This window comes from Amblyomma maculatum, chromosome 7 (assembly GCF_055883805.1).
Source record: "Amblyomma maculatum isolate TAMU_Amacu chromosome 7, ASM5588380v1, whole genome shotgun sequence".
NCBI lineage: Eukaryota > Metazoa > Arthropoda > Arachnida > Ixodida > Ixodidae > Amblyomma > Amblyomma maculatum.
Genome location: NC_139350.1, coordinates 27612118 through 27684206, shown reverse-complemented (window position 1 = coordinate 27684206; position 72089 = coordinate 27612118). Strand labels below are relative to the sequence as shown.

Genomic DNA, 72089 nt, shown 5'->3' with positions numbered 1-72089 from the left:
GAAGAAGAGCGGTTACTTTGTTCCTAGCAACCCGAAATTCAATTCTTAAGGTTGTATTTTTCGGTGAAGCGCGGCATTTCGACCAAAGGGCTTCTTTCTCTTTGATGGCTGCGAGAATGTCAGGTGTAAGCCAGTAACATTTATTATTTCGTTTTTTGGTAATTATTCTTCTTTTGCAGGATTCCTTTAAATTTTTAAAAACCAAAATGAAGTTATCATACGCCGTATCTTTGTTATTTCCTGATAGAAATGAGTTCCAGTCGAAGGATGACACCTTTCTGTCAAACAGTTTTCGGTCTAGGAGAGTAATGACACATTTGCAATCATCGGGTTTCTGTGCAGAATCAACCTTAGCAACGTGGCATAATGTAAAGTAATGATCTGCTAATTTCTGTTGAATGACAGCTGCCATAGCGTGAGACAGGTCCGAGGCGCGAACATTAACGTGATCTATGCAAGTTTTAGACATACTGTTATTTACGAACTCTTCTCTAGTAGGATCTGAAAGTAGTGCTTCTATACCATGGTCAGCAAGGGCATTTAGGTAGTTTTCCGCAGACGCTCTCTCAGGCTTTATTAGATCTATATTCAAGTCACCCATTACGCATAGGTTACCTTGGCTGAACCTTTGTTTACAAATGTCATGCAGTTCTGTGATAAAATTAGACACGTTTCCAGACGGCGGGCGGTATATGATAAGGAGGTGACTCGAGATGTTGCAGTATGAAATTTCAAATCCCATCGCTTCTGCAGCGTTGAAGGAGATGCTAATATGGGAAACCGATAATGAATATTTGAAGAAGACAGCAATTCCTCCACCTTTACCTACTTGACGGGTAAGAAAATGCTCCGTATAACCTGGAAGCTTGAACATGCAAGTATTATGATCCGTAATATTTATCTCTGTAAATGCAAATATGTCTACGACTTGGTAAAGGTCTTGTGCGACTACCAGAAATTGATTCCAATATTTTCGAATACTTCGAATGTTAATATGAAGAATTGTAAGTGAACTCAGTGAAATTGGATGGAACGATTGAAAACGTGCATCAAAGCTTGAAAAAGAAGACATAGCAATAACAATAAATCTTCCTACATCATTTTGTCAATGTCTGAAAGAGACGCGATTTTGATGGCGGAAGCCCCCACTGCTTTCCTGGCAAAAATTTTGCCATTCTTGACCCAGACAAATTTGAAAGATTTTTCCTTCCTCGGATTTGAGTTTTCCAGAACAGCTCACTGTTCATACGGGTCAAGTTTTCAATGAAGAAGACTGAAGAGAGCTTGTCGGAGTTGTTTATCGTCCTAAGTTTGCCTTTAACCTGCAGCCATTTCTCCCGTATGGTCGGGGACGAAAACCTGACCAATACGACCGGAATCTTCTCTTGACGCGATGGCAGGCGGTGCACGGCGGTTATCTCCGAAGGGTTGAAGTCACGCACTTCAAGCGCTTCAGCCATCTGCGCAATTTCAGCCCGCAGGTCTTCCTGTGGCTGAACTGGCAGTCCGCTTATCTCTAGATTGGACAGACGGCTGTACTGTTCACTGTCATTGAGCTCTGACTGAATTCTGTGAATCATCGAAGCTTGTTCGCCAATAGTTCCTTCTAGAAATGCTACCTTTTGCTCAAGTGTTTTTGTTCCTTGCACGGCATCGTTGCATGTCGCAAGGAGCGTGTCATATTTGGATGCCAGGAATTCCACTGAAGTTTGAACCTCAGTTACTGTCGTTTGGAGGCCTTCAATTGTTGCGACAAGCTTCTCGAGCTGGACCGGTAGAGCCAGGAGGCTATCTATGCTTATTTTCAGCTCTGAAACAACCATCAGTTTTCTTTCCAATGCAGCTACCTTTTTAGAAACATCTGATGGTTCTTCTTCCTTTGGCTTCCCATTGGAAGCCACCGAGATTAACTCCCCGCGACAGGCGCGACATCGCCATTTTTCACGTTTTCCAGGTCCCATGGATGAAAATGTACTCTCAGAAAGACCTGAACATTCACCGAGATGGTACCCAATGCTACATTCGCAGCAAACAGTTCGTTTTCCATCTGTAGGTAGAGCCTCATTACAAATCCCACAACGTGCCATTGTGAACAGTCGAGAACAATACTAGCAGGTCTAGCAAAGCACAAGTTATGACCAGGTACAACTTGCACACATTGCCCAAATTGCAGTCGGCGGCTTAATGAAACAAATGGCTAGTGATGAGTTGTCATCAATGCTCACCTGTCGTACACAAAAATAGCAGTCAGTTCGCGACACAGGGGTTGCCGCCGACTGCGAAGGCGAGCCAGGTGAACCACTGTTTTATAGCAGTCCAGCGGTAGCAGCGCCGTCTCCAAGAAGCCTGGCAGTGATCGTCCTTCCAGTCACACTGTCCCAAAGAGGAACGATTCGCGTCGCCGATCTATCCAGTTCCACCACGATATGCGCAGGATAATGGTATCAGCTGGCCGTCCGAGTCTGTTGCCTAGGCACTTGGCAGTCTGCAAGGTGTCACGGTGGCACAAACATTACGTGTTCTTGATTCGCTTCTAACTTACATTAATTATCCGCAACCTTCTCCCGTGTAGAAAGTCACGAAGCAAGTCGACGAGAGCCTCTAGAAACGCGCTGGCCAACTTGGGCGTTCTGAAGTCGGCTTGATGCTTCAAGCTGACTTGCCCAAGTCAAGTCCAAGCCCGTTTCAAGTTAGATATCTGCATTATTGTTCTTCAGGATCACGGGTGTTTGGGTTGCTGGAAGTGTCCGAAAATGGTGGCTGACTTCGGTTTAGTTCGCATTCTTTCCGTTCCGAGAATATTTACCTGCGTTTCGCTGGTTTTTCTGAGTGAAGGGTGTATTGTCAATAGCTACGCGGCCACCACCGACCGGTTGCGGGGCATAAGGGGAAGCAATAAGAAAAGGGGTAGAGGTGGGGGGGGAGGAGTCGTCCTTCTGTAAAACTGCCTGCCGCTTTTCCTCGTTACCCCTTTTTCTCCTCCTCGAGGCGTACACCACAGAAACGGTTGCTTTAAGAGTGCCTTGCCGGATTCGGGCATACGTGCCCTGATCACATCTGTGCGTCAGCGGTGGCATGACATTTGGCAGCGAGGCAACGACCAACCACGGAGCATGATGACGGACAAGTTCCCTTACTGTGCATCTCATGTTCCGGCTCAAAGCATCTCTCAATTTTCTCACTTTTCAGATTGGCAGAAGAAGCAACCTCCGGCGCAGAAGAAGGATGAAGTTGGCGCCGTTGCAAGGCTCGTTGGGAAAACTCTCTGTGTGAATGTCCTTGTCCGTTCCTTCTACCTGCCGCTCAGCTCTTTGAATTCCCCTGTCGCTTCCTTACTACCCTTTAATTACGCCGTCCAGTTAAAGGGCTTCAGACATTAGAAACCAGGTACATGGGGTTGGCAAACTTCTTTTCCTTCCATTTTTATATCTAATAACTATTTCCTTAGTACTGCAGCCGCTTTTGCGTCAGTCCTGGCGAAAGTATAGCTATAGTGCACTAGTATAACTTATTCAATACGCACGCGGTCAAACATCTTCTTAAAATCACATCAGAGTTTTTGAATAGGATCATTATACATTCTGTGCTACTACCAATTTGTATTTGCGTATTAGTGCCGAATCGCTCCTTCTCTCAGCCAGGAGTTGGTCGTGACGTAGTTGCCTCGTTTCTGGTATTGTTCTCTTTGATTTTTTTATTATCATGGGCTGTTATTAATGAGCCTATTATATCTTTCTTATGACATAATATTAATTTGTTTTCACTTTCAAATGACATGTTTTGCGTGTGAATAGATCGCTGCGCCTTTTTCTAAACAATGAGCTGGCTGCAGAGGTATAATGACTTCTCAAATGCTAATCCCCAGCGGCCACGTCAAATAATGCCGTGGGTGGCATTGCATGTTTGGAGGGATAAAAAATCAGAGAACGATTGTCTGTTCAGTTTTCACCGGAATCAGGCAGACCAACAGAGTTGTCCAAAAAGACATTATTCGCTCAAGCGGGGAAGATTCTGGCTCTATGTTGTAAGCATTCAAGAAGTTATTTTCCCAAAATGAACGACAGTGTGGTAGCATGGCGAATGAAAACTAGAAACTTTATTGGTATAATAAGGCAATTGTCGTGTGAAGAAATACTAGCAGTTGTTTACTTTTATAGGGTTTCGATCGTTATACAGTGTCGCAAAAGCACTTTCTCTGAATATCAACTTTTGAGTCTAAACCATGGACGCGAAAACATTGCGGCACGGGCCTGATTCCCTTTTTGAAAGAGTTGGTCTCCTTCACCAATTCAACGTATATTGAGCAAAAAGATTTTTCTGAATAAGTTTTGGAAAGAATATTATTCCAAGGGTACGTAGTAACCTTGCTTTGGATAGGAGTTTAAACTGAAAACGACGATACGAAGCACTCTTCCATGTTTTTAAGAAATTGGTAGGAGAATGGGAGAGTGGACTTCATGAGATGCTCAGGCCTACTTGCTTAGATAACTTAAATTGAAAATATTGGCATAGGCAGCGCACGTCATCTGAGAGATGGGAAAAGCTAGCCAGCAGCGCTGGGTTTAATCCGTCTTTTACACAAAACGTGGCGCCCTCAGGGATAGGTTGAAAATTCGTCTGCTACTGGTTGAAAACGTCCTTGGGAGATGCATCCGCCAGCGAAATGACGGTGTATGTTTTTAACAGCTACCGCCATCTATTGCACACGCCTGCCACAAATAGTAACTACGCATGGCTTCCAAGATCAGCTACGGCTGCGCCGATCGTGGAGGCCAATAACTGCGCATGCGCAACTGGAGTTGGTGGGTTGTTTCCAACCAGGGGAGAGGCGCACTTGCGAACAGCGGCCTTGTGAAAAAGGGGTATTTGAACGAGCTGCTGAAATGCTGAAAGACACTCACTGAAAGCTTCGATTAGTGTCTACTCATTTTCAAGCTGTGATGAACGAAAAAGGCCTGAGAGCGGCACACTCAAAACGATTGTGAAACGTTGTATTTAATTTAAACTCCTACTGTTTAATAAAGAGGCATAATATTTCTGATACTATCACGCAGCGCAGAAAGTAGTTTTTGAACAAATGTTATGTAGAAACAATCTGCTGCATAAATGTTGATAGGTTTTGCTTGATGTTCAGTAGCTGAGGAGCTGATTTTGCCTTCCTACCAAACTCATATACTGAGATATAATTAGAAAAAATTTTAAAGTGTACCGGCAAAAAAAAAGTCAAAACAGTAAGAAGAAATTGGTTACTATGCCTTATAAGCATGATTGCCCATAACCTAGGAATAATTGGTAAAAAGGTAGGTGTCTGGATATTTTCAGTGCTCCTAAGCGGTTATCTGGCCTGTGCAACCGCCTGCACCACTCGCCACCAGCAGGCGTTTGCTCAGTAATCTGAGTTAGTCCACTCTCGATTCCTCTGTCACTCGAAAAACCGTACAGTGATCCGACGGTGTTTAAATGAGACTGAAAGAACATGGTAACAATAGAACATGGTAGCAAAATACCCGCAACCTTGGCACTCACTGTCGCGACTGCAGTGCTTTGGAATCAGGTTGCTTGCCTGACTTCGAAAGAACCACAGTGAATGGGAAACACGGCAATATGCTGACACGTGAGATGATAGAAGCTGCCAGCATACTCCATTCGAATAATCAGTGTGTCCGCGCACCTTCAGTTTCTTTGACCCCCAAAATTGGCTTTTCTAATGCGAAATTTAGACTTTAACGACACTCTTTAAGCTGCTTGTTGTTTTTCACAGAAAGATTTTTAACTTCCTTGCTTTTTTTTAATGTTTCGCCGTATTAGTTGTTGGTTTCCCCATTGTTGATCATGTTTTTCGTCATGATCACCGTCACACTCATTAGCGATATTACTTTACCTTCCTTGCTGTTTTTTGCTGTGTTAATTCGCTTTTATAATGTGTTTTGTTCATTAATTTTACCTCCCTTCCTAGCTTGCTTTAGTTCTTGGCCACACCATTATTCAGCAGCTATTTTTTTTTTTCATAATGCGTACTGTCATGTTTTTAGCAATATTCCAATTTCTCCTTTCTTTTGGCTTTATGTTTGTTTTCTGTGCTTTGGTCTATCTTCTTTCCGTACACGTTTATGTTTTTCAATATTTTATCAGACTTAGTTTCGGGCGTGTGAAGATATCTTACCATTTTGTGCCTGGTTCTGAATTTGTGTTTACTCTCTTTAGATACGCACATACAGTCACCATACGGAATCAGCAAGTGCTACATAGACATATATCACTGCAGCCTCTTTGAGCAAAGTGAGGAATAAGGAAAGTGTAAACAAACGAACGATGCTAGCTTCGCACTAGTGTTTATACGGCCGGAAGTTGTGTCATTCACTGCATGATGGGTATAACATGCTGGAGCATCCATTTGAACGAAAGTCACTCCTTTCTCAATCTCTTACGGTGTACATGCCGTCACTGGGCTTCACACTTATGACATATTTTCGATTAGCGATAATGGCCCAGCTGCTTCAAAAACGGTCACTGAGGTGCAGAAATTCGTTGCCGGCCGAAGTAATTTTGTGTGCCAATAACTTTTGCAAAAGATAATGCTTCCTACTTTGCAGAACGTGTAAAAAACGCAAACAGATACCCTTAATTATAATGGGCGGTTAGGCTGTGTCGGTTTCTTAAGACTCAAAATAATGCGTTTGGCTTGTATGGCAAATTTCTTAAAGAAGCCACGCTATATACATTGCGTATTATCAATTTTTTATGTCACGCAGATAGTGAATCAAAAAGAATTTTAAGAATCAGTGCACTATAACGGGAGTTTTTAAGAAATTAATACTCAAAATATAAGAAACCAGACATTGCCATCAACTCAGCTTTCCCTGTTTTTCGCTTTCCCATTTCACGCTCCCAAAAACAACACGCTGATGGAGGAATCGAAACAGCCCCCATGAAGACGTCACGGTTTCTCGTGGTTGCCGCTGTAACACGCTTTTGCTAAAGTTGACTTCTCCTTAATTCCAATGGCAGATGGCGAGCGTTTGCCGGATCAGAAACGGAGCGCATCGCTCCGGCTTAGATCCATTCCTCCATATTTGCCTTTGGAATGCGTTAGCTCCCTCGGGAGTATGCTCCCTGCTGGACGTAAGCCAATCAGCGCGCACACTGGTTCTCGTTGTTCTGCCCTCTGCAATGGCCGCCGTCGTCCTCACTCTGTTTGGAGCACAATTTTGCAGCATTTGGAAAAAAAAGCGTATCTAATGACGTGAATGATTACGTTTCTGATAAAGCATAATCAAAGCTTGGATTGAAGCTAAATACGTATTTGAAGCGGCAGAGACGTCGTTCAAAAATGCTGCCGACACCGAGCGCAGCACGACGGCATCTCAAGCGAAGGGAACGAAAGTTTTTCCCACCCGTAGTAATTGAAGGGCATGCGCGTTATAATACAAATAACATAAAAATGCTTATAAAGATTGTTCTCGTGTCGGTTTGGATGCGGAACGATTTACGAGATCCGAATGCGAAACAAATATGCTTCGAATGTCGACGTTGTCATGGCTGGCTGCAGGGTTTTGTCGTCTCGCTGCCGCCCGAAGTGTGCAGGAATAACATTGAGAATCATGCATACAGCTCACGCGACGTGCTTTGTAAGGTTAACATGAAAGAAAAGCTTACGACAGACAAGTTATTCTCTTATGTTTAGCAGCTTCTTTTGCGACCGGAAGCCGCTGATGGTCTACACAGAGTCATTGCGACGGCTGCCCATGCACCGAAATACGCCTTATGGCGGTGCTTGTCGGCGGCTTCCGCCTCTTGCTCGCTTTCGATGCAGCCCGCCGCGCAAGACTTTTCACCGCGAGGATTTCGCAGTGGAAGTTGACTCCTTGGAGGCTGGCAAGTAGGCGCAGCTGTCATGTCATCCACAGCTGCTCGGATCACCGTCCAGCGACGAGGAAGCGAGATGCGCCGTTCGTGACAAAGAGCACAAGTGGAAAGAGACGCGATATACGGGCTTCCGGCCAAACCCCCCAGTTTTGGCGGAGCAAACATCGTTGCTCCACGGAGCGATTCGAAATCCACACTTGATCCCATTCTGCTATTAGAATAGAACTGCCCCAAACGGAGAACAAAAACTTGATCTGGATCTGCCATTGGAATTCAACATTGTCTCTCAGAAATTGAATGACGAACAAGAGACCGGAAGTCGCCAGGGGAAGAAACATTCCTTTCTCAACCATGCATCCCCAAATATTATTCTTTACTCGTGAGCAGCCTCCTTGATCGGCCATTTCATCCTATCCTCAGGCATACAAGGCATACAAGAATAGCGAGGCGTAACTGGCGAGGTCGTTCAATTTCTTGCCTAACTTTGGCTGCATAGCCACAGGTGTATAGTCGTGAAAGTTTGATGTTTTTCCAGAGTTGCGCAAAGGTGCCGTATAAGCAACCGAGTTGTGGAGCAAAGCCATACCTCATCTCTGCACGAGCCGATCGATCAGCCAGACTGGAAAACAGTCGAGAAGGAATTACTTTCGCGGTCTTAATCGAAATAAGTCGCCTTCAAAACAGCTCGCGTACAGCGCGGTTGATGGAATGCAACCAGGTTGCCTGTTGGGTCGGCTTCACGGTGCTACATCGTTGTTTGGCGGCGAATAAAAAGTAACGCGGAACTCTGTTGGTGGTCCTCTGTGTTTTTTACGCCATTTGCTTCGCAGTGCATCTGTGCAAATCAAACATTGGATAATATAAAATAAAGACATGACACAGTTTTCCTAAAGGACACAATTAGCAGTGCATTTGCTATTATTCAATAGTCCAACGCTCGCCAGTTGGCATCATATTATCCGCAAAGAACCAGAACTGTGTGCCCGTCAATACTGTTAGAACCATCAGTATCATGGTTTTGGTTCTTGAGTAAATCAAATATTAAATGCAGTGTTGAAATAACTAACAGTTTAACTTGGGTGGACCATATCACGAAACTTTGTGCTAGCACCTCCAGAACACTTGGATTCATCCGAAGAACACTGGCTATGTCTCCTCCATCCGTTAGACAACTAGCTTACAAAACATACATCCCCCCGAAAACAGAATATGCCTCAGCGATATGGAAACCCCACCAGGCCTACTTGATCCATTCGCTCGAAGCCATCCAGACGCGCAGCACGCTTCATAACTTCACAGTATTCAGCTGGACACAGTGTTAATGACTTAAAATCATCTCTCGGCCTCCAGCCCTTAGCGCTTCGTCGGAAACTTGTGATCATTTGTCTTCTACATAAATTATGTTTCAACTTTCCTGCTCTCCGAGAAAACTTATTACGTGCTCCTTTCCGCTCATCTCGCCGTTTATTTAACTCCCGTAGTATACAACGTTTGTATGGTTCCACAAACACCTTCACGAATCCTTCCTCCCCATCGCCAAAGAGGAATGGAACATACTTCCCGAAACTTTGTTACCAAGCCTAATCCCTCCAAATTTAGGCAATTACTTACTGATCATTTCGACCTGCCATAGACAGTTTTTCTTGCGGTCCATTATTAGCAATCCCATTTGCGTGCACTGTTGTGTGAACATCTAATTTTCTGTAATTCATCTTTTTGCCACTTTTGTTTACTATAGTTGATTTTACTACATATCGTTATTTTCGTTTCTTTGCTACATGGTTATCTGTATTTTGTGTACACTATATCAGTTGCCTGACTTTTCTTCTTCCCTTAACGGTTTTTGTTTTCAAATTTGTCAATGTTATGCATTTTTGTATTCTTTTCCTTTGTTTTTATGCCAATGTATGACACTTTCTCACCGTTGTCTCCCCCCCCCCTTACGTAATATCCCTGATAAGGATTTTTAATGGAATAATAAATGATGATGATGATGAGAATTGTGCGTGTTATGACATTGTCACGAAATCGGGGCACATTTTTACTAAGTCAGCGCGGCGCCGCGGCACCGCATGGAAGGCTAGAGAAAAGGCTCCTTCCCCGCGCGAGAGAGCGCGTAGCTTTGTACGCGTCGCCGCCGCCCTCTTTCCCATTGCCCGGGAAGGACGGCGAATCATCAGTCTGGAACATGCCAGAGCGTTCCAGAATGTTCTACGGGTCGTGGCCAATGACGACGTGAGGCTCGACGGGAATAAAAGGGAGCGCTCTAACCAGCGAAGCTAAGTGTGTGTGCGCGCTAGCTTTGGCGCGTATTAACAGACAGACGCGGCGCGCCCTATTTAAAGAGACCGCGCCGCTTGTGTAGTCAGTCAGTCAGCCAGTGTTTGCGAAGTGTTCGCAAGTGCGACAGCTGGACATCCTGGGGATCATCCGCTGCTGGCAAGCCCACGGACCTGCGAGGGAGCGGCGCTCGTCTTGAATGGCGGCCACATCGTGACTCTCGAGGCGTCAGACTGCAACAGTGCCCGGTGAACAATTTGGTGTTTGTTCTTGTGACTCGCTCGTGTTTGATCTGTGTTGTAAAGCCTCTGTGCTATTTAATCCCTCTGTAGTTGCATGTTTAGCGTTTGTATTCTGTGAACCTCTCGTCTGTGCATTTCAAGTGTTCTTGTGTATTCCTTTGTGTCGTCTTTTGCTCTGCATAAATTTTGTTTTGTTTGTTACTTCTGACTCCGATCCTTACTCTGGTTTGAACCGGCGACAGCTGGGAACCAAACAGACACCCCCTTCTGTCACTGCAAGGTAGCTGAATTCCGGCTGAGCTTGCCACGCATGTCGAGGGCATCTCCTTTGCGACCGGAACAACTACCCCACTTACTCTAAGGGTGTCTGGGAGTGTGCGCACCATTAAGGGCGCATCGTTAATAATACCCTCATAATTTTTAACGGGTGACAGACATGTGGCAATATCATCACCATAACCACAATTTTAAACAAACATGTATAACAATACGCTCAAATTATATTGCAAGACCCCTGTGTCACGTCTGAGCGAAAGCCGCCGCTTAAAGAAGACAAACCAGGATTCATCCCGAACGGAACCAAGGAACTGTCGGCAGTTAGCGTGCGATGCAGATGCAGCCATCCATGGGAACGAAGTGAGGCAGACGGCCTTAAAGGCCCCAATATATTCCGACGTTGTCGACGCGACTGGCAGAGCCGGCGACGTCAGTCATGGTACGTCGGCTACGGCGGGCGCGTCAAGAAACTGCCACCTCTACAGTCTGGCGTGTATACGGCTCCGCAGCGCGCATGCGCACAAGACGACCTCGATCGTTGGTGCGTTTTCGGTGTGCATTTTCTAGCTGACGACCTGGGAGCTATTGACTAATTGGGGAAGTCGCCTATAGAGGCACACACTGTAGTGATCAAGGCAATTATGCGATGTGCTTACTGCGAATGTCCAAATGGCACAATGCATTTGCAGCCAGCCATGGAGACGTCCAGCTTGCAACGGCCTGAGCCCGCGTCGATGACGACTACGGACAATGATTGTCTACGCGTACGTAATTTACTGAAAACCTAACACCATTTAGTATCTGTACTATTGCAGAAGAGTTAGAGATTACAGAGTCACGAGGATCACTTTCTCTGTCGGCCGCTGTTCGTGTAGAATTCCATCGATCTTGCGAATACCCAGGATGTTCAGCCGCTACCGCTCTGTGTCGCAAAATCGACGGCCTTCGATTCCGGCGTATACCGGTCACAACTCTATGCGAAGTCACTTCCGCAGTTTCTGGTATTCTTCCACTCAAAGGACTACTGATAAGGGAAACAGCATCATATACACCTCCTCAAGCACTGCATTGAAATGTGCATCGAACATTACGCACAGCAGCGAAGCGCTCACAGCTGTCTCCGGACCGCACTACTGACGGATCGCCTCCAAGGCATTTTTTTTTTGCACTCTCAAAGTTTGGTATCATACCAAAATCCGTTTGGTATCAAAGACTCAGGGATGCGCTCAAATGCTTTCTAGCAGCCTCTCCACAATAGTATCTGAAAAGCGCCCGCGGTCGCTATCTGCATAGTAAGCCGCCTTCTTCACTGCGCGTGAGGAATGCTGGAATGCGTGGCCGGCGCGGTCGGCGAGAAATAGGCGAGATTCTATTTGCGCGTAGGCGACGTTGGGCGGCGTCGGCTCGCGCTCGCTACGTCCGTTCACGGCCGGTCTCGAGAGAGTGCGCGCGCTCTTTCTTACGGCCTTCTCAATCCCCGCAGGAACAATGGGAACGTTTCTCCTAGAGCTATGCTCTGCGCCGCCGCAAGGGGCGCTACCTGCTCACTGATCGCTCCTTATCTGCTTCAGCAGCGGCGGGTGGCTTTTGCCTTGTTTCGCGCTGTCGCTCGCGGGTTTCGTGGTGAGTGCAGCCCCTAAATGAAAGATTACAGAAGGTAGATGCTGCAGCGGCATGTCGTCAACGTACTACACACGGGAACGGAGTCTTTATATTAAAAACACTGTCGCTCAGCAAACGTTCGACAAGCATATGACATACATTGCAGCATGGTAGCTGCTTTTGTCCATTTTAACCCGAATTTTTCCCAAGCCTGTAGAAGAATAGGAATTAAAAAAAGAAAAAGCTGCATGAGCAGTGATCACATCGAAGCTTCTTCAAGGCTAACGTGACAGCAACCCGTCTGCAACAGCAAAACCGTCTTTCAGCGCTAGATGCGAAACCATCCATGTAGCACGGAAGATGAAAATAATTTCATAAAAATGTAAATTGCAAAATGCTTGCATGATATAAAGTGTTAGTAAAACCGTCAAAGTAACAGTTGTTGTTTGAGTTTTAATTGTTATTATTATTCATATATTAACAAATGTGTTGTAATATAATCTTAATTTGATTTTGCAAATAAACGTTCTTTTAATGAAATTTTTTGGTGATATTAAGCTTATTATGAAAACAATAAAAATGTTTTGTTATTCATGACACCACTTATGCTGAAAGTGGTAAAAAGAGGCCAATAAATGACGCAGGTGATGCTCGATGCAGTGGCTAACAAATGAGTTCACCTGCTATATTGAAAGTCTTATTGTCAATTAATTATGCCCATAAAGTGACAGACAGGACCGAGAGGCCAACTCATTATGTGCACAATCCATGCTGGAACATTTTGAGACTACAAATGTTCTAGCCGCAGGTAACATTTTGATGAATTGATGAATAGGCAGTATAATGTGTAACTTTGAAGGACCATATTTTTTTTTACTGTTGGCCGTTCTTTTCAATTACCTATACATAACTGTTTATGCCCATTTCCTTGATTAAAAGTTGTTGTTTATCTATGGTATAAACAGACTGCACCTCTCATACATGTATGCACGGGCAGATGAATATTATTTTTTATTACTTTTGGGTAGCCTTACCATATTCTATCTCATTCATGTCCGTCAGTCGCGAGACTATATATACATCTTCGGCTTTTCAACCGACCGATATATTTTGAATGAAGCTAGAACAGCCCACTCCGATAGACAACTGAAATTTTAACTATATGCGTAAATTTTTGTTCCTTACTCTGAATCTGAGACGCGCCATGAGTTTTCGCCGGTCCTCTTTTGCTCTGAATGAAAACGGCAGCGGTTGACAAAATCTCCACCCGTCAGTTTGCCGTGCACTCGCGTCAGGTCGCCCTACAACTTCCTACAGCTTTAAAATGCACACTGCATAGCCTGGTACAGTTATTATGGTGCACAATTTAGGGCAAAAAATGTTGAGGTAAATGTACCCGGAGCTTTATTCGACCATGCGCGGCCTCCCTGACGAAGAGGTGCGCGCGCGTGCGCGAATTATTGACTATTTTATTTCTCATACACGGTCTAGGCGCTGATTATGGCGTCTTTGTATAAACCAAAAGAGGTGAAATTTCGGGACCTGTCGGTTGCAACTGATGCGGGCGGAGCGAAGAGCAAGCGCGCGTTTCCCTTGCGCGCAAACGGCGGTAGCAGAGGCGCAGCAGTGGGGCGGTGGCGACCCCACTGAGGCGCGGCGGGCGGTGGAAACAGACCCTACTGGAGAGGCTGTAAGAGAAAAGAAGCGCGATCTCTCTCGAAACCGGCCGTGGTCCGTTACTACGTGTCGTTGGAGTATAGACCTCGGTTTTTCGCCAACGTAATGTCGCGGTGGCCGACGCCCGCGCACACGTTATGCCGGACTATATCGGGCCTCAAGTGCGCGCGTTTGCTCGGAAGTATTAACCATTGAGACGGCGGGAACAAAAGAAAGCCAGGCGTCGTGGCTCCACGGTTTCGGCGACCCTGAGTGTTCACAGCAACACACGGGGCCCACGGCCGTGAAGATATATGGGCGCAATGCACTTCGAGGCGATGTGACGTTTTAGGCGACATCTGCTTTGCGCGGCTGCCGCGGGGGTAGACACGGGACTCGAGCTTTGGAGCTGGTGCGGTAAACACGCAAGAAGTGCCTTCGTGGGCCGACGTATCGCAACCTGTGCTTCGGATCGTCGAGCCGCACCTTCGACTGTGCATCGGCGGCCCCAGCGAAACAACTTCGAGCGACATCTGTAATCAATACCGTTAAGGCAAGTACCAAATGTAACAGTCTCTATTTTCAGTGATTAGTTACTACTAAGGACACTAAAAACAAAATTAGGACCATTTTTTCATTCGCATACAGCCTACCTGTGTGTGGAATTACCGGCCATGCGCATGATTATTGTGGCAGCGTAACGTCCTTACTTTTGATTTTTTTGTTGTTTTTTGCTGCAGTAAACTTCGGTTTTTCAGATGTACACCTCTCTGGGTTTCTCGACTCGCGTTCTAGATTTGGAAAAGACAAAATATTGTTACGCCCTTACCGTCGCGACCGAGACGTTCTAGTCGGTTCAGTACGCCAAGTACACTAGCCGGTTCAGTACGCCAAGTACACACGGCCAGCGGGGAGCAACACAGATGCCACAAGACAAAGGTCGAACAGGCGCGCACACTTCTTCCTCTTCCTCCTTCCCTCCTCCGTGTTCTGCTTGAGAACAAGTCCGTAACAATATATTGGAAAGCCTCGCAGGATGCTTTTTAGTAATTTCTCCTGAACGTTAAGGTCAACATGCTTCTTTCCGTGCTGAAACCATAGAGGTGGACCTCCGAAAGCTTATGTCGAGGGACGAAAAGCTCGGGTGCACGAAATAGGAAACAATAGCTTTATGAGGAAGACAAAATGAGGAAGAGAGAGGAAAACGTGTTTGCGCACAAGCAGGCCATTGAAGGGAGCGACAGGGCTTGCGAGCAAGCACGCAAAGCAGAAGAGGGAGCTTAGCGGATGGCAGAGCTCGAATAAAAGAGAATGACATAGGAAAAAGAAGTGCTAGAACTCAAGTTACGCCTTGCCAACGCTAATGTTGAAGTTGTGTGAGAAGCGACAGGACTTTCGTCAGATGTTGGAGCGCCAGGCCCAACAGCGGTCTGTTCGAGAAAGCTGATGGCTCCTTTTGATGATAAGCTGAATGATTTTGATGCGTATTTGCATTGTTTTGAGAGATCGCAATAGAGTAATGATGAAATAAGAACGAATGAGCAACAGTCAGCCTTTGTGTGGCGGGCGAAGCGCTGACAGTTTTTGGGAGGATGCCCGCATCAGAACCGACTGATTTTGATAAGGTAAGGAAGACGCTTCTGCAGAGGTTCGGCTTAACCGTAGGAGGCTTCCGGGAACGGTTCCGAGGCAGCAAGCCAAATGACGGGGAAACCGCAAAACAGTTCGCATCGCGGTTGCTGAACTACTTTGAGCGATGGCTAGAAATGACAGAGGTTGAAAAAACCTACGAAGATGTGAGATATCTGATGGTAGCAGGGCAGTTATTGTCTTGCTGTCATCCAAAGTTGGCTGTATTTCTGAAAGAGCGGAAATTAAAGACAGTAGAAGAATTGACAGAATATGCTGCTCAGTTCCTGAAAGCACAAAGCCAAAGAAACCTGGGAAAGATTAAGGAATGTGCACAGAGAACGCCTGATGTGGATGCGGGAAAGCGAGGAGCGCAAAGTGGCACATTTAGGCACCCCCTCGGCGTGTTTCTTGTGCAATCATGCTTCTTGTGCAATCATCATGACGGACTGTAGGTTGCAAGGAAATAGACATCAGATGCAGGCATTCTGCCAACGCTGTAACAAAGAGGTCACAAAACCGAAGTATGCAGATTTCAGACACAAAAGAGAGCTGCGTGTATATGCATCCCAGGCAGGCTTACAGACTCACTGAGCAAGCTCAGTGCACTGCAGACCGTGAGAGATCGGAAAATAAAACAGCCAGGCACGCAACTTTTACCGAGCTGTCGATGCTGTGATTGAGGGTAAATTTCACGGACAGCGCCTCAGCGTATTGAGAGACAGTGGAACAAACACTGTTCTTGTAAGAAGTAGCCTCGTTAAAGATGAGGAGCTCACTCGTCAACTTGCGCCAGTTCAGTTAGTTGACAGCATGATTCATTACCTTCCTGAAACAAATATTTGCATTTCTTCCCCGTACTATTTGGGACCAGTCGTGGAAAAATGCATAGATGCACCACTGTATGACTTGGTTCTGGGAAACCTCACAGGCGTAAGAAAGATTGAAGATCGCGGTGTAGACTGGATCCCCAGTTTCGAACGGTACCCAGACAGATGTTAGGCGAACGCAGCGAAAACCCAGAATAGGATGAAGGGAAAGTCGAAACACCCATGGTATCGTATGCCCTACAGACTATAGCAACAAAAGCAGCGCAAGGGAAGATGCCTAAACTTCAGGTTCCTGCTGCGGAACTGCTGAGGATAATTCCCGAGGAGGTAGTGCAGGAGCAAAGAAATGACACGTCGCTAGCAGACTGTTTCAAGAAGGTTGGGGAAGTGCTAAAAAGAAAGGCGTGCCGGACGACACTTCAGTTTCTTACCCGAGATGGGCTCCTGTACCGAAAATGTTCTTTAAGCTCATGAAGAGAAGTCCTACAGGTAATAATACCAATAACGTTGAGACCATCTCTGATACGTTGGGGCCATGATTCCGTTACGGCTGGACACCAAGGTGCCAAGGACACAGTGAATAGAATCACAGAGAAATGCTACTGGCCCGGCCTCCAAAGTGGCATAAAGTGACACTTCAGACCTTGGGACATATGCCAAAGAACAGTGTCGAAAGAAAGTACGGAGCAAGAAAGAATGGAACAGTACAGAGAAAGAAATGTAGGATAAAAGAAAGGAAGAAACAAGGAAGAGAAACAAGGAAAGAAAAAAAAAGAAAGGCAGTGGAGAAAACAGAAGAAAAGTAACAAAGGGAGGAAAAAATAGAGAAGAAAGAAGAACGAAAGGAATGAAAGAAAGTTGAATGCAAAGGGAAGAAGAGATAAAGAAAGGAAGAAAGAAGAAAGGAAATATTTTAATATATAAGGAAGAAGGATAGAGTGGAGAAAGAAAGGAAGAAGAAAGATAAAAGGAAGTAAGGAAATAGAAGAAAGAAGGAAAGAAAGAAATAGGGAAGTAAGCAAGATGGACGTAAAGAAGAAAGGAAGGAAGAAAGAATAAAGGAAACGAAATAAGGAAGGAAGAATTAAAGATGAAAGAAAAGAAAGAAAAAAGAAGAAAACGAAGAAGGAAAGTATGAAAGTATGATGAAAATGGGAATTACAGGAAGCAAGATAGAAAGCAAAGGAAGAAAGGCAGGAGAGGAATGAGGCGATAAAGCAAGATAGGCCAGATATTACAAGAAAGAAGGTACTGAGGCAAACCACATGAAAGAAATGAAGTTAGTTGAAAGCTTTACTGAAATTTGCAGGAAACTGATTCTACAGTACACCAAGAAAGCTCTCTCACGGTTAGAGATGAGAAAACAAAGGGTGCGCCAAAGGTTGTAAACTGTGACACGAGGATGCGTTCAGTAAATAGACAGAAAGCTTGACACGGCTTCTAGTTTTGCTAGCCTCTAACCTGAACAAAGAATTTGTTTTACGCATAGATGTACCGGACACAGCTCTAGGCGCGGTACTAATGCAGGAGGAAGGCGGCTTCCTTCACCTTGTGGCGTATGCGAGCAAGAAGCTGAGCCAATGCGAAAATAATTACTCTACGGTAGAGCAGCAGTGTTTAGCACTCGTGTGGGCAGAAAAGAAGTTTTATTTGCATTTGTATGCAACACATTTTAAGGTTTAAACGGACCACCATCCCCTGCTGTGTTTGACAAAAACAAAATGCTCAAATGATAGACTGATGAGGTGGAGTCTGAATCTCCAGGAGAACGAGCTCCACATCGAATAAATAAAAGGGAAGGAAAACGTGGGAGCAGACTGCTTTAGTAGGTTGAACTAAGGCGAAATACATTTCTGGATACTTATGCTCCGTTACATACATCAAGTGCAACACTGCCAAAGCTAGAGTTCTTGTTTGCGCTCCCTGCATCCGCGAAGAAAAATAGTGCCTACTCTTGACGAGAGGAAATAATAGTTGCTTTGTCTGCAAGCTTAATAAATCTTACATTAGCCGTCAACTCCATAAAAATCACTTTTTTTGGGGAAAAAAAATATGATTCGGTGAATTTGTATGTTTAGTTTATCGTTTTCGTTCGTGTCGCGTTTCCGCAGCCCCGCAACCCTGCCAGCGGTGCCTTCCGCGCTATGCAACGTAGTGACCACGACTGCCTCTTCGGAGCGGATTTCTTAAATGGACACGGCAGCACTTTTTGAAAAAGTTGGGCTTTTAGCAGGAAGCCATAGTTTTGCATGCTGCGAACTCGAATATCAGTTTAAAATTAGGCAGAAAGAAGCAGAAATAGCCTTTTTTCAGCTGAAATTCGCAGCGCGCGCGACGGGGCTCACCGCGGGTCGCGCCGCCGCCCGTGATTGGCCAAGACGTCGCGTGACGACATTCTGAGGTCCGGGGAAGCTGTCGATGCGGCTTCTTCGCTGCGCTGTGTTAATCGCAGCTCTCTGCGGCTTTGTGAATGTCATTATGGCATGCTATTTCCACACGAATGACCATCGGGATTTTTACCGCATGTATCCGTACCAAATACGTCCACAAACGATGCAGCACTTCCATTGTGGGAAGCGTAGATTTGGCTTGAAAACTTGCTTTGGTTACAGTGAGGCATTTTGCAAAGTAGTGTGTGCCATTATTAGCAGCAACTACAAGCCCTCAGCGAAACTACAGCCCGCGTATTCCTGGAAAGGAAGGGCAGCGAACAATGTCCTAGCCTACTATCTCCCTCTCAGGCCTCTCGCCCCGCCCGAAAGGTTATTGTTGTGAAAAATGAACCCAAAGCTTGGTGCACCAAATCCTGCTTTGAATGCCAGTCGTGGTACATTGGGGAAACGAAGAATTTTATCGAAAGGATGAAGCAGTACACAGCTGTCACCAGACAAATGGACAATAAGCGAAGCGCGGTTTAGGAGCTCTGAAATGCACACGAAGCATTCACGGAGCCCTTGTGCTGGAGACCAAGTCAAATGAGCGCAGAATGCTGCTAGAGTCATACGACATTTAGAACACGTTGAAAGCCTTTCCTTTTTATCGTACTGTCACAATACACGTTTACCGAATTGACGGCTGACGCATGTTGAAAGCCAAGATGCAGCACCTCCGCACCCATACCTTCATGAGAAAACCGTGTTCCGAAATGTGTTTTCTTACAAGAGCTTCGTCGTTTCCATTTCCAACTTAATAAGCATCCAAAAACAAGACAGGACTATGTAAAATTACGAGGCAGCAACGGGTGCAAAATCGCAAGACCATGTATGAACAACTTCGATGATTGATTGCTTGGACGCGCCGAAGGAAACGTTGCTCTTTGCGCTCCTTACCTGAATGCGCCTATATCCAGCTGAGCGGTACACTCCTTATCTTCTAATAATGCTCCCGTAAGGGCTCCACGAACATATCAGGCACGTGCCGTGCTGATAAAGATCTCGCAGTCTTCACAACCTAGCTTCGACACAGCAATGGGCTCTTCTTAATCATCTGCTAGTTCGCAAACATTACCAGCGCGTGCTACTGATGAGTTGTCTATGTTTAGCACGGAAGCCGTTGCGCGAAGCTTTTGAGAAAAAAAAACCGAGACATGCGAATACAACCATGCGCCGATACTGTATGACCGTCCCTTCATAAAATTTCAGTCCATGAACGCATTCGTTGATGACTGTCTCGTCTGTTTTATACAAGGAAACAGAAAGAACCGCGTATGGTTCAACCATGCCTTTTTGTCAAAACCCTATAGTAATCGCATTAGGAACAAATTGCATGTAGTCACAGCTACGAATATGCTTCGAGTAGAATGTTTCATTTGGTTGACTTGAATTTATGTCTCCGCTCAGCAACGCCGCATTGTTCTGCGAGCTTTTAATACAATGGAAGATTACATCGTCGCGTCCACAGCTGTTCGTGCATCCGAACACATGCAGAGCAGTGGTTTGTCAGGTGCACAATACTAGGTTGACGTGTTCTGAACGCCCGCAACGCACGCAAATCGAGGAACAGCGCATACCGAAAACCCCCTCCGTTGGCTCTGAATGCCTCCGGCTCCTCACGGTGACGTCACGACGGACGGAGAAGCGAGGTTTCTCCCTCCGCTTTCTTTCCCTGTAGCAGTCGCGCTGGGCGCGGGACATTTGAATTGCGCGCTTTCAGTCGACGATTGCGCAGGTGCATGCTTTATGCATAATCAAAAAAATAACTTCACAGGCTTGATCAACAAATCATCTACTTCAAAAGCCTACAGTATTGGTACATTTGCAAACCACTGCAGTTTCCCTTTAAATAAGATCCGCACTTCAAAGATATCCAGGCACGCGAAGCAAGTTATTGCAAACGTGTATGCTCGAAATAGAGCCCGTTTCCGCAGAAGCCACTCTGCCACGAAACGAGCGCGTAGTGATACGCCTCCTATTTTTTTTCTTGCGGACTACTTGCATAGCTTTCGCTGCGTTGCACCTGATATATGAAACGGAGTATAGAGCATATCTTATGCTCGCGGGAAGCACATATCGATGTCTACATGTCTGCATGCATGACTTTGCTGTTCTTTGTTTTGTGCGCGCAGTGCGGTATAATGTGAATTGTGTACATGCTTGTTCGTGCTTGTTAAACCAGTGGGCTGAGTTTCGCGAGGGAAAGCTCTTGTGAGGGTTGAGTGCATATTTTGGCAGCGTAAAATTAAAGACAGGACTAAAGGAGAAAGACAAGGGACGAACGCTGAATTTTACGCTGCCAAAATATGCACTCTACTTATCAAGACCAACTAGCCCGTCTTTCTACGTTATCTTGTGAGGGTACTTGTCAGTTGTGAGTGAAAGCCGCTGCTTAAAGAAGACAAACCAGGATCCATCCCGAACAGAACCAAAAAACTGTTGGCACGCAGCGCACGATGCAGATGCAACCATCCGTGGGAACGGAGGGAGGCAGATGGTTTTTAGTGCGCGCGTCTGCTCGGAAGCAATAAACATTGAGACGGCGGGAACAAAAGAAAGTCAGGCGTTGTGGCTCCACGCTTTCGGGGACCACGAGTTTTCACGGCAACACACGTGGCCCGCAGCCGTGAAGATATATGCACCTCGAAGCGAGGAGGACAATATAGCCGACGACACCTGCTCAACGCGAATGCCGCGGGGGTAGACACGGGACTCGAGCTTTGGAGCTGGTGCGGAAAACACGCAAGAAGTGGCCTTCGTGCGCCGACGTATCGCAACCTGTGCTTAGGATCGTCGAGTAGCACCTTCGACTATACATCGGCGGCCTCAGCGAAACAACGTCGAGCGACATCTCTGATCAGTACCGTTAAGACAAGTACCAATTGTAACAGTCTCTATTTTCACTGATTAGTTACTACTAAGGACACTGAAGACTCTAAATTAGGACCGTTTTTTTCATTTGCATAGAGCCAACCTGCGTGTGGAATTACCGGCCATGTGCTTGATTATTGTGGCAGTGTAACATTCTTAGTTTTGATTGTTTTGTTGTTTGTTGATGCAGTAAACATTGGTTTTTGAGATGTACACCTTTCTGGATTTCTCGACTCGTGTTCTTGACTTGGAAGTGACACTCTGTAAGCATTTTTTCGATTCGGTCCCAACTTAACAGCTGTACAGGCACTTGATTGTTCGTGATGTAGCTTCTCTAGTCCTGCGTACGGGAATTTACGATATTCTTCATATTTTATAAGAAAACAATCGATTTTGTTAAGACGAAAGCCTTTAGTCTCTCATCGTTGTCAGCAGAGGGTGTCACATGTTTGAAGGAGATAGTTAAAAATAAATAAATAACCCTGCCTCCACCGGGAATCGAACCTCCATCCCTTCGGTTCCCAACCGAGCGCTTTACCAACTGCGCCACGCCGCGGATCATGAAGCGCTCTTTCTTTACCCCTTGTTTACCTTGAGGATGATAGCGGGATTCAGCGAGTAAAAGATACTGCGTCTTTTCTTTCCTGTAAATGAATTATAGAATGCAGGCGAACTTCGATGCGTTTAATGGAATGCTGGTTGTGTTCGACAAGGGGCATGCCATGTACCGTCGCGATTAGCCATGACGTCGCCAGGCGATTCATGCACATACGAAGCTGACCCCGCCGGGTGTCCGATCCAGGCGTCCGTGCGACGCCTTTCCTTTGGCGCTTCCTCGAACGCCGCACCACACAGCAAACCGAAGCAGACCCAGATGTCTAGGAGACGTTAGTATACACAGGCATCAGCGGCGTTTGAAATTGATTACAAGATAGAAAAGGCGCAGTAATTGTCAGAATTCTCCGCGGACACATGTACCTCGACGTAAAGAAAAGCAAGAAGGTGGGAGTGAAAGAATAGAGGAAGATAGTTGCCGTAGTGGAGGGCTACGATACAACACACTATAATGGCTTTCGCCTCATCGCACTTTAGTGGTCCAACATGCCCTCTATAATTTTTTCTTAATGGTAGCAGCTGCAAGGTTTTAAGGGCGTCACTCTCTGGTTATTATAGCAACAAGGTTATGTGTTGTACGGCTTTTGAAATGTTCAGCCTTTCTTAAGCATCATGGATACTCGCAATAATGTTTAGCAGGCCACAGCGAAGACATGCGTACGCCGCGGGTCCAGCTTGTTTCCTTTTCTTGCCCCCAGCAAAAAAACAGCTGAGTAGGGTAGCCGTACAATAGGCGTGCCTGGGACAGAGTGGGTGAAAAAAGAAAAAAAAAAGGATAAAAAATTGCGAAAGGGCCTCGAAAGGCTGGGCGTGTTGCGAGAACGCACAAAGCAAGAAAACTGCAGGCGTCTCTATCCCCAGCCATGGAGGAAGATTGTAAGGTGAACTAGGAGCTCAACTTCGTGGGACACGTGGTGGTGGTTTTGTAAATTACTGCCGTTTGGGCCAGAATCCTGGTCATGAAAACAAAGCAATATAGAGCAACAACGAGTCAAACATGGCTTAACTCGTTTAATCACGACAACTATTCGGTACGCATGCACTGATGTTCTTAGTCACTCGAAATGTAGCTGTAATTATGGCTTAGTCTGCAACTCCTGAATATGATCTGAAGGCTTCAAAGTACAGCAGCGAAGATACAGAAATAAAGCTAATACGGAGACAGTAAGCTTAGTAGCTTGTGATGATCTCGGTTCTCTCAATCATGAAGCCATAAGAAGCATAAGAGGGTTCTTGAACAGCTTCTGCCCCATCCCTATCGACAACATTCTGCATGACACTCCCAGTAACAAAATATTTTCCACGTCCGCCGCTATAGATGAGGATGGCGCTGGTGAACTCTTTGGTGAAATCAGTGAAGCCATTGAGTAACGACAGGCAGCTTGAAGAGAACACCGAGAGGCAAAGAAAGCACAGGTATCACAGGAGGAAATAGACCACAAATGGTAATTGTATCAGCAAAGGAAACTTGATGTGCAGGCCCTCGTCCAAAGTAAAATAAAGCAGTCCACCGATCACTGGATGGCTGAAATACACGATTCCACTAGAGGTGGACCAAGAAACTTCTGGGACCATATAGGCTGGCTAGGTAAAAGTAATCGAAGAAAACAGGACCGGATTCAAGATAACAAGGGGAATTGTTTAAACGGAGACAACGCAGTGAACTATATTACATCAGTTATGGCCGAGTCATTTAAGAGCGACGATAAGTTAATCTCCGTAAATCCGGAAGCAACACAAGATAGCCCAATACAAAGCAGCTTAGAACTGACCAACATAAACTGAAAAAAAGCAGAAAAGACATTCTAAAAGCACATCTACAGGAGTAGATGAAATTCCGATGAACCTGATTAATGAACTTGGTCCAAGAAGTAAGAAAACATTGTTAAAATCTTTGGAAACAGTCATAATAAGCAAATTCCGGACAGCTGGCGGCAGAGAAAACTGAATTTGATTTATAAAGGGAAAGGAGATAGGACTACCATAATATCTGTTATATACAGACTGCAAATGCAGGCGATGAAATTAAAGATGAAAGCATGGGTAGAACGCAACAAGATACTCGGAGAACTTCAGAACGGCTTTAAAAATGGTAGTTGCTAAGATGATAGCCTGTTCGTGCTTACCCAATGCATCAAAATATCTAGAGTGGAAAATAGGCCTTTGTATTTGGCTTTCCTGGACATAAATGGGGCGTACGACAACGTAAACAGGGAACTCCGGTAGAACATATTAAAACAAGTAGGTGCCGGTCATGAGCTAACAGATTTCCTACAGGAAATATACCGGGATAATAAAGTAGAAAACATGAGAAGGGATAAGAGGTACGGAAGCTGCCAAGATGCGCAAAGGATTAAGACAAGGTTGGCGTCTATCACCGCTACTCTTTATGCTCTTTATGATAAATATAAAACGGAGGATACAAGAAAGTAACCTAGGTTTTAACCTGTCATATAGATTAGGTGGAAAGGCGGTAAAGCAGCGCCTCCCCGGTTTGATGTATTCAGACGATATTGTGCTGCTAGCTGAGAGTCTGGAAGACTTGCAAACTCCTGTCACGTATTGTGGAGACGAAGGGGACGCTGTAGGCTTAAGTTTTAGCACGGGTAAGTCGGGTCTGACGATTTTCAACTGCTCAACTGATCAGGGTCTTAAAGTACAGGGCCATAAAATACCCAAAATAGCAGAATATTAATATCTCGGGGTACGGATAAACGAAGGATTGGCATATATTGAAAAGCATGAGCAATCACTTAGGGCAAAAGGGCGAAGAAATGCCGGGATAATGAAGCATAGCGCATTGTGGCGATACAACAGGTATCAGATGTTGAGGGGTATTTGCAAAGAAATTATGGTGCCCAGTCTTACTTTCGGAAATTCTTTTTTGTGCCTAAAAGTAGAGATACAGTCGGCATTAGAAATAAATCAGAGAGCCGTCGGAAGAATATCACCGCGTGCCCACGGCAAAACCACAAATGAGGCGGTAAAGGGAAATATGAGCTGTGCATCTTTCAAAGTACGGGAAGCTCAGAGTAAAATGTTATATGAGGAACGCATGAGGAAATTGGACAGGGACAGGTGGGCAGCTAAAGTATTCAAATACCTATATCTATAAAGCATTCACTCACAATGGAGGAAAAGAACTAGAAAACTAACCAGTAAGTATGCTGTTCAAAAGGACGAAGAAATAAAGAGCGTTAAGCAACAGGTGAAACACAGAGAAGGTAAAAATTGGATAAATTCTATGGAAAATAAACAGAGTGTGGAGCTATACCGTAAGTGGAAAACGCAGGTCAGGAATGAAGCTTTTTTTGATAACTCAAGAGGCAGTGCCCTACTTTTTGAAGCTAGATCAGGGTGTCTTAGAACACGCAGCTACAAAATGAAATTCAACCATGAACATGACACATGTGCAGTATGTGGTAAATCCACAGAAACAATTAACCATTTTATACTCGAATGCGATGGTATCCATTCGGAAGTCGATGCAGGCGCAGTCACTCTTCCTGAGGCCCTTGGATTTAGAGATACCGTTGGCCGGATGAATGAACCTGCGGTGGAAGCTAGCAAAATACGATTGGAAGATTGATGGCTTAAAAGCAGGAACGTAACATAATGTCATTAATGTAGAAACAAAGATTGAATAAATAGAATGATGCTGTTGTAAAATGATCTAATACAATAATTAAGAGATAGAAAAAAACCAGCATGATATCAACTGCTACAACCCCGTTTCAAAGGGGACGCTCCTATATTCAATCCATCCATCCATCCATCCATCCATCCATCCATCCATCCATCCATCCATCCATCCATCCATCCATCCATCCATCCATCCATCCATCCATCTATCCACCCACCTTTCTTCGTCTCCCCGACTGTTGTCTTCTTCAATCGGGTATGATAACCAGTCCCTCATTTACGCTGTGTTTGCGTCCTGCTGTCATTGATAATAGCATGCTTTACTATAATGCGTAGTCTAACTTTCCCAATTTATGAAGTTAGCCAGGATGAATGCAAAGATAAAAAAATCACCCCATGCATTCCAAACTGCCTTACACCTAATATTGAGTTCAGCAGATTTTCACTTCTGAAAACATTCCTTCTTCATGCGACCTTCATTGTAAAGGGGAATAAATGGGCCTAGGTGCATTTGTAAGTATTCGTTGCCACCCACGGACGGCTGAACGACGAACGCAAGAGAGGAGGAGCCTGTTGGTTGGACTGCACAAAAGGACCATAGGACAGATGGATTTGGGCCGAGGAGCCGCTTGTGGCCTTTGCCACCCTATCCTGCACGAACTCTAGTGTTATACATGCTTCTTTGAGGTTGAAAAACGTACCTTAGAGCTATCGCTATAAACGTTGTACAACATTCGAAACACAGTATTTGAGCCCGTTATCTCGAACGCTATGAAGATCGTAATTTTTATGCACGTTAAGCCAATGGCTGCCTGCACAGCTGGAAGCTGAGGAAATGAACTTCAAAAGAGTTGCTGTTCTTGTTAACTTCATTGTCACGCTTACAAGAATCAAGCGCCGAATACCACTGCATACCAAGGGAACACGCAGGACGCTGAAATTCAGCCCAGGTTTTGGCAAGAAAACAATGCGCTGTTCATCATATCGCGTTATAAATGATCTCACTGCGTCACGCTTAGGGTATGCTCGTTCGTGTGCAGAAAGGAAAGGAGACAATGTCGAAGAAACGTGACGATCGTAGACGCAGGCCAACAGGCAGAACAACGCCCTGAGTGTCAGAATACCGCTTCTGCTTCGATTCTTATGAGCAGCGGCACTAATCGGCGCCCCTATGTGGATACGCTTTAACTCGAGTGAGACATTTAGCTTCACGCGTGGTGTTATACTATGCATGAGAAGCGCGCGCTTTCCTCAAGATCGGCCGCCGTTAACGCAGGAAGCTCCTTTGGAGAATTCTATTCTGTCTATGTGTAAGACGCTGCATTGATTTTATTTATTAAACAAATAACTACGTTTTGACATCCGATGATTTATACCAGATGGTGAGCCTAGCAGTAGAACACTCAGTTTTGCGAACTGTCTCACTACACCTCCCACTTTCCGACAGCTGTGCCTATGACACGGGACATGGTAGGGAAGCCAGGCTGTATCTTTTGGGAAAGATTTAGCTCACACCTATTTGCACACACAATTTTATTCGCTTTCCTGCGAAGCTGCATATTTAAAGTATAAATTATCGAAAAGCTCCTGGCCAAATTTGCAATTCAAAAAGACAAAGAAGGCGAAGGAAGCCTCGCGGATGATGTAAGGGGCGTGCGAGAAAGTAAACGACGAGGACTTCGAAATCCGCGTATGATTGGAGCCGGCTGAGAAAAGTATACCATGGTGAGCGCCTACCTTTTTCTACTCAGTGCGCTGATTGCTTTGTGCACCAAAAGCGTATCGGTAGGCAGACAGTTATCTCTGTCGTAGCTGATGAAGGTGTAGTGACTATTTTCAGTACGACTGGGCGCGGTGGCTCAATGGTTAGGGCGCTCCAATGTAGAGCTGAAGAACGCGGATTCTAGTCCGGTCGCTGCAGCCACTACTTAATATGGGCGAAAAGCCAGGTGCCTATGTGCTATGCTTTGTCAGTATACTGTAAAGAACCCCAGGTGGTCGATAACTATGGCATATTTAATAGCAATAGGTGAGTCGTGTGGGACATGAAGCCCTCATAAAAATTATATAGCTGCAAACATCTCAAGGAAAAGCCAACAGGCGCGCCTCAAAGGAAGCCCTTCAGAGAGTTATGTCCACTTACCCTCGTGACGCCGGGGTTAATCTCATCAAGGCGTTGTGAACCTCCTTTCATCTGCCGTACGCAGCGTAGGCCTGCTAGCAGGTCCAAGGGGATTATTCATGAGACTCAGTCGAAGCCATTGGATGCAGCGGTGACGGTTGAAGGGGATGTCTGCGTGGGGCAAACGCCGCTTTTTCTTGAGTTGTATCCGACAATAATGACATCAAGTGTTCGGGATTTGACCCGAATGGGTCGCAAGCTATGAAGGGACCGATGATACCGTTCAGTTGTGTACTTTTGTTACGTATTGTTACCGGGGAGTGCGTGGCCGACGAAGCGGTGTGGTCTGATCGCAGACAACGACGCGTAAAAGATGAAGGGCTGTTCAGAAGGCTACGACATAATCAGTGTAGATGCTTGACGGCCCTTGAAGTTGTGCGCCGAGTTCTACCGCTCGCAGCGTAAGTCCTAATGAATCGCCGTAACATCTTTGTTGGAGATAGCGATTTAGAGACGACTCTACGCTGGATCTCCGCAGCTGTGGCCACCTCGTAACTGTCACAATGACAACCGATGCGGCTCCATCTACCTCTGCAACGCTCACGATTGTCGTGGCCCACCCCCGAGACCCTGGCCCATTCGGCGGTACAGATGAGGTGGATGTCGAGGACTGGCTGTCACATTATGAGCGTATTAGCCAGCACACAGGTGGGGCGACACGCTGATGCTGGCCAATGTTATCTGTTATCTCATTGGAACCGTACGCGTGTATTTCGAAATACACGAAGCAGATATTCCCTCCTGGATGTTCGCAAGGAAACACTCCGTGACCTGTTCGGAAAGCCTGATGGCCGTCAGCTTGCCGCCAAGAAGGCGTTGCCCCTCCCGCCTAGACATCTACCGAGTCTCACATCATCTATATCGAAGACATTTTCGCCCTGTACCGTAAGGTTGAGAAAAACATGACCGAAGCTGATAAGGTTGGGCACATCAGCAAAGGCATAGCCGACGATGCCTTTAACCTGCAACTCTGTGGGGACTGCTCCACGGTTGACTCCGTTCTACAGGTTTGTCGCCGCTTCGAGCAGGCCAAGCACTGACGCAGTGCGCAGCGCTTCGAACGGCTCCCAAACACCACCGCTAGCTCCACATGCGAGGAACTGCCGACCCTAAGGCAGCCTTCAAATCTTGAAAACGTAACTTGCAATGTGCGTCGTGAACTGGAAGCACTCGCTGCTGCTGCACCCGACCCGCCGTTTTCGGACAGCAACATGGCTGCTATATTTCTTATTCAAGCCGTCATCCGCAAGGAGGTTGCCAACTTGGGCCTCCCCGGTAGCCATACTGTGGAACACCAGAGTTCGAGCCCTATCCCTCCCATGGTCGCTCCCGCTACGCCCCAAAACAGCTACAGAATACGTTACAGTTATCGCAATCCTAATTAGCGGCGCACCCCTGACAACCGACCGATCTGTTTCACGTGCTGGCGTATAGGCCACATCTCCCGCCCCTGCCGCAGCCGCTGGTCCACACTACTCTGACATTTCCCCTATATTGGCCGCTATTCCGGTTATGGCCCCCGCTGTTTTTCTCCTCGTTATGAGTCGCCCCGCACCGAGATCACTCCGCCTCCTTCTGCGCCCAGCCGCTCTCCCTCCTCGGCAGCCCGCCGTTCCCGTTAACCACTTCCTCGCTGCAGTTCCTCACCGTCCTCCACCGGCCGCTTCATGGCAAACTAATGCCTCTCCCTTAGGGGATGCTCCATTGGAACTCCGACCTAGAACTTCCCTACTGCTCATTACGTCGACCTGTAATCTCCTTTCTGTCTTTGTTAATGGTGTTCATGTTACTGCCCTCATTGATACTGGTGTCCAAGTCTCGTTCATGAGCTCATTATTTTGCAGCCACCTCAAAACGGTGCAGACCCCGGCCGTTTCGCCTACCGTTCGTGTTGCCGATAGTAGTACTGCTGCTGTCACTGGCGTGTGCACTGCCCGAGTCACCCTTGCTGATAATCACATTCCTGTTTTTTTCACCATCCTTAACCAGTGTCTTCACAATGTGATCCTCGGCCTTGACTTGTTAATGGCCCACTCAGCCCTTATCGACTGCTCCAGCGACCTTTGTTTGGACCTCGCTGTCTGCTAAGATAATCTATATCCCACCCTCGCTCCACCGAGTTCGCTCGCCTGCTCGTCAATGCTGCTGTTTACCTACCTATGTCTCCTTTCCTGCCTGCGCCTGATGGTGACTGTGCTGCTTGCCCCATCACCGAGGTCTTTATCCATAGCAACGTCGTTCGTCACCACCTCATCGTCCACATTACCCAGAATAGCCCCTACCTTCCTGTGCTGAAGTTCATTCTGTCGGTCCAAGTTCTAACCGAAGGAATATTCCTTGCTACCTTACCCCCTCTCAGAGACTGCACCATCTCTTTTCTCACGCATGGCCCACCTTCCAGCGTCCTCCAAGAACCCCCACTCCCCACCATCATTAAAGACCTTATTTCCGCGATGATTGCCTCTGACCTCTGCCCCAAGCACACCCAGGACCTAACAATATTTTGTTGTCCTTCACCGAAACATCAGTTGTGACTCACCGCATTGACGCCAGTAATGCCAGACCTGTACACCGGAGGCCTTATCGTGTGTCCCTTTTTGACCGCCAAGTAAGTCATCCAGCGGGAGGTCGAAACGATGTTGGCCAACGATATCATAGAACCTTAGAACAGCCTCTGGGTATCTTCTGTCGTGCTCGTTAAAAAGAAAGACAGCAGTTGGCGCTTTTGCGTCGACTATCGACATGTGAGCAAGATCACGAAGAAGGATGTCTACCGGCTTCAGCGAATAGACGGTGCCTTGGATTGTTTACATGAAGCCCGCTACTTTTCCTCGGTCGACCTGAGTAGCGGCTACTAGCAAATCTCTGTAGACGAACAAGACCGCGAGAAGACAGCTTTCATCACGTGAGTCCATTAGACATTACCAATTTACTGTCATGCCGTTAGGACTTTGTAATGGCCCTGCCACGTTTGAACGGATGATGGACTCCTTACTCCGCGGCTTCAAGTGGACGACTTGCTTATATTATTTGGATGACTTGTTTTCTCGCCTTCGAGTGAAAGCCACCTCTGTCGCTTTTCGTTCATCTTGGCACTTTTCCGCCGTGCCAGGCTTCAACTGAACTCAAAGAAGAGTAGTTTTTGTCGCCGCGAAACTAAAGTGATTGGCCATTTGGTGAATGCCACCGACGTGAAGCCTCATCCTGGCAAAGTTCGCGCTTTCAGTACTTTTCATTCTGCCCGTTAACCCCGTGATGTGCCCAGTTTTATAGGACTGTGTTCACATTTTCACCGGTTCGTCCCAACCTTCGCAGCTGTCGCTCGCCCTCTCACGAACCTGCTGAAAAAGGCGTTCCTGTTTCTTGTGGACCACAGCAGGCTAACGCATTCTCCAGGGTCATTGCTCACCAATCTTTCTGTGTCGGCCCATTTCAACCCGTCTGCCCCAAAGCTGGTTGTTTCCCAACACCTACGCTCTGCTGTTCTTGAACAAATGCATGATGTTTCTACCGCTGGTCATACTGGCCTCTCACGCACATACGACCGCTTGCGCCGGCGTTTCTTCTGGCCTGACCTCTATCGTATCGTCCTACGGTATGTAGCCGCTTGCGACCTCTGTCACCGCCGGAAGAAACCCCTGTTCTGCCTCTTGGACACCTGCAGCCGATTGCCATCCCGACTGAGCCGTTTGCTCGTGTTGGCCTTGACTTCCTAGGGCATTTCCCGGAGTCCTTGTCAGGAAACAAATGGATCGCTGTGGCCTCCGATTATGCCACGCGGTACGTATAACTCGCGCTATTCTAACCAGATGCGCCACTGACGTTGCTGACTTCCCTTTGCACGACGTCATACTTCAACATGGCGCTCCCCGTCAACTACTTACCGACCATGACCACTGCTTCCTTTCCGGAATTGTTGAAGAAATACTTCGTTCTCCGTTCGTCACAAATTCACGACGGCCTATCACTCTCAGATGAATGGCCTTGCGGAACGTCTTAACCGCACACTCATCGACATGATCGCCATGTATATCTCCCACAGTCGTCGCGACTGGGACATTAGCTTGCCATTTGTCACCTTCGCATGTAACTCTTCGCGCCATGATACTGCTGGATACTCTCCATTCTATCTTCTCTTTGGAAGAAACCCTTTACAGCCCTTCGGCACTTTGCTTCCTGCAACTGGACCCGTCAAAACGTATGCCCGCGATACCATCGCCCTAGCCGATGCGGCCCGGCAGATTGCTCGTCACAACCTCTCTACCTCAAAAAGCTCAATAACGCCTCTACGACGCTCACAACCATGATGTTAATTACCCTCCCTGATCTCTGGTATTGCTCTGTCTCCCGTCCTGCCCTGGGGATGTCGGGGGGTGTTCGAAAACTTCGACCCTACTACGCAGGTCCTTACCGCGTAATACACCCAGTGACTGACGTAACATGAGATTAGGCCGCTCTGCCTAAAGTCATCATCCGCGACACCCACTTCTGAAATTGTGCATGTGGCCCACCTCGAGCCATATTATCCCCATACTACACCGCACGCCTAACAGGCACAGGTACGGTGCCTTTTGTCGATGGGAATAGTGCTAACGGGGAAAGCGGTGCCGACGAAGAGGTGTGATCGCAGATGACGACAACCGACGAGCGCGTGAAAGATGAAGGGCTGTTCCAGAAGCCGACGACACAGTCAGTGTGGATACTCGAGGAGGAGGAGAAAACATTTATTGAAGATGATTTGATTTGGGAAGGGAGGTGCGTTTTGTTGTGGAGCTGAGTGGCAGAAGCTCTCTGGACCAGGACACGCTGGGCCTCCAGGTCCGAGCTGGACAGGGCTACCTCCCAGCCCTCCCTAGTTGGCTGTTTGATAGCTTTTTGTATTTTGCTGGCAGGCACACACCATGTATAGGTCAGCATACTGCCCACAGAATTTGCGCCTACCCGTTAATGTCGGGTCCATGTGTTTTAGATCTGTCGAGACCTTTTGCGGGTCCCGGGAGTGCCCTCCTGCAGAGGCGTAAATAATTTGTAAAGTCAGCATAAGTTATGAGCGGGATTGCTATGGTTGCCTCGGTAGAACCGGAGGATTGAGCGGAACCCCGGAGGAGGAACGCTCCGGCAGCCGCGTGAGCGGTCTCGTTCCGCTCCGCTCCCTGGTGACCGGGCACCCATATAATCTGTTTTTACTAGTAGCCGAATCTGAATTTTTCGAATGTGCCAATAATATTTTTCGGACGAGTGGCGCTATCCTACCCCGCACGTAATGTCGGCAGGCCTGTTGCGAGTCCGACATTATGTAGTCTGCGTCGCAGTGGGTGGCGGCCAGTGCAATCGCCACTTCCTCCAACATTAGCGCGTCGTTAGTTTTTACTGAGAGCCCGTGCTCCTGCCTTCCTTCATGCACAATAGCAATGGTGCAGATGCCATCCTCGGTGGGACCTGCTGCATCCACGTAATATGTGCCTGTTTTACTGCCATAGTTATTTTGCATAAATTTTGCCCTGGCTTCACGCCTCCCCTGATTATACTCCCAATTCATGTTTTTGGGGAGCGGCTTAACCATCAAAGTATTTTTCCGCACTTCCGGGATGCCCACTCTGTTTTCTGTGGCGGGGAGAAGCCATAGAAGCCTCCTCAGATGCAGTGCAAAAATAGCCCTGTTTCCTGAACTCCCCAAAGGGGGATCAATGGCTTCCCTATTGATGTGGAGCAGTACATCCTTATAAATTTTCTCGGAAGCCGAACATAGAGGGCGGCAGCTGCTCGTGCTGTTCCAAATAATCGGACAGCCTTTGCCTCGCTACCGTCTCCATGAGCTTACCGGCGCAGGACGTGAGAGAGATTGGTCTTAAATTGTCTATGTTTATCTTTTTGCCGGGCTTCGGGATGAATGTCACTATGGAGGTTTTGCATTCATTGGGTAGCACTCCTGAGTCCCAGCAATCATTAATGTAGGTCGTAAAAATCTATTAGAGTTTGATCATTGAGGTTGACTGAGGGTGCCTCGGATGGAATAGCATCTGCATATCCAGTTGGGTTTTGCTAGAGACCACGCGTATGTTACCGCCTCCTTGGTTATCCGGGCAATTCTAATTTTAGGCTTACGATTTTAGGAGATCTCCTAGCTTGCCACAAGTGTAGGAGGTGGTTTTCTACTGCCGGGGTGTCTTCATTGGTCTGGAGCTTGCACGCGAAACGGTTCTTGGTTTGAATTAGCGATTTGGCACAATCCTCATATTTTGATGCGTCGGCACCGATTGCCGGGGTTGCCACTTCCCTGAACTTTGTCCAATCGATGACGCAAGCTGCTCCCCTCTTTTTACCAATTTTGTTTGAATCTAATTCGATTTTTAGTTGTCAGTGATCGCTTCCGAGAGTTTCTTCTGTATTGTGCCATTCGTAATTTTTAGCGTTCCTGCCTAGCGAAAGGTCCAGGACCTGTCTCGGGAGACGCTATTTCCTATTCTAGCAGGGTACAGCGGGTCCGTGAGGGTGGTTAGTGCCGCGTCGGCTATGACCGCGGCTAATTTCCTGCCTTTTGCGTCCTCCTTATGGTATCCCCATTGCTAGCTTTGAGCGTTAAAGTCCCCAACCACCACTAGAATAATTGCACTTTTGCCGGACCGTTTGTTTGGTAGGAGTTGAATAGTTGAATAAATGGATGCTTGAAGGCCCTTGAAGTTAATGCGCCGAGTTATGCCCTTCGCAGCGCAATTCTTAACAGATACATCCTCGTAACAATATGATTCGTAATAATAATCCATTTCATTCAAGTTAAAAAAGGCCAAACATTTCCGTGTATTTCACGTTTTTAATTTTGTTGCAAAAAAAAAAATAAACGGTACTTAAGAGCTGCAAGTTGGATTTCTGAGAATATGAGCTAGATTTTGAGCTGCCAGTGACGGTGGCTGGTTTCACTCTTTTGAATCTTATTTTTGTTTACCATCGCCCTTTTATGACAATGCATAACAGCGGTGGTAAACGAGAAAGAAAAGGCGCTGGTTTTAAAAAGTACTGCCAAGTACCTGCTTGTGGCGACCGCCAAAACGCCGGGATAGCGAATGAAACCAACGTATGCATGCTGGAGTCCATAGGTCGCTCAACATATACATTGGTCATTTTGGTTCTCGCAGGTGCTCCTGCAATCGGAAAAGTGGCAGGCTGCAGTCGTGCTGGGGGAGTTGTTCTATCATTTCAACATGGCCGCGTTCGGTGCTTACGACATCTTTATGGAAATGTACTATGCCGTGACGCCAACGAATACCTCTAGTACCGGGATGACCGGCCTCATGCTCTTGATTTTTCACGCCGCCTTTTTCTGGTAAGCAGCCTGAAACTGCCACATCAGAGAAATAACGCTTTTGAGCGTTGGTGGTATCGCACAAGGATAACATTTGTGCAGTCACTTCTGAACTGGTGAGCAACTAGGTAAAATTGCTAGGAGTAGTGGTATTTATTGCATGCATGCGTTCGCAACTATCGTTGAAATCCGGGGCTTGCAAGCGAGTCGAGGGTGGCCGTACTACGTACTTGTCAACGTCTGTAGGAGAGCTGTTCTGCACATGGTCGATTGCAGGCCGGAGCTGAGTATTGTCGCTTACCGGCCTGACGCTGACGATGCAGATCCAGCAGGGTCTGATTCGGCTTGTTCGCCGACGCCTCCCACTGCCGGTAGCGGCGAGATACTGCCTTGCGGTTTGCGTCATCAAGATGAGCTGCGCATATTGCTGCTCTTCCCTTTCGTTGCTTCACGCGCCATTTATTTATGTGGTTAACCGTGCACCCAGCGTGCAATGATAGTTCCTCCTCGAAGGCGTGTGTAGCAATTGCATTGCGCGGGCGGCTCCGCTGGCTCAGTTGAAGGTGTTGTGGCTGGATGTTGTGTTAGAGGTCTAAACGTTAGGGCAGTGCTATGCAAAGAAGCTAACTGCTGAATAAACGCTTGCGTTATCAACTGACTGGGCCTTTATTCGTTTGAAGCCAAAGTGGAGGCACAGTAAACACTGGCTTTGGCTTCGGCTTGCTCTGCACCCAACCGCGTAAGGTGGGTGAAGTGCCACCAGCTTCGTAACGGCTAGAACTGCTTAAAATGAGTAGAAGCCTAAATGTGCAAGTGCAACTTCCTAGCGGCAATCAATGAAAACCATCAGCACAGCTTTGATATCGAAGTGTTCTCTTCTTTATTGCAGCATTACTTCGATTCCTGTGGGTGCGACACGCACAGCAATGCTGCGAGCCTTAAGTCAGGGCTAGTGATACAAGGCGAGGACAGAGATAAGAGACCTTGGTTGGCCGTTAGTATTGCCACAACTCCGGCCAGCTTGAATGTTGCTCACTTGCCTTTGTGCAGCCGTGCTAATGCAGGCATTCTTTCCATGAAAACGCAATGATGCCAAGCTGCTGACCAAGACGAGAGTGCCAAACCAATCGAAACCAGAATCAAGCATTCGCAGTGCATTTGTGCCGCCATCCTTAGCGGTAGGGCCTTCAGAGACGGAAATACCGAGCTTAAGAATGAGGAATTTTCGCGTAGTAGCAATCGCACAATAAAGTTATCACCGGCATGCTTTTTGGCGTTATGCTCAAGAACTAAGGTATCCGATGTTATATGATCTGATCTTCTATATGTTACTGAAATCCATCTCAAGCACACCACACACAAAGCTATAAAGACGCAACTAAAATAGCGATATATGCGGTTATGAATCGGCCTTCAAAATACCAAGTGAAAAGACCTTACAAAGGTGTGGATCGTTCCCTTTCAGCTCGCAGTCACATGGGTGGCCATCTTATGTTGTGCGCTTCGTGTGCCTCCCTCAACACTACCAATCAGCCTGCTGTCTGCTGGTTGCGCGCGGTGGCGACAAGCAATTCTAAAATAAGGGTCTATATTATCTCGACGTCATACATTCTTTGGTATCAAGCATGTGGCCTCAATCAGAAGCAAAATGTGATGCTGCGTCCTAACGTTTTCGCCTTGCTTGTAAGCGCCGGCTTTAATAATATATTGCAGTAGTCTACAGTCCTTCTGTTTGATTTATTTGCGTGTAAGGTGAAAGAGGGTCATTATTTCGCCTCAAACCACGCGTTTCGGCTTTGCATGCTCGGAAAAACGGAGTCCCTTTTTCGCACAGGCATCGTGGAATGAGTCGGCTGTTGCCGTCCAAGCTGATTTGCCTGGTCGACATATTGCTGCATGCTGCAAACATAGCCTCGGACGTTATGCTGGTTGCGGCCGTGATGGGCTGCTCCCAGGATCCCGTGGGAACTGCGGAGGAAGAAACCGCCCACTGCCAGGTGGTCTCGCTTGTTGCAGCTATCATGAGCATGCTGTACCAAGGCGCGGTCGTGGCGTAAGTATCCTGCCCTTTGAAGACGGCGGTCGGTTTGGAGAAATTAACTTCCCTGAAAACCTCAGGGTACGGGCGAACGCATTTACTTCGCTATTCACATGTTCAGGAGGGGTTTAAGTGGTCCATTTTAAATAGCATTCGAGACGTTGCTACTAATAGCTATTGCTTGGATAGTTGCTACTATAATCGATGCTAATAACCTAGTCCCTGAAGACATTAACTGTTTATAGTATTATCAGTAACAGGTGTAAATATAATTACATTGCTTGTGCTAGCAACTCTCATTAGTAGTTATAAAATATTAGATTTACTGGTTTTAAACTAAAAGTGAGCAGAGCATTGGACAACGGGTCTCCATGCCCTTAAAGCTATTCTGCTGAGAGCCTCACCCATTGTGTATTTTTAACGGTACCCACGTCACAATCCTAACGCATCTTCCCGGTGAAAGACGGGCGCATTTTTCAAGAGTCTACCCGAAACTCTACACCGGAGGGAACACTACGCACGTTTCAGTTAATTTTTTTTATTCGAAGACTTGCATGTAGCATTTAATCGGGCTGTCTTTAACTTAAAGTAAGTCGTCTAGAATATTTTCTTCAACAAATGGAAAAAATCTCCGGCTCTTAATGTTGTCCATTAGCCACAAGTGCAGGTCTTGCTCCCTCGTTGCTGACAGTCTAGCCTCTTGTAGGTGTCTGTTCTTGACGGGCTGCATTCCTGGGAATGTTCATAAACGGTGGCGAAGATCCATCTTAGCGGACGGGCTTGCACACTTAGGGCGTGTGCTCGGCACTGCATCTTCTTGAGAGCCCCATCGGCACGTCACCGAAGGGGTAAAGGCCGCCCCATCTCTAATCCTTGTAAGGGACACCTCTTCCATTCTCGTTAGGTTATGAGGGAGGGGATACGTGCACGGTGGAATGAGGGCATGTTCACTGTTTCTGACAACAGATACCAAGATTGGGAGAGTGCAGCGGGGATCAAATAGGAGGCATGTGGGTGAGGCACTCGGGTTAGTTGCTTGGCTGTAAGGGTGTCGGTTTTTTGTAATCAATATTCTTGGCGTCCATTGAATCCAATGTACCTGAATGCGTTTGTCGTTTTCTTATTTAGAGCATGTATATCCTGAGTAATTCTTAGTTTTTGTGTAAATCCATTGAGTTGTTTAATAGCCGCTAGAGAGTCAGCGTAAATGTGAGCTTCGATTATAGACGATATGGCATTATAGCCTCCATTACATTGCGGATGACATACAGCTCCATCGCAAGTTAGTCCGGTTGGTCCGTTACATACTCCTGATGTGTGAATGACTCTGCATGTGTGGGGCCGGTAGTTGCAGTTCTTCTACCACTGAATGACTGATGCGCCTGTACAAGCTATACATATTCCGTGACTTATATATCAATCACTGCACGCGTTGCCTTTGCTTTACGATGGAGCTTGGTAGCCTTATTTGCAGTAATTTCTGTCTAGGCCCAGGCAGGTGGGTCTGTTATATTCGCTGTCTGTGCTGTCGCCTCATTGTACACGGCTGCAACAGCCGCAGCATAGTTTCTTTTTAAATTTCTTGTTTTTTCTCTCCGCTGAAATACTTTAAGTACATTCAGATTTTCACACACCTTCAAGCCTAGATAATAAGAGTTTCAACCTTTCTAGGTAGGTACCGAAGTCAAAACATCTTATTTCGTGTGATATGAGGATAGAAGCTAACTAATACTTTTTGCGTATAGCCGAGCTACTATGGTACGTTTAGGACCCAGTGGAAGGCTTAAGTGTACTTTCGTTTGAGGGCTTCATGCCTGCCTAGTAATGAACACTTCTGTTTATTTAACATTGATAGAACCGTTTCGTCGTTTGGAATGGTTTACATGTCCGAGTTTACGCGCTTGAAGTCATATATTTATAGCAATCGGCCCTGCTTTTTCTTCTGCGCCAGCAAAGATAATGGCCTGATGTACAGGGAGTAGCTTGCATGCTGTCGGGTCGGTCGTGCGCAACCCTGGAGCCTCATAGGAGAGGGGGGGGGGCAGCATAGCCTTCTCTCTTGCCAGAAAACCGAGCATAAAATCAGTTCCTATATTTAGAACCAAGCTATATGTAACCAAGATATTAAAAAAGAATATTCTATCTTATGTAACCAAGTGTTTAATAAAGAAAGGCTATTCTAGCTTATTGCAACCTAATATTTACTCTTGAGAGTCACGGCTCTGGTCCGCAATATTTCCTTTCTTTATCAGTTAAACCATCATTGTTGGATAATTAGCTGACATTTGCAATTATTGGCATTAGTAATGGAGTGTCAGTGCGAAAGTCAGAGATCGCTCTGGAAACCACCTAATTGATATTTTTTCGCAGAGGCGCTGTCAATGTAGAGCCTTTTTTCCCTGCCTCGAATGGTTGCAGCCAGATTTAAAAAAAAAAAAGAAAGCTTCTACGTACCACTTCCGCGTAATCCCAAGAGTCGTCTTGGGGGTTAAGATACACTTCTGTACAGAGGGCTGCCTCTTGTAGTGCTTTGAATGAGCAATTGAATGGATATACGATGCCGTAGCTTGTGACTTGGTTGCTCTGTTTAGGGCCAGCAGATAACGATGCGACAAGGAACCTTGGCGAAAATATTGTAGCCATCTTTTATTCAAGACGATCTAGAGCTTTTAGTTTACACTTCTTTTAGTCAAGGAAATTTTCTGGTCTAAACTGCCTAATGCTTAGTAAAGAAATAGTTCTTGAAATAAAACATACTGTAAACTATAGGTGACGCGACCTAAACAATCCTGGGTTACTTTCACTGAGCAAACACATTCAGTCTTTTTTTTTCTTAAAATCCTGGTTACATTTTGCAGGCATACGTAGTAAAACGGCGCATGCAGGTCCTGTTCGGGTGTAGCCAAGAGGGAGGGGAGTTTAGAGGAATTTTAGATGGGGCAAACACGATTATAGGTAGGGTAGCAAGTGAGCTACCGCTTGTAGGCTGTGTAATTATTATTTTCTTTTTTTTTACGCCAGAGCCAATCTTATTGACATTAAACCGCCGCAGAGTCATGAATAGAAGACATCGTTCAATTGTTCTTTTCGAAGGCAATATATAAGGACAACAGAACGCTCATATGTTCATATACAGAAAGAGAGGTAGAAAAATTAGAGGTAGAAGTGAATATCGCTACTTTTTCATAATAGCGTCATTATCAATAGGTGACATGACCTATATTACGTCATGTCATTGCGAACCAAGGCCACATACGGCTTAAGACCAGCAACGCATTGCGCGACGATTATTAGCCGACGGTAGAATGTATGGTACTGGGGCCACGCGCTCGCTAATAAAAGTTGGAGGCCACGGAATTGCGAGTTTAAGGACTAGCCCGGCAAAAAACACATAGGGAGCGTACAGAACCTCTAAACGGTAGTTCGTTCTCTACACATCGAAGAACTGACCGATTAATGTGTGCGGGTCTCTCCCGTGCAAGTAAACCAGGAGCTTGCGCCTTTTGGTCCTACCTTTGCGATACGCACTAGTTTGGCGATTCAGAGTTCATCATTGGAGAGCGTGAATATTTCTTCATAGATCTGCCACATCGGGAGCAAAAATCGAGCTAATAGGCTGCGGCACACCAACCAAATTTTTATGAGAGAAACCCATGTTTCGGTGGCCATTCAGACCTTTTTTACGTTGGTGCTGATTGTGGGAAGGAATTGATGCACTTCCACTACACTGGAGAAGGAAGTTTCAAGCGTATGATTCCCCAAAACAGGGTAAACAAATGATGGGTAATTGCGGGCCGGCAAGGGCCTACCCCGAGATCTCGCAAACGCCATGTACATACGTCGACAGAAGGATGCCTCAGGATTATTATAGTTAATGTTGCTGAGGGTGTCATTTAAGTATGATTTTTTTTTTTTGATTTTCTGGCTGAAGAGAGTGGTTTAGTTGTCAACAACCTTAGAGCGCTCAATGTAGATGATATGGTCGGGATCCTAAAAATTTTCCGCGATGGCACGGCGCTGTCAGCTAAAAATTTGGAAATTTTTTTTTTTTGTCCCGGCGAAGCCTTTTTGGGAAGATCATTTCGTTGAGGTCATCGGCGGAACAGCTGAGCATGAAGACAATTCCGCGTGTGGCTCCTTCACTGCACTGAAGCGCCTCATGGTTGACGACGGCTTTTGAAGAACTCTTATTTCCTACTTGCTAAAAGGGATAGGTCAAGCTTTCTTGTGTGTCTTGAATATTCGAGATAGTGATGGAATGCATTAAGTTTTGGTAACCTGGGTAGCTTTGTTTTGTTTCGCCTAGAATGACCGCATATTTTTCGTAATGCCGTCTGCCAAAGCGGCTACCGAATCCCATACCCCCCTCCCCTCTTTACGTTTTCACCTACCTTCCCCCCAATTTTACTTCCTGGGGAAACTCCTGAGCAGTTTCTCGTTAGAGCGTTTAATGAGCGAACTGTCGGGCACCCTCAGCCCGCAAGCTCGTAGCGCGCAATCCGATAAAGACGAAGAGATACCGAAGGCCTTAGCATGCATTGAAGAAAAACAGAAAATTCTGAAGGATACGTTACATCGCACTAGTGAATCCAAGTAAAAAATAAAACCTCAAAGCGAACTCACTTCTTGTTTCGTGGTATCTTCTAAAAGCCTGTGCCGAGACTCGGTGTTCTCGTGAGGCATACATTTGTGTCCGCCGATACAGGGAGAACAAGAATGGCTGTAAGACAAACTGGCTTGTGAAAGCTTGTCGCATTGTATCAAAGCAATTTTTCTCCATTTTGTTCGTCCATGCTGCGAAATAAAAAACTACGTGTTTTACATCGCTGATAGTGCCTAATTTACCCGTTCAAGACAGAAGATATACCGTAAATTAGCGACTGATTGCCATTATCCTTTGCTGCTCTTTTGTGCTACAGCTGACATTATCGGTGAATTTTTTTATACACGTATCTAATTATACCTGCATTTTTGTAGACGTTACTTCTCGGAGGCGTCAAGTTTTTATTGGCTGGTTGATAATTGAATAGGGAGAAACATTTTTTCTCTGTGCAACAGTGTTTTTTGCTTACTGCAGTGATAAGCCAGCCGATGATCTCAAAACAAATTGTGGTTGGCCTGCATTGTAGACAGCCGCGCCACGAGGCCCTTTGCCCTCACGGAGGGCGGAGCTGTTATTGTATGCTAGACATAGCCAGAAATACTGGATAGGATCATTTTGACGTGTGGAGTTGTTTGCGAGCGCCATTTGCGGGGGGATATCAAAAAACGTCACCTTAATAGAGATATCCATCCATTCTCCTTATTAACGATTGCAGTCTTCGGCGTGATCGCCAGAAATGCACGTCTTTTGCCTTTTTTGACAGTCATGATTGATTCGCCCAGGCACCAGCAAAAGTTGAAGGCAGGGTCTTCAGTGCATTCCCACCAATACAATCGCAATATTATATTAACATATTTACGTTTGCTTTTTAGTTACTATCAAAAATGCGTTCTGTCCGTCTTTTGTGGCGCTCTTAACTAATGTGCACAGGGGCACAACAAACTAAAAAGTGAGATTTCACTTTGCATCGGAAGGCGCTGCCATTGCTAATATTATCATCACAGCTGTACCTTACAATATTCCGCAGTTGTCTCAAAATCATACAGAATGAATAAGTAATCATGACATGGAAAGAATGAGAAATAAAATACAGGTGTCGCCTCTATGGACACTTTTCGGAACCAAACCATTGGGACAAGCCAAGTCGATCATGCGCGCATATTTTCCCTATGCTACGCTAATGTAAACTTCTAAGTAGCGCTCGAGGGTTCCCCGTCCCTCCTAATTTCACGTCTGAATCGTGTGGTTGGAGAAATGTTTCATTTAAAACTTTAATCGCTTTTCGAAGTTGGTGTACCTTTGCTGCCCTACGAATATGAATTTAGCAAGGCATATCTATGTTATTGATTTTTTTTCGCTATCAGCAAATATTAGGCAACTCCGTGGTATTGTGTCGACCATGCAGAATCAAGGCCCATTCACTGTCCGCACGACGCTGTTCTCAGCATTTCTCTCACTGTCTACATTTGCTGGGAGTGATTTCGCTTGCCAGTTTGTTTTCATTCAGAAACAAAAGCATCTGATGTACCCGCTACTCAGATATGAAAGCGAAAAATCCGACAAAATTAAGCACGGAATAGTGAAGTCCCCAGCAAACATCGTCCCTTCAGGATTTCCTCGACTTTAAAGGAAACAATTTTTCTTTCTTTTTGAACTTGTTGGCAGCGTGTTGAGTAATAGCGACGTGCAGTCGGCATACTCCGATCTGGCTGTTCTTTACCGGAGCTTTCCTCTCCCCAGGACGTATTGCTACCGCCTGAAAGTGGTGGCTCCTTGGAAGCCCCCATGCTACGTTTCTTTCATCGTGTCCTGGCTGCGCGAGGCTCTGCGGAAGATGCTGCACCAGGATCAGGCAGCTGATGACTCACAGACGCCGACTGACACGTTGGCAGTGGAGTACACGCTGTGTGCTGACGAGGTAAAAAAAAAGAGCGCCGGTCTATAGGAGCCAGACAAAGGCGGCGAACAGGGAAGTTCTCTTCCCGCAATTTCCCAATTTTAGAAAACTTTGATGAAGGAATTCGTGATTTTTTATAAAATTTGAAAACTGAAATTTTGTAATTTTCTTTTTTTTTCAAACTTCGCGGTGCTTTAATAATCTGGATGAAATAAACATCTTAGCCATTTCTTTGCGTAAATAAGGATATTTTTGATTATGCCGTAGAAGTTACTCTCGCGAAGGCGGAATCAAAATGATACTAATGCTGCTGCTGATAATCATGATCATACAGCGAAAACTGTTCAGCGGGTAAACACAGTAGGTTCGGGATGCAGCTGACAAAAGCTTTCCACGCAACGTCACTGCATTGCTCACGATGTTTTACATAGCTGTTCTTGCCTTCAGTGCTCAAGACGTCGCTTGGCCGTTTCAACTAGCTTGATCTTCTCGCTTGTGTCATGCACTCCACGGCGCAGTCCGATTGCTATTTCCAGCATGTGCTATCGACAACAACATGCGCCATAGCCTGTTGCCTGATGTTAGAGGCGAAGTTCCTGCCGACGTCACTTCAGTCTGCCTTTCTACCAAGGTTATAGATCGCTTATCAAACCGTTGCTGTACATTTTCTCCCAATTTGGCACTATTTATTTATTTACTTTTTTCATTTGCGAGAGGCTTGCACAATCACTGACAAAACACAGAAGCAGGAGTAACGTATACAGAACCTAAAAAAGCTAGTGAGGGGACAAAAGACTCAAGTACATATTTAAGAAAAAAACGCGACTTATATTTTTTCCGATATAATTTCTATAAAGACTCAGTTCATAGATTGTTTGTTTCCAAATTAAAGGGAGTACAATTTAATTGGCTAAATTTTGGTAGTAATAGCTCGTGCACTTTTTAATGACAACCTTTTTTTTTTAACGACATTACTTCGTTTCTGCACTGCAGACTGAGAAGTTCATCTGATCGAAGGCTCCGAAATCAGCCGGACACCCGCCCGCTTAATTAACTTATGTAGAACAATCCTAGTAGCCGTTTTCGATATTCTGAGCCAAAGAAGCGGAAATTAAAATTTCCCAGCACGAACGATGCTATGACATCTACAACAAGCTCTAGCTGCGTTTATGTGTGAAAGCCGCACCGATGGCTATGAGGCGCACCGTACTGATTGATCGATAGCCTTTATTTCACAAAATAGAAAATTATTCGGGGGTCCACCTTACTTCAGTATAGCAGTGGATACCGCTGCCACCTTGACTTCGTGGATGAGGTTGCACTGATCTTAATGATTACTAATGTATAGTGCTGATTTTTGCTACCCAGACAATGCGCGTGTTGTTAATGACTACAGCCCCTCGACATGTGGAAGATTGTCCGGCGATTACCCCACTAGGGTCATGTACAAGAGTATTGGTTATGGAAAAAGTGTGTGCCTACACACCATTTTAGAGAGCAGGGCTGCCGCCATTTTCCTTGTTCTGCCGCTTCTTAAGTCCCGGCAGAGTTGGGCTATAGGTAGGATACAACTTTTATTGGTCGTCCGGTCGCGTCACCTTGGTCGACGCAGAAGGTGATAACTGCTTTCTCTGCCCTTGGAAGTAGAGGCGCTGGCGATCGTTTTTTTAGAGAGGTGAGAGCCACCACAGCGTGCCTTCTCGTTTCTTGAGTAAACAGAGCTAGGTATCGACGTGTACCACATCGTGGTTAACTTTACGGCGTTTTCGCTAATGTTACAATAGCGGTTTACGGGTACCGCTTGAAATTCTTGCGCATGCGTTCGTGGATTTAAAATTCCACTATGCTGCTTTTGATGTATATATAAAGAGAGGTCTTGTCAGGCTTTACATTTGGGTCCGCAGGTGGGCTCATTCGCTGTAGAATTACACGTCTTGATTTTGCGTTTTGTAGTCGGGGCTACTGAGATGATACATGTGTTAATTTTAAGTCGTCAAAGGTGTTAACTAATACGTCTTCTAGCCGCAGGTTGGTGGTGCACAGAGGAAGCCCCAACGATGCTTTTTATGCACATCCTAGGAAGGTCTTACCTTGGTTTTACTCCTTTTTATTCATTCTGTGCTAGGATAAAACCGCGGGGTAAATGCTGCTTACACGGATGATTAGTGACTGAAAAATACTAAGCGAGTCTTCTCTCGTGCTCTTCTTCCTCCTGGCCATGCACCGGATAATACTGGATATGTGCGGGGTCGTCATCAGCGTCATAATTACTTTCAGGGCGCTCTTAGATCCGTATCTTCCTGGCCTAGTGGGTACGCTATCCTTCTAGAAGGAATTCTGCTCAGCCAGGGCTGGTGCAGTGCTGTATTTTATAGGCTCCAATGAACGGAAATGTTTATGTTCATGGCTGTGGCTGATGTTTCACAGGGGACGTTTTCTTTGTGCATCGCAATCTCATGATGGGAATGCTTGCGCACAGCTTTGATTGGAATAAATCCACTTTGCATGGGTGACGAAGATGTACACTTTCTTCCAGTGGCAGGCATTCATGCCAATAATGGGCCAAGGATGTTCAGCGCACTCTACGAAGTTTTCACTAGTACTAATGCGTATGTATTCGTCCTGACCAGGCTTGAATGTCTTTAGAGAGGCCTACTTTCCAGATGTCCTGCTTTTGGCCCATTGTGCAACGCATTAAAAATTTCCTACCTGGGGCTCTTAGGCACAACAAGAAGCGGCGCAGTCCTATTGGTCACGAGGTTCTTCTTCACGAGGATAGCGTTGCTAAGGCGAAGGACGACAAATGACACCTGAATACAGCGCGAGGGGAAGAGATCTTTCTTTCTAGGTAATCGGTTAGGTCTTTAAACACGGGTCCTGTTCGCTGCTGTTCTGCGAAACTGCTGGCACTTACCGGTCCCAAAAGGCGTCCTTGTCGTCTTCTTTCGCTGGAGCATCGACGGGAGCTCGGGATAAGCAGCCTGCGTCAGAATATTTGCGGCAAGACTTGTAGACTACAGTCACATTCAAATCTTGAAAATATGGGCTCCATCGGTCATGGTAGGAGGGGTCTTTCAAATTTGCCAATCAGTCGAGCTCGTGGTGATCGCTTATTACCTTGGATGGTCGATTGTACAGGTACGGGCGGAACTTTTAAGTGGCCCCATTGATTGCGAGGCACTCCTTGTCGATCGTTGAGTAATTGGATTCGGGTTTTGAGGGGGACATGCTACAGTAGGCGATAACTTTCTCCTGTCCGACACTCTTCTGAACGTGGAAGGCGCCTAGGCGCACACTGCTAGCGTTGGTGTGAATTTCGGTATAAAAGTTTTCATCAAGGTGGCCTAGGACAGGAGGGGACTGTAGGCGGCGCTTACGTTCGCCGAAGGCTTCTGCTTGCGGCGCTTCGCATTTAAAGAGTACTAAGTCAGTTTGTGTAAACTTCGTCAATGGTTAGTCGATGTGTAAACTGTTCATAATAAATCATCGATAGAAAGCGCACAGCCCCAGGAATCTATGCAGAGCTTTCTTGTCGGCAGGCGGTGGAAACTTCGGTCGCAGCTATTTTTTCTGGGCCTGGTGAACACCATGCTTGCTAAAGATGTGACCAAAAAATCACAGTTCCTCGTGGGCGAAGTGGCACTTCCTGCTTTCAACGTTAGCCCTGCGAATCCTGTCTTGTCTCTATCGGGGTAGTGATACTTTGATGCCGAACGTGGGCTGCCTGGATAGGTTATGTGCATCGTCTTCGGGTTGGCCATGAAGGCGAAGACATCTCGGTTGTCAGCTCATCGAGGAAAGCGGTCGTCGTGCCACGTTTAAAATGCTGGCATTCTTCAGTGAAGTTCATCATCAGTACCTTAGCCTGTCCTCCTCAAATATGGGCTCTACCTCCTGCGATACCAAGCATTCTTTCCAAAAGCGACTGGGCGCTTCCTTCGGCGGCGCTTTCGGCGGTGTCGATGCCTGCGTTGCACACGCAGGCGACGGCGCTTGATCGAGGTGGCATGGTCAAGTCTCCGTCGAGGATGTTTGGAGCGATGTGATGCGTCGATATTGTCTGGAAGGTATGAAGTTGTCCTACTATACCTTGATGAGCTTAGAGCGAAGGTCGATGATCGCCCGATGTTTACTGAGAAAACTCATACCAAGAATAACGTCTCGCGAGCAGATATGTGGGACCACGAAGCTCCTAGCATAAGTACGCCCATTCACAGTCACTTGCGGTGCATAGCCCAGTTGGCGTAATAAGGTTACCGCCAGTTGTGCGGATTTGCTGTCTATGCCAAGTGGTTGTCACTTTCTTGAGCTGTGCGGCGAACGCTCCACTGATGACAGAATAATCGGCTCCGGTATCCACTAAGGCGGTAACCCTGCGTGTTCATGCCCTCGTATTGCATGTTGGCTTCGGTGTTTGATCTCTAATTCGTCATGTGCTGAGGTCGTGGTTGCCGGCGCACACAGTTGTCACTTCACTGGGCGCCGGTGTCAACTTGGAATCTGGTCGTGCTCTCAGCAAAGTCGTCGTGTGGTGCTCCGGTGCAATGGTTGCCTCGTCATCACTCGTCGTCGGCGGCGTAGGATCTTCGCATTTTCGTCGTTGGGCAACCTCACATGCAAAGGTTGCTTTCTTCAGTTTCCCCTACTGGTGCTAGGTGCCCTCCTCGCAAGTAACTTCGGTCTGGCGACGCAAATCGAATACTGTACAGGGATGGGGAGCGGTACCAGCGGCTTGGTGACTCCGCCCTGCGCAAGTAGTCAGTTTTTTCTGGCCTTTCGCCAGGACGAGGTCGTGGGCCGTCGATGGCGAAGCCACGCATGCCGATGCGTCTACACGGACAGCGGCGTAAAAATATTCTGAGAGCCCTGTGGAAGCTACACTGCAGAAATGCGAAAGCCTAGAGTTGCTGGTGCACACAGTGCGACACGTTGGTCGCATTATAAATTAAATGCACCGTCATAATTGCTAATGTCGTCATTGTCATTATCACTAATTGCAGCATCATTGGCATCGCTGCCATCATCCCCACGGTAGACAAGGAGAATTATGATATCCGTTTTACAATCTAGGGCGTGGGGCAGTTGGTTAAAACGCTCGGCTGCATATGCAAGGGATGTTGGTTCGATTCCGGGAACAGGCAGGACTTATTTATTGTTAACTATCTTTCTTGCGCTAGACAAGAATTATTAGCGTGGGTAATTTAGGTTTCGGGTGATGGCGTCCTTTCGCTGACACCAATAGTGTGACTAGACGGACGCCGACACTATAAGTCATTTAAGGCTCTCACCCTAAAATGTGGCCGGCCTCATCGCAACGGAACCGCAGCGGGCGGTTGTTGGCTGTCCTCCAAGCGTCGCACTTCTGGGGCTTGAGGGTCATTTGTAGTCTTAGCGGCTGGGGGCTATGGGGTGGTGTTCTGGAGCTGCTTGTTCGCGTCGAGGGGGCTTGGATGGTCGCGTCGGGGTGGAGTGCACCGGTGTAGTTCATGGCTTGGGCTTCAACTTCAATGGATGATGACGGAGAGCCAAGTGCATGCTGAACATCTTCACAGACAATGTCCGCAAGCGTCGCTATTTGGAGCTGTTAGGACGATGGGAGGAGTCGTCGCAGTTCTTCGCGGACGATATCGCGAATAAGTTCCCGTAGGTTACCTCCGCTTGTTGGTGAGGCGTCATGGAGAAGGACTGAAGCGGCCGGTTGTACTGGCGGTTTCGGTCGTCCAATACTCTATTAATGCTCGCTGCTTCTTAGGTGAATTCCACCACGGCTTTCGGTGGATGACGAAAGAGACCGGCAAAAATCTGGTCTTTTTCAACGCACATGAGGAAGTCGACATTGTTCTCCTCGGTCATGTTGGGATTGGCGCAGAGGAAGAGACATTTCATCTCTTCAACATAATACACCTTTAGAAAAAAAAGAGTGCCGAGGTCATGTTGTGGTTCTGCTGAGCAGACTCAACATGTCATCTTGAATTCGTGTTGGGATCATGCAGGGCGGTTGTGGGCAGACTATTAGGCATAGGTAAATTTCAACGAAAAAGGAACCAACTTGCTGGTGTTGATCATTCTCAACATTATTTCTAGATATTTTCGTATTGAGCCCATGTTGAAGTTGTTGGGTTGATTCAACACAAGAATATTTCTCCTGGCTACAAAAACTAATTAAGTACCGTTTGCCGAAGCAGTCTTCACAGGCGTTCAACACTGATGCAGCCTATATCTCATTATCTGCCCTATCCAGTCGTGGAGATTTTTAGATAAATGATGCTGCGCACTCGAACACATTACAAACTCATACACTTCTAATTATTCCGCGCCAACACTCGCATGTTACACAGCATGGAGCAGATTGGGACAGAACAATGCAATAGAGAGCAACGAGAACGGTGTTTTTTACACAAGATATATCTCAAATACATCCATGTATACCCTCCACAAAGGTTTATCGATCTGTGCAGGTTGTGAACTGCAGATATGCGAAATTACATAAAATATCCCTGTGAAAGGTAATTATTTTTGTTGCAGTACAAGCAATCAATTCCACATTAGACATTATTTTAACTGAGCGCCTTCATTTCTTTGCCGGCAATAAGAATCAAGCGATTATTTAGAGCTGTTTTGTGTTCTTCAGAAAGTGGCGCCAACTGTCGCAACATATGCCTTACTTCAGGAAGTTCTTCGGAAAGTGGTGCCTAACTATAACAACACATGTTTACTTCTCGGAACTTACGTTTACCCTTATCTTCGTGCGTGTATGCCGTATATTGCACGCCCTTTTAAATATTTGCCAAAGGAGCCCATTTTCATCTTTTAGCGAATGAATTATTAGTGTACATTTGCTGTTTATACGTCCTTTAAACCCATAACAGAAAATCAACCTAAATCCCTCAACATAAACTATGCTGGGTAAGCTGAACCGAAATTTCGGTCAGCAATAACTCAGTACATTCAATATCTTTGGGTTCATGTTGGTTTTCTGTCGATTCAACTCGTGCTCAGCAAGGCGTCAACACCAGCCCAAAATTATATTTTTTGGAAGGACAGGACAGACTCATTTGGGAATTGAATTCTGGGTGGAAGGTTTGTCTGGGATCTTTTTTTTCTGACGACATTTGCGAAAACTATCACAAACTCCCTCTTAAATTTTTGCGCATCCTTCTAAAAGTCTCATGATTTTCAAACCGGATTCGGCCAGAATCTTGAAGAGCAAAGTAGACTTGCCTTGTCTTCGTTTCCTTCCAGGCGTTTTACGTTGACACACGTTCAAACGGGTCGAGCTAGTCTCCTGCATTCTTCATTCGGTTGCCCTTGGAAGCAGGGGGGGCTCACGGGTCTTGGCGAAAAGCAAAGGTGGTCTCTTCGAACAATGGCATCATCGGAGGTATTTCATGATGACAGGATTCAGCACCTCCATCAGATGTCACGTAGCGGTGACAAGGACGTTTGCGGAATAAACTCATTCGCTGAAATAAACTCTTTATTGGGCTTACTTTCGCCCTAAAAAAACTCAGAAATCGGCGGCGGCAATAGCAGCAAGCGTGCTCGCCGATCGTCGACCTACAAATGACCCCTTTACAGGTTTCAATGCTTAATTTACAGGTGGCGAAGAAACATCTAGATCAAGCCGTGAATGGTGACTAGCATAACCTGGAACATTGTAGAAGTACATGCGAATGGCTGGAATCTTAAGAAAACATCTCGACGCATCTTCCACAACAAAGAAACGATAAAGTTGCGTGCCGTCACTGCGAACAGGAACAAAGAATACGGAATCGACCCATGCGCTAAAATCAGTCATAAGACTGCATGCCGGTGTCTTTCGAAAAAGAACAAAGAAAACTCCGAAGGGTTCGTGGCAATTCACATTTACTTTAATGTGAAGGTGAAGCACGCCAGTGCCCTAAAAGCACACAATAAATTTTAATTTTTTCCCGCTCACTTCTAAGCACACAATTTGAACCCTTATCTTTATACACATAGCTTAAATAAATTAGGTTTTCACTAATTTGGATCAAAACTGAATTTCACTTCCAAAGAACCAAATCCAAACTTTGCATGTTGACATTGGTCAACAATTATCATTATATGAGGTAATAATTTGAGAGAGTTGCTGCAGCTTACACGCGAACTGTAAATTAGAACGTCATAGGTAGCGCTTCAGAATATACCCAGAAGGAGCGTTTTGTTCTCGTTCAAGCGAAAATGGTTGGTTTCGAAAATATACCACGCGTAAAATAGGACGTGAATGTGACAATCACAGGTATGGTACTGGTTGCTGTGTTTTACCGCCAGGCCCACCTTGAAAATATCTCTCCCGAGGTACACTACTTTTGTAACCGTTGTTGCTCTTTTCTAAGCCCACTTTTCTACTTCAAACAATTCAGCTTAAAACGAAACGCGCCTTACTATCAGATATGAAACACTAGATACGTTGAAAAGAGCTCCAGTGTCAGTAATGGATATTAAATTTGTCCTAGAATCTTAAATTAGCACGTAACAAAGTCATGACATTCTCTTAAGTATGCGTGTTGTGAATGTATGCAGGCAATTGAGAAAAGATATAAAAGCAGAATAGTGCGAAACCACCAGTTTGTAGTTTCCTTATGTCATTTTTACGTGCTTTGATAGAAAGCGAGGGTCTGAAGAAAACTGAGAGATTTTTTAAATGACAACAGAAAATTCAGCCGGTTTGTAAGAAGCAAAGATATATATTACAATTATTTTGCGAGAGAGCAGCTAGCAAGAAGATGCGGAAGAAATTGAAAAAAAAAAAGAAACTAAAAAAGGCATTTAAAAGGTGGCTATTCAAGAGAAGTGCCGGAATTCGAGATTAGTGAAAATGTCCAAAGTGCAGCAGAAATAGATTACAATTAAGTTTCAGCGACACAGAATACGTCCGTCCTAGGAACTGGCTACATTACATGCGATGTACCATATAGGGGTGCAACGCGAAAGCTTGCGGGACAAGTCATCTAAGTTAATATTCAAAGTAAATAGCTTTGAAACAATTGTATCAAGCTATCATTTCACTAAACCACTGATTTTGTTGCTCACATGCCTTAAACGAGGTGCGAAAGAGCCTGTGAACGTCTGGATCCTGTAGTGGCAGCTCTTCTGAAGACTTGGACATAGTTAAGGACATTGTGTGTTGTCATTTTGATCTTGGAGGTTTAAATGAGTGGGGCTTGTAGATGCTGGCTGCTCCATTTACAGCACAACACTGCAACTTGACAGCTTACATTCAGTGAACATAAATTACCAAAAAGTCATGAGCAGGGCAGTTGGAACGCGAAGGGAACTTGAATATGGGCAAGGCCTCGTGACGCTTCAATGAGGCCGCCTACGCTCACCCGCATTATAGGTCCCACATTGGCAGTAATGGCAGCTGGACGACGTGCGTGCCGACATGACAGCCACTAAAAAAATTGTAGGCGCGTGCAATAGCAAGGTGGGCTTTATGCAGAAAAACAACACCCAGACCACTTTGGACTGCCCTCGCAAAACCTGTTCAAGTCCCGCATCAGCCGAAATGGGGCTGGAAAATGTGCGCGTGCGCATGTTAGCCAAATGGGTCCCTTGCAGAGAATTTCAAAGCATGTGCGAAAGCAAGGTGAGCTTTAGACACAAAAAATATCTAGCTCTATTGGGTCTGCCGACCGAAAACCGCTGCAGGTACTTTTCGCGGGAAAATTACCGCGAGCACAAATGGGGCTGCCAATGAAATCCCCTTGTAGGTTTACATTTGCCGTAGAGGGCCTGCACCCACCGGAGTGTCCGAACTACTGTGCGTGTTCTTTGTATTCTGTATACGTGTTAAACATTACCTAAATTATCGCTTTAGATATTTTTATAACAATTATAGGCATGTTAAGTTGGTTACGAAATTTTATGCCTTTCGTTCACGTGTTTACCTAAATTGCACCAAAATAACAGAAGATGGCAAAAGGGTAACTGTTGCTCCCAAGTGGTCACCCTGGACAGTCTAAAACTCTCCATAAACTACTGATGTTCAGAACACGCAACTTATCTGCCTGAACTAGGTGCAACATGAAGTGAGTAAGAATACATTTATCATACTTAGAACGAATGTCCAAAGTTCTTGAAGAATTAGATGCAGTTTCTTACCCTACAGGACGTGTGTGTATAACAGCGACTTGAATTCTGACTGGCTAAGACAAAAACATATTGTTGCAGAATACCTGAATGCACTTGCAACTGCTGGAATTGAAGCACTGATAATCCTTCATATTCGCAATAAACTTTAGGCGCTAAACTAGCCTCTGCCTGCCATAACATCAACGTGTGCCTAGATGATAATGTCTTATCTTTTTTTATCAAGCAAGAAATGAGTTGCCATTTCTTTGTTGGTTCCTCTATATACCAAAATCAGTGGCAAAGATGCAGGGTGAACGTCTCAGACCTTTTTAAAAAATAGAAAACTCATGGACGTGGCTATTACAACACTAGGAATATTTACTTTATAGTGTGCCGGTAGGTTATCATTAGGACTCGTTTGTTTCGTCATTTGTCAGATTAGAGTCCTGCAAGAAGACAGTTTCGGTTAAATACAGGATGTAGCGAAAGAAACCGAAAAAAAATGCCTTAGTGGCTCGTAAAAGGCGGGAAAAAGTTCGGAGAAAAAAAGCTTCGCGCTAACAATACATAACATAGCGTGGCAGAAATAAAGGCTGTGGGGGAAGTAGCCACTAGCGCCAGGCCCCGCGACAGGCTCCGTCTCGGTGCTTGTCATTGGTGCGCCTCCCCTGCAGAGCCGGGATGGACGACACGCATAGCATTGGTCCGGGAACGTCACGACGCGCTGCGACGAGTTGTCGCACAGCGGTTCCCGCCGGCAGCGTCTCCTAATGTAGCCGCATTCTTCCAGAAAATCCCCCGCGCGGCTTCTTGCTCCGCGCTTATAAAGCTTCGCCACCACGATCCATCAGATTCCACGAAACTGGAATGACGCCTTTACTGCCCTTCACGGTAACCTGTGGCTTCCGCAGGCCTACATATGTACAAAGAATGTGTGGTTCAGTTATAGGGCTACCAATGAATTATCATCGGCCGCCTATTTCAATAATGCGGGAGAGCCCGAATTTGGCTGACCCCCTTATAACCTGAATCGGTGCCATGCGTTTATTGGAGGGGTTAATGCTAACCAAATGGGAGCCTTCATCCAGAAGTAACCAAAATCTACCCGAAGTAGGGCCTTCAGAAGGAATTGGCGGGACGTGCACATTTCGCAATGCGGGAGGAATGTGGGCAATCCTACAATAGCTGTCTGCATCGGTCTCAAGTTGGATCGAACTAGGCAATTGTCGGCAACCCACGTAAGGCCTACGTCGGCCCCCGTTTAAAGGGGCAATAAAGAGAAAAATGAAGTGGGCTTGCATCGATAGAATGCTAGTTCCTGGTTAAAAAAAAGCCACTCTTACTGAAAACAGAGCTGTTATAAGGTAGTAAACAGGTATCGCCGCCACAGCCAAAACGCCCGAGGCTCGCAACTACAAATCACGTGACGCGCAAGGAATCCCGGAGGCTGACAATTGCGAATTACGTTGACCGGTTGAATGCGGTTGTCGGTTTTGTCTCAATAACATGCTTTTATCACACGTAAACGAGGCAGAAAGACAAAGAGACAATGTAAATATTGCAAGGCAAATAAAAATATACTCATTTATTCCGCTTGTCGGTAGATACCGCTAGCATGTCAGCTAACACGGCTCTACAGGTATCCACTTCAGTTTCGATTATGTACTGGCTCAGACACTTCGTGCGTGCTCGGATGGTTCGGTTTGAGCCTGCAGCGCCTGAAATACGAACTCGGAGCAGCAAATGCGCCTACCCTAAGTGCGTATTGAATGAAGATCATGACTCGGCACGCACCTGCGCAGTATTCTCCGCTCCCCGCGCGCCAGCAATCACGGAGTCTCCTCTTGCGTCATAGTGTGCGTCATCCTACCCTACTACGTAGTAGGAGGAAACAGTTTGAATTCGAACGGCAGGAACAAAAAATAACTCAACTTCTTATCGCAATATCTCAGCAATAATTCGACTTTTTGCTGCTATGCAATGACAGTATCACCAAAAGCCGTTTATTAGATTTTGATAGCATATTTGGGTGTCTTTAGTGTCCCTTTAAGACCCTACATACAGCTAACCCGTGTCCGACATGTCATTTCGTCCGCTGAGCTAATATTCGTGTAATGTGTCACAGTTGAAAAACTTCGATAGAAACATGTGACTAAACTTCGCTTTTGCAGTAAAAAGTCTGAGGAATGTTTTTTTTTTGCATTTACTGGTTTGTGGTATTAGTGGATTAGCAATGGTCAGCTCATTCACAATATTTGTTGGGGTTACCTCGGTTTAAACTTTTGTGCTCTTGCGTTCTGCATGTGATATTACCATAAATGTAATCGACTGCAAGTTCGGGTCAAACTGGACCACAATACGCCCACAGAGACGCCGATTACTTCTGTTATATGAATCGCGCGGACAGGAAAAATAATCCATGCCTTCTCTGTCTAGGTGGCATGGGTTAGACAGGCACCACTATGCCTTCGTTAAACTGAAGGTTGATATTCGCCACTTTCACATCACTGATTTGGAAAATGAGAACCGTCCTAGGTGGCGGGGCTATTGACTGTGTGCTAATATACCTCAAAACGTCGAGGCTAATTGTCATGCACATTCTTACGTAGGCATGCCATACTTCGTTCGAGATCTCCCACCAACCACCTGGCATCGGTGCAACGAGGCGACTCCGAGCCGAGATCACTCTCTTTTCGACGGTGTACGAGGACGACAGCGACGCTTAAGACCTCACCAGGCTGCTGCTCTCAAGACACCCACGAAATTTGGTCACTGTGGCCGTTTGGCTTGTTTTAGGACTCAGCAGTGTTTGTGAAGTGATTCAGTGTACTTTGTAGGTTTTTGTTTTTGCAATAAAAGGCAGTTTGGGTGTCATTTTTTAGTCCGAGAACAAACCACGAGGGAGGAATGCAAAAGGCGCCCACTGAATGAAAAAAAAAACATTTTTCTCCGTTCTAAATAGTTTCATCCTTCTTGAAATCATTCCGGTCACCGGACTAATCTGTAGCTGAATTTCTTTAAACGCGATGAGGCTCAAACATTAACTCCATGGATGAAAAAAAAAAAAACGAAGACTGTAAGGACATATGATTCCAGTGTTTCTCTACGCACCAAATATTTTGAACTCGCTACAAGCCCCGTAGAGTACAGTCACTGACAGGAGCAACGCAGCTACGCTGGCATTGCAGAAAGGCTTCACCATTTGTTAATTTGCATCTGGTTGAAAACTTGACTGATGTTTCCTCTTCTTTCCTATATTCCTTTTGGAATATTTGTTCGCTTCTAAAGAAGTAAAATTATGAAATTATGTTAAAAGTGGTTTGCTAGGTGGCATGAAGAAATAGAGGTTAAATAGAAAAGTTTTTTTTAGTCGATATTTATTGCCTCAGGGAATAAGTAGAGTATGAGATGAAGGATGAATAAAAGATTAAATGAATGGAAAAACGTTGACTGATTTTATGAAGTCCATAAGTGAGCGATGATGAGGTCCCTGCGTCCAAGTGACGTATGAGGCAGGATTGGTTGCTGAAAGACCAGCTATTCTCAGGTGCCGGATTCGTGTTGGCTTGAGTGTTCGGCAGTCCCGCAGCAAGTGGTGGATGTCGGCTTCGACATCTTCGTTGTTGCAGATCGGGCATCCTGGGCGAGAATATAAGTGTTGGAAGTATGACCACGTCCTAGTTACAGCTGGTGTAAGGGCAACACCGACCCGGATCCTACTAAGCGCAACCTCCTCTGCACGGGTGAGACCGCGGGGAAGGGATATCGCACACGGAGGGATAAGCGCACATGTGCGGCGCCGGAGGTGCTCCTTTCTTGACAAAAGGAGGGTAGCGTCGTCGACTTTGAGAAGCCGTGGGATTGATGCGTCTTGGTTCACGAGGCGAGTTGCAAAATCAGCTTGACTTTGGGAAAGCAGCAGATCCCGTGGGACCCACTCAATGCGTATTGATTGTGGGATGCGCGCCGCAAGCTGGTGGATGTCCTGGCAAATTTTAGGGCAGCGGCTGACACGTCGGAGCTGACGCACTGCTTGAAGTGAGTCAGTGAGGATGACAACGTGGGCTGTAGGGAGCATGGTTATAGAAGTCACGGAGCAGAGTGCCTCTTGAACTGCCACAAGCTCAGCGCAGAAAGATGTAAGTGGTTCCGAAAGCTGAAACGTAGTTGTCTGATTCAGGCTTGGTCTCAGTGGACAGTAGATTGCCGTTTTGGCTTCACAGCCTTGCAGGTTTCCATCTACGTACACTACTATGGAATCTTGTGGCAGGTGAGTATCTTGCTCTTCAAATTTCTGGCGTAGCAACGATGCCGAGTTGGCAGACGTCGGTCTGCGGATGTCAGTTGGCTTGTTGTCTCCTAACTGTATAAATTTCCAGGAAGGGAGAACTGGCGCAGGTGGCTGAAGAATAATGTGTGACGTTGCATACGCCCTCAGTGCTTGAGTGGAATGTGACAAAGTGGCCTTGAGTCTGCGAGCATCACGGCGCTGCTGCACCAGTTCATCGATGGTGTTGAGCTGCGCATTCTCCTGTAACGCTACGACCGGTGTGATTCGTGGAAGGCATGTTATGATCCTCATAGCTTCTCGATTTACGGCTTCAAGGCGATCCCATTGTGCCCTTGTAAGATGCTGGAACTGGGCCTGATAAATAATACGTGGCTTTAGAACCGCCCTCACTAACTTGCGTGCAACCGACGAGCCAGCGCCACCCATTTTAGGTGCAATTCTTCTTATTAAACTCATAGTTTGAAGTGCTTGCTTTTTTGCCTCAGAAAGCCAAGCAGTCGCCAAGCAGTTCTTCTGCATCACATTGGGCCATGAAAGGCGTCACTTGATGGTGGAGAAGGAAACTTTCTAAAGGCAAATTTTTACGATCGAAATAAACAGCGAGACCTAACTCGTGCCAGCCCCTAGAGGTAAAGTTACCAGAACAATGCAGTGGCGGCTATATTCCTTTCCTATGTGCATGTTCCAGTACCTGAAACGGAAAGTATACTTAGCCAAAGGCATCGCATAAGCTACTGTTCTGCCATCATTCCTATATCCCCAATATCTCATCTTGACGGCTTGTACGTGGCAGCGAATCTACTTCCTAAACCACTGCTTGCTAACGATTTACAAATTCCTTAAACGTCATGGCTAGTACGAATAAGTGTTGTGAACATCATCCTATAGATGTCATCTTTACACCCGCGGGAACGGTAGCGCATCCAATCATCACGTTACTCACTCCTCCGCAAAATTCTCTTTCCTTCTCTCCCTCATACAGAGACAGGAAAAATCCCCTAGCTCTATAATATACCCAAGTACCAGGTCTAATTTCCGGCACACCTAACAAATTTGCCATAATAGACCTAAGCCCCCCATTAAAGGAGCAGAATGCACAGCTCACAACCGGAGCTACAGCTAAGCATCATAACTGCGCCTTGAAGATCACCGCGGCCCGAATGTGCCCGGTCATCAGAGCATCACATTTGGGCCGCCTTAAGCTAAGGCAAGATATCATCCGTTATATGTGTTCCTTCCACCTTGCTGAGAATAAAATTATTTCAGTCTTCTGGCAGCTCTCGTTATGTCTGCTTCGTGCTGATAGATGTCGGGTTCCGTTGCTGCGCTTCACAATACCTTGGCCAAGTCGATGCCTTTCTACAGGAGAGAATTGTGCTGGCGAGTGAAGGGGCGCGGAGTTGGAGCATGAACAAAACTGTGTGTATTTACATTTTAGATGGATTAGAAAAAGCCCCCTTATGAAGAACTAAGAACACGAACTTCCGTACACACTCGTAGTTTTAGAGTTCGTGTTTTATAGGCTCCCAAGGTGAAAGACGGGCCCATAGTCAAAGGAGTGTCCTGATCACTTCAATATCGCGCACTTGCACACACTTTCCCGCCTGATGACACGCCCCTAAAGGGCCCGAACTTGGTGGTGAGGAGAAAGTCTTTGAGGCTGTGAAGATGGCAGCGCAAGAAGCGCATGATTTCGGCCGGTGGCCTACATTATGGGTGCACACCTGTGTCGAAGCAGCCAATGTGCGCCATCGGCACGCAAAGGAAAAAATATTGCCGGAAACGGCCCCTTTTTCCTCCGTCTGACTACGCAGCAGGAAGAATGCTGGCGTGGCCGCCTTGGCGGTACCGACCTGTGCGGAGTCACTTGAGCCATTTTCTTCTCGACTTCCTGCTCGTTGACCTGAGTCGATGACTGGCCAAACAACACCGGGTTCTTCTTCGGCTATTCTGAGATGGCTGCTTCAAGTCGCGTCTCGCCGTTGCCGTCCTCCATATCTTTCAGCTTTATGACTCCGGGCTCCTGCCTACATGGTCCGAGGTGGCTGCTTCCCTGCTCGACTCATTACTGCCGTCTTTACAGCTCCTTCGTAGCCGGGAAACTCGCTATCAGCTAATGGTCGGAATTAGTCACTGAATTGAGATGGGATTGCCTTATCCTCATGGCCTGGCTTGAAAGAGAGCATCTGCACATGCAACACTAACAAAGGAAAGCATAGATGAAAGTACGCTACCCTATTGTCAATAAGTGTGTCTCCAGAGTATTGTTCAACAATAGGCCATAGGCAATCAAACCTTTGCTACTTCGTTTTGAAGATAAATATCAAGAACTAGGAATATTACATGCTCTCCCTGATATTGCATTGAGACACGGTCCACTGCCGCCGTGGTATAGCCTTTCTGTTGCTTGTGATTTCACACTAACTCATTTTCGTAAACAGACACCACCCCATGAACACATCCTGCAAGAATTTCTAGCTCTTTCAGAAAAATATTGCCATGTGCCTAGCGCCGCGCCGCCGCCGTGCTTAGTGCCGACGATGACGAAGCGGTTGTTGGTTCGAGAGGCGCGCTGGGGCTGGACTTTGTTATCGGAGCTTGAAGCCGATCTTATTATCGGGTCCTCGTCGACGTGTACCTTCACTGCTCCCTGTGACTTGAGTCGTGACACTGGTGGAGATTCCATTGTTGATCCCTTCTCCTGTGGACGACTCTCGTGACCACTCCTGTTCATCGGGCAAGCCGGCGGCTCCGAGGCTTTCCCCCTGAGGCTTTCCCTCTTGATGAAGAGCCCCTAGCTTCCACTCTAGCTATGACAACACCGCGCGCACATACCACGACTGTCCCTTCCACCTCTTCGTCCTTCTCATCCTTCAGACCACAAGTACCTCTAAGCCATTTCACGGTGAGCAGTTTGAAGATGCTGTAGATTGGCTAGCTCCCTACAAAATGATCGCGACCTTTAACGGCTGGGACGACGGTGCAAAAATGCGGAACGTCTACTTCAGCCTTAAAGAGGCTGCTTGGACATGGCTTGAAAACCACGAGGCCACATTCTCTACGTGGCCGGTCTTCCGTAGCCAGCTCCTCGGTACGTACGCCAACCATGACCGCCGGGAGAACGCGGAGCATGTCCTTACCTCTCAAGCCCAGCTTCCGAACAAAGGGTTCGCAATGTATGTTGAAGACGTCATGCGTTTCTGCCATCGCGCCGACCTGTTCATGAGTGAGTGAAGAAAGGAAGGTTCGACACCTGATGCGCGGGGTCAAAGACCAGCTTTTTTCCGGCCTCAAGCGGGACCCGCCCACTACCGTCGCATTGTTTCTGGCTGAAGCTGTGAATATGGAGATACTGCTACAGCAGCATTGCAGCGAGTATGCTTGGCCACTGAATTCCCTCCCCTCACTACCGCCGACTGACCGCACCGACTACAATCCCGGGGCAGATCTGAGACCACTTCGTGACCTTATTCGCACTGTGGTTCGCGAGGAGCGGCAGCAATTTCACGGAACATTTCCTCTTGGCACGGCTTCCCTGGGAAGCGTCATCCGTAAGGAGATCCAGAACGCACTCACGCCACCGATAAGTCCAGTCGTTCAACCGCCGCCCCAGGGCCTCACTCAGTCGATGACTTATGCTGAAGTCACACGCCGCCCAGCCCTCCTACACAAAAATTTTCTATGGTCAGCTATAGAAAATCCTTTGTATGGCCGGCTATAGAAATGTGGCCCAAATAGCTATCCGCTTCTATGGCTGTCTTTAGGTTTTTGTATAGCCTGTTCTATAGAAGTCCTTAACCTGTTCTATGGACTTATGGCTCCCTATGTACTGCAGTCTTTAGCATTTTCTATGGTCAGGTATAAACTTTTATGGTCAGCTATAGAAAATTCTTTGTATGGTCGGCTATAGATATTTGGCCCAGAAAGCTATAGCCGTTCCTATGGTAGTCTTTAGGCTTATCTATAGTCTGTTCTATAGAAGTCTTTAACCTATTTTATAGACTTATGGTTCCCTATGTACTGCAATCTTTACCATTATCTATGTTCAGGTATAAACATTTATGGTCAGCCATAGACAATCGCTTGTATTGTGGGCGAGATATATTTGGGCCAAAAAGCTATAGCCTGCTATAGAAGTCTGTAACCTATGGACTAATTCTGGTGTCATAATGTATTGCAATCTTTAGCATTTTCTATGGTCAGCTATAAAATATTCGCGCGTGCGTGTCTGTGTGTGTGTGTGTGTGTGTGTGCGTCATGCTCTATATCTTCGGACGTTTATTTTGAATTCGATGCCTAAATAACTGAGAATTGGCCGACAGTCGCCCCATGACTAAAACCATCGTGAGTCGGAGATACTCACCGCAGGCGTACTTCCATGCGGCGCCAGTGCTCCCACCAGGTATACCAAGATTGTGACGCAATCCATTTGTAGTATAGCATTGCGGTTGATGACACATGGTTTCTCGTTGCATACAGCACACAACTCTTAACCAAGCTAGAGGACAAGTCGCACGAGGGATTCGAACCGATGATATATGTACCTTCATAAAAGGTTGACGCCCACTGATCTATAGCTTTTGGTACATAAAATATTCTATAGCCAGCTAAATCAGGTTATATGGCTTGCAGTCTGTAGCTTTAGAGGCACTGACATTTCTATTGGCGGCTAAAGATAACTGCATGGCTACTAGTTTAAATCTTCGAGAGCATACCCTTTTCTATAGCCAGTTAAATCAGCCTATATGGCTTGCAGTCAGTAGCTTCAGAGGCACTGACATTTCCATAGACAGCTAAAGATAACTTTATGGCTACTAGTCTATAGCTTCGGGAGCATACACTATTCTATAGCCAGCTAAGCAGCTTATATGGCTTGTAGTCTGTAGCTTTAGAAACATTCACATTTCTATAGATAGCTAAAGGCAACTGTAGGACTAGTAGACTATATATTCAGGAGCATTCACTTTTCCATAGCCATCTAAATTAGTTTATATGGCTCGTAGTCTGTAGCTTTAGTGGCATTAAAATTTTTATAGAATGATAAAGATATCTGTATTACTAATATTCTATAGCTTCAGGAGCATAACCTTTTCTATAGCTTGCTAAAACTGATTCTACGGCTAGCAGTCTGTAGCTTTAGAGCCATTCAATTTTCTATAGACAGCTAAAGATAACTGTATGACTAATAATCTATAGCTTCATGGACATATAATTTTCTATATTTAGCTAAAGAGATCTCGTATGGTGCAGTAGCTATAGACAAAGTGGCATAGAATTTTCTATAACTGCCTATAGACATTTCAATGTCACTTTATAGCTGACTATAAAGGTCCATAGATAGACATAGCGGACCATAAACGTTTACATTGAAGCCCATAGACCATTTTTGTATGGGCTGTTTCCTACTGCTTCACCTTACACTGCACCTGAGGTCGCTGTGCATGCTGCCGAACCGCTACCCCTTTGGGCAGATCGGCGCCAGCGCCCTGGAAGACTGGTCTCTGGCGTGCGGCAGATAACCGCCCTCTATGCTAGCACTGTGTCAAGGCAGGTAACCTCTATCGGCGGTGCCCTTATCGCCAGATGGGCCTGAGAGGATTTTTTCCTGACAGCCCTCGTCCACGGCTTGGCCAGCGGCCTCGGGACATCGCCGAGTACGTCACCCGCCAGCATAGTTTGCCGCATTCTCCTCGTCGTGCGTCGCGCTCGCGTTCGCCCTCTGGGCCACGTTATACCGCTGCACACCGTGATTCGTCGGGCCCTCGTCGGGAACACTAGCTCCGGCGACCTTTGGGGCCGAGGCCGCTGCACACCAATTCGCCACAAAGCTTCCACCGCCGCACCGCTCGATTCGCCCTGATGTCGAACGCCGAATTCCCGTCCAGTTTTCGCCTCACAGACCAGATCGCCCGATGTAATCCGCATCGCCGACCAGTTATAAACCGCCTAGTTGCTTAAATCGCCCCGACGAAGACAACACAACTGCTACCCAGTTTCCACCGCCGCACCGCTCGCTTCACTTCGACCCGCCGTCGACATTGAACCGCCCCTACGCCGACCACTCAACTGCCGCCCAGCTTCCGCCGCCGCACCGTTCGCTTCACTCCGAACCGACGTCGACAACCTCTGGTCGAGGCCGGGTGTCCCTGGACATCCCTGTTATCGTCGACACAAAGGAGGTCAATACTTAAGTTGATACGGGAGCCAATTATTCTATCCTTAGCGGGCGGCTTACAAGGACATTGAGGAAGGTTATGACGCCATGGAACGAACCAGACATACGTATGGTAGGCGGACATTTGGTTGCTCCACTAGGTATGTGTACGGTCCGGGTTACACTGCGAGACTGTGCATTTGTCGCAACTTTCCTTGTTCTACGCGAATGCTCTCCTGATGTTATTCGTGGCATCGACTTCATTCGTGAGCGCGGTGCCACCATAGATCTCCCGAATCGCTTGGTGACGTTTTCCTCCAAACTGGCCACAGAAAAGCATGAGTACTGTGGGCCCCACTCCACGCTGCGAGCCGCCGATGATAACCTCTCCAGCATCCTCGCCAGAGTCACCTGCGACGCGCCACATCACGGCCTCGGGGTTGTTGAGCCTAATGTCTCACTCTCACTCACTTTGGGGGTTTCTGTAGCGAGAGGTATTTGTTCTCTTCGTGGCAGTGAGACGGAGGTGCTTGTCACCAATTTCTCCAATGAACATCGACATCTGTTCTATGGTACCGCCATTGCTACGTCGACCATCTGCAGGAAGTTGCCGAATTTTTTGCTTCCGAGCAAGTTGCGCCTAGCAGCGAACCGGATGCCGTACACGCTGTTGACATCATTTCTAGCCTTTCCGCCGCTGAGAAGAGGCAACTACAGCATCTATTGCAGGAGATTCATGCGTGCTTCACGTCTTCGTCTGAAGTGCAGCAAACGTCGGTCATTAAACACCGGAGTATCACGCATGAAGGCACTCGACCTGTTCATCAGCAGCACTACCGTGTGTCTCCTCGGGAGAGAGATGCTATCCAAAAGCAAGTCAAGGAGATGCTTGCCGATGACTTCATTCATCCTTCAAGTAGCCTATTGTTGTCGCCTGTAGTCTTCGTTAAAAAGAAAGGCGGAACACTTTGTTTCTGCGTTAACTACCGGAAGCTTAACAGTATGACAAAAAAGGGTGTCTATCCGTTGCCACGGATAGACGACTCTCTCGACCGACTTCGCCGAGCCAAGTACTTCTTATCGATTGACCTCAGGAGTGGTTATTGGCAAATCGAAGTTGATGAGAAGGACCATGAGAAGACTGCATTCGGGACACCGGATGAGGTCTATGAATTCCGCGCCCTCCCATCGGGCTCTGCTGCGCTCCTGCCACCTTCCAGCCGATGATGGATACTGTGCTCGCAGGTCTGAAGTGGTAGACATCCCTTGTTTATCTCGACGAAGTGATAATCTTTTCCCCTATGTTCACGGAACACTTCCGCCGCCTGAGAACTGTTCTCGAAGCTGTACGGTCTGCCAAGCCTTCTCTCAAGCCTCAAAAGTGCCACTTCGGGTTCACCGAATTGAAGTTTATTGGGCCCATCGTGAGTACTGACAGCATCCGAGCTGACCCTGAGAAACTTGCTGCCGTTGCTGCCTTTCCCGTCCCCACCCACAGAGAAGCAGTCCGACGGTTTTGGGGGGTGTGCTGCTATTATCGCCAGTTCATCAAGAACTTTGCACAGATGGCCAGCCCTCTGACACTCCTGACTTGAGATGACGCATCATTTTTCTAGGGCGCCGAGTAGCAGATGGCTTTCGACGAGTTATGACGCCGGCTGCAGTCACCCCCGATCCTAGCAGATTTCGACGATGATGCCGACACGGAGCTACACACGGATGCGAGCAACGACGGCCTTGGTGCCGTTCTAGTTCAGCACCAGCCGTGCACTTTCCCTTTCTGAGTGTAACTATTCCACCACTCAAAAAGAATATTTGGCGGTAGTATGGGCCGCTGCCAAGTTCCGCTCGTACCTTTATGCCCGACCATTGCGTGTCATAACTGACCATCACTCGCTGTGTTGGCTGAAAAGCGTAAAGGACCCTTGTGGCCGCTTAGCACGGTGGGCACTGCGCCTGCAGGAGTTCGATTTTGACATTATAAGTCCGACCAAAAGCACACCGATGCTGATAGCCTGTCCCGCGCACCCGTCGACCCTCCTTCGTGAGATGCCATCGACGACGATAGCTTCCTCGGAGCAGTCAGTACGTCCGACCTTGTTTTCAAGCAGCGTGCCGATGCCGAGCTGCGACTGAGCATCGACCATCTTGAAGGTGGGCACCCAACAATACCCCAGTATCTTGCTCGGGGCAGTCATCATTGTGCCTCCGCAATCGGGTGCTTTATAAGAATTTTACTTCCAGTGCAAAAACATACCTGCTAGTCATACCGGTTGACCTAAGGCACAAAATCCTGCTGGCCTGCCACGACGAACCTACTTCCGGTCATCTTCGCTTTACAAGCATCCTAAACCTAAACCGAGTCCAGCAGAACTATTACTGGCCACATCTTTCTCCGAGCGGTAAACATTACGTACAGAATTGTCTACAATGCCAGCGGCGAAAAAAAAAACGCTCTCAAACCATCCGGCATGTTTAAATCTATCGAGCCACCCCTCACATCATTCTATCAATTGGGCTTGGACCTTTTTGGGACCATTTCCTTTATCCTCGAATGGACACAAGTGGATCGTAGTCGACACAGACTACTCAACACGCTATGCTGAAACGAGGGTCCTTGCCAGAGGTACTGCCGGCGAAGTTGCTCGATTCTTTATGAACGACATTGTGCTTAGACACGGTGGACCGTCCACCATCATTACTGACCGAGGAAAGGCATTTACAGCTTGGCTACTGCGGGACACCTTAACCCTTAGCCATACCAATCATCGCACAACAAGAGCATATCACCCTCAGACAATCGACCTAACGGAATGACTCGCCAAAACGTTGACGGACATGACCTCAATGTACATCGACCTTGAACATAAAATGTGGGACGAGATCCTGCCATATGTCACCTTCGCCTACAATACGGCGCTGCAGGAAACCAAGAAGTTCATACCGTTCCATCTCGTATAAGCCAGGGAGGCCCGCAAGATGTTGAAGGCAGTGCTCCCGTGCGGGGATGAAGCAGTCGAACCCGATATCGCACATTTCGCGGAGCAGGCCCTCAAGCCCGTCAGCTGGCCCGCTTGCACATCAAGGAGCAGCATGCCACCGACGCTCGACACTATAACCTTCGGCGCAGGGAAGTCCACTACGAACCAGGAGACCGAATGTGGGTGTGGACCCCCATGCCCCACCAAGACTTTTGCGAGAAACTGCTCCACTGGTATTTCGGACCCTATAAAATCCTGCGCCGCCTAAACAGTGTTAATTGCGAAGTTGTTCCAGATTGAAGTGTGACTGTCAGTGTTCGGCGTCAGCGGCCTGCAATTGTGCATGTGGTGCGCTTAAAGCCGTACGTTTCGCGTGACTGATCGCTGTGTTAATGTCGCGTTTCGTAACATTGACGCTTCATGCAAGTTAGACCTTGAGTTATTGTACAATTCACCTCCCACCTAATTTTCTATCTCCTCCCATCTTGTCATCGGGATGATGTTTCCCTTACGCGGGGAGGGGGGGGAGGGATAATGTCACGTGCCTAGCACCGCGCGACCACCGTGCTTGGTGCAGACGACGACGAAGCGGTTGTTGGCTCGAGAGGCGCGCTGGTGCTGCACTCTGTTATCGGAACTAGAAGCCGACCTTATTCTCGGGTCCTCGTCTACGTGTACCGTCACGGCTGCCTGTGGCTTGAGTCGTGATAATATGACAATTGCCTACAGTTTTGCACGGATGGCTCCAAGACAACGAAACACGTTGGTAGTGCAGTAGTACAAAGATAACGGGAAAGAACGATCAGACTACCTCAGAGTGAAATTGTTTTCTGTGCTGAATGTTACGCACTTGCTGGGGCTAAGAGAAAAATACTGAACGAGGACATCACAAACAGTATTCTTTACACAGACTCCTTAAGTGTCCTCAAGCCCTTCAACACAAAAACGCAGTTGCACCATTATTTGGGGACATCATACACAATACACAGCTCTCTTATCGACCGCCTCCGCACACACAGCCTTGACTCTTCCCTCGCCCTGTTTTTCCTTCATGGGAATACGCTATACCGCCGCAACATGCGACCTGATGGCGCTGAGCCCTTGCTGGTCGTTCCCCAACACTTACGCTCTGCCGTTCTGGAACAAATGCATGACGCCCCTACAGCTGGTCATCTTGGCCTCTCACGCACATACGACCGCGTGCGCCGGCGTTTCTTCTGGCCTGGACTCTACCGCTCTGTCCAATGTTATGTAGCCGCTTGCGACCTCTGTCAACGCCGGAAGAAACCACCTGTGCTACCACCTGGACACCTGCAGCCGATTGCCAGTGTTGCCAACTCAAAAATAAAAAACCCGCAACAGGAACTCCCAAAACCCGCTAAAAACAGCTAAATGTATTTTTTGTGCCAAAAAGTTCATTTTTGTGCATTTTATTCAGTTTGCAAACAAATATATAACTAATAATATAAAAAGAAAGAACGCACTTTTTCTTTTCCGACTAAAAACCGTTGAATATATTATTTATCGACTAGAGGCTGCATACATGATAATATTCGTTAAAATTCTAAAAACTATTCTTTTTTTAAGTTTCTGAAATGAAAAGTACTGACTAGACACTGCTGAGTCCTGCCTGACTGCAGGCACAATCACACAAAGATGCTTCATCTGCAAGCGACTGACCACTCGTACTGCTGGTACCAGGTACAGGTGGGCATCCTGCGCTTTTGGCAGCGTACGCCTCCATCGTGCCGATCTTTTGAACTACATTTGGTGGCAGTTCGTAGTCTGAGCAGCATTTACCCTGCAGGTTCGAGGATTAGGTTCAAAAGTGCCGCAGAAATCGAGTCATGGTGTGTGCCAATGTTCCCCACTGTAGCATAGCGGCATCCCATCGACGTCATGCGCTCACATGGTGACGTTTTCTCGAAGACGCGACTACAATTTTAAGACACGTTTACGGTTCAGAAATAAAATCTATAGAACTACCAAAAACCTCCAAAAAATCGCCAGAAAGGCCTAAAAACCGCTAAAAATTCCACCTCCCGCAGTACAAGACTTTCGCCCGCTAAATAATGCAAAAACCAGCTATATTTAGCCGGAAAACCGCTAAATTGGCAACACTGCCGATTGCTATCCCAACTGAGCCATTTTCTCGTGTTGGCTTTGACCTCTTAGGGCCCTTCCCCGAGTCCTTGTCAGGAAATAAATGGATCGTTGTGGCCACCGATTATGCCACGCGGTACGTGATCACTCGCGCCATTCCAACCAGCTGCGCCACAGACGTTGCTGACTTCCTTTTGTACGACGTCATACTTCACCATGGTGCTCCCCGTCAACTACATACCGACCGTGGCCGCTGTTTCCTTTCCCGAGGTGTTGAGGAAATACTTCGTTCTTGCTCCGTTCGGCACAAGTTCACCATGGCGTATCACCCTCAAACGAACGGCCTTACGGAGCGTCTTAACCGCACACTCACCGACATGCTCGCAATGTACGTATCCGACAGTCATCGCGACTGGGATATTAGTCTGTAATTTGTCACCTTTGCATATAACTCTTCGCGTCATGACACTGCTGGGTACTCTCCATTCTATCTTCTCTTTGGAAGAGACCCCTTACTGCCCTTCGACACTTTGTTTCCCGCCACTGGCCCCGTCACAACCTATGCCCGCGATATCATCGCCCGAGCCGACGCTGCTCGACAGATTGCTCGTCACAATCTCACCATCTTTCAAGAAGCTCAAAAATGCCGCTACGACGCTCACCACCGCTATGTGCACTATCCGCCCGGATCCCTGGTGTTGCTCTGGCTTCCGTGCCGTCGTGTGGGGCTGTGTCAAAAACTTCTGCCCCACTACACAGGTCCTTACTGTGTACTACGCCCAGTGACCAACATGACCTATGAGATTGCACCGCTCCACCCAAAGTCACCGACTGACCGACTGCTACACCCACTTCCGAAATCGTACAAGTCGCCCGCCTCAAGCCATATTACTCTCCCTCCACACCGCATGCCTAATACGCACCGGGATGTTGCCTTTTGCCGAGGGGGGTATTGTTACCGGGAAACGCGGGACCAAAGTGATGTGCTCACTGACAAAGACGACGAGTGAGGAACGGGGCACGACGAAGCGTTGAGAAAGAGGACGACGCTGACAGTGTGGATACTGCACGGCTACTGAAGTCTTAGCGTCGAGTTCAGCACATCGCAGCGCCGTTACATTAAGTACATCCCCGTAACAATATAAACAGCCTCTGCTCAAAGACATCAGAACATTTTGTTGGGTCCCGAGTCATATTGGCATTCGAGGCAACGAAAGAGCAGACTGTTGCGCTGCTCAAGCCTATGAAAAACAAATAAAGAACATGAAGATTGTGTACAGAGACTGCATGATGCTAGTGCACAACAAACTAAAGGAAGAATTGCAGTCATCATGGAGTAGGGAGGTAAATAATAAACTGCAGTTGCTGAAGCCAATTTTAAGGGAATGAAAATCCTGTAATCATCAGGAACACTTCATGGAAGTTATATTACGCCGTCTTTGCATTGGCCACACACATATGAAACAAAACCTTTTGCTGAGAAAACAAAACCAATTTCTGTGAAGAATGCGGAGAGCAACTCACAATAAGCCATATTTTATTTTCATGCAGAAGATTTGAAATGAAAAAAAAAGTATTTTCCCAGATTTTAAGATGAACGCATTGTTTTCCTTCAAGCCTTCATTTTAGGTGCAAGTGTACTTGTTGATCTATCATTATTTTTAGCTTTCTAAAGGAAGCAAATGTTCTAAAGAAACTATAAAATAAATAGTAAACACCACTCACAAGCTTGTGTTTGGCGCACGATAGCCTGAGCTGCTTATGCACCATTAAACCCAACACAACATCTCTGGCCCCCTGAGTGTTGGCCGAAATTCGAGTCAGAGCATGCTCCCATTTCCCAGATGAGGTCACCAAAGATAAGTCCTGCAGGCGGTATACGAAATCGCCCGTAAACTGAAGGGAGTCAAAATGTAACACCTATTCATCAAGCTAATACCAAACAAGTTTAGGAAAGAAAATATATTTGTCCTCAATCAAGGGCCTCGGATTACAACTACAGCACCTTCAAGGGCAGACAGCTGTGGCAAGAGTCCCTAGATCTCGACCTCACACTCATGCGTGGCGTCTTTGACGTTTTTAGTGAAAGTGAGATCGGGCTGGTGGTATCTCGCATAAGCGAATATCCCGTCCTCGTCGGATCAGTGGGATCCACTGACCCGACGAGGACGGGAAATTCGGTTACACGAGATACCACAGCCCGATTTCAATTTCACTAAGAATGCCAAAGGCGCCACTTGGAGAAACTCTGCGTTTGATTTGGGCAGCGGTCATAAGATTCTGGAGATCTTAGACCCGACCATTGATAAGCCCATATCATTGAAACAGGAATTCAAGTGGACAGACTGGAAAAATTCCGCTCAGTCAGAAAGGCGAGGAAAGACTCCGCGACCATCTCCGATATCGATGAATGGACGCGCGGACTCAAAAACGCCACGAAGGCCATCGCGACCGACGTCCAAAGAGAGAGGATGGACATTCGCCTCGCTGATCACATCGAAGCG

The 72089-nt window shown here is 46.7% G+C and overlaps 1 protein-coding gene and 1 long non-coding RNA gene across 3 annotated transcripts in view; one reads left to right on the top strand and one right to left on the bottom strand.

Moving 5' to 3' along the window:
* LOC146182867 (uncharacterized) overlaps positions 1 to 1842 on the bottom strand; it is a 6189-nt gene extending 4347 nt beyond the window's left edge. The window contains exon 1 of the mRNA XM_084608291.1: positions 1241 to 1842. Coding sequence (XP_084464417.1) covers positions 1241 to 1823 — 583 coding nt within the window. The 5' untranslated portion in view covers positions 1824 to 1842. The remainder of the gene's footprint in view (positions 1 to 1240) is intronic.
* Positions 1843 to 37262: 35420 nt separating this feature from the next.
* Positions 37263 to 57376, top strand: LOC146182866 (uncharacterized). 2 transcript variants are annotated; one of them, XR_014708435.1, is made up of 2 exons: positions 37263 to 37476; positions 56666 to 57376. It is a non-coding gene; the product is annotated as an uncharacterized LOC146182866 (long non-coding RNA). The 2 variants fall into 2 exon arrangements; XR_014708434.1 differs by lacking the exon at positions 37263 to 37476 and adding an exon at positions 43853 to 43982.
* Positions 57377 to 72089: the final 14713 nt, after the last annotated feature.